General features: G+C 43.0%; 4 protein-coding genes across 5 annotated transcripts; 2 read left to right on the plus strand and 2 right to left on the minus strand.

Moving 5' to 3' along the window:
• Positions 1–50: 50 nt before the first annotated feature.
• On the minus strand, positions 51–1,268 carry LOC311122657 (leukotriene B4 receptor 1-like; the record flags this gene model as incomplete). Its single annotated transcript, XM_084196995.1, has 1 exon — positions 51–1,268. The coding sequence occupies one exon, from the start codon at positions 1,266–1,268 to the stop codon at positions 195–197; it is 1,074 nt and encodes a 357-aa protein (XP_084053121.1). The 3' UTR covers positions 51–194.
• A 1,698-nt stretch (positions 1,269–2,966) lies between these two features.
• Positions 2,967–15,366, plus strand: LOC311122658 (E3 ubiquitin-protein ligase AMFR-like). Its single transcript, XM_084196996.1, has 14 exons — positions 2,967–3,099; positions 3,729–4,116; positions 4,225–4,317; positions 4,652–4,816; positions 6,131–6,283; positions 7,007–7,047; positions 7,913–8,045; positions 9,333–9,466; positions 11,278–11,388; positions 11,566–11,768; positions 11,977–12,083; positions 12,343–12,477; positions 12,673–12,863; positions 13,392–15,366. The coding sequence occupies exons 2-14, from the start codon at positions 3,829–3,831 to the stop codon at positions 13,540–13,542; spliced, it is 1,905 nt and encodes a 634-aa protein (XP_084053122.1). The 5' UTR covers positions 2,967–3,099; positions 3,729–3,828; the 3' UTR covers positions 13,543–15,366.
• Positions 15,367–16,963: 1,597 nt separating this feature from the next.
• LOC311122660 (dipeptidase 2-like) lies at positions 16,964–27,465 on the plus strand. The gene is made up of 11 exons (XM_084196999.1): positions 16,964–17,050; positions 19,850–19,995; positions 20,390–20,516; positions 20,728–20,857; positions 22,657–22,798; positions 23,026–23,095; positions 23,464–23,640; positions 24,894–24,978; positions 25,163–25,238; positions 25,444–25,579; positions 25,899–27,465. The coding sequence occupies exons 2-11, from the start codon at positions 19,853–19,855 to the stop codon at positions 26,121–26,123; spliced, it is 1,311 nt and encodes a 436-aa protein (XP_084053125.1). The 5' UTR covers positions 16,964–17,050; positions 19,850–19,852; the 3' UTR covers positions 26,124–27,465.
• LOC311122659 (solute carrier family 12 member 4-like) lies at positions 27,175–49,727 on the minus strand. Of its 2 annotated transcripts, none has more exons than XM_084196997.1 (24): positions 49,574–49,727; positions 48,254–48,348; positions 47,428–47,559; positions 46,595–46,741; positions 46,059–46,113; positions 45,715–45,845; positions 42,141–42,382; positions 41,566–41,780; positions 40,563–40,727; positions 40,293–40,391; positions 40,018–40,075; positions 39,636–39,810; positions 36,964–37,082; positions 35,485–35,583; positions 34,477–34,596; positions 34,255–34,359; positions 33,887–34,055; positions 33,025–33,220; positions 32,578–32,747; positions 32,161–32,292; positions 31,644–31,751; positions 30,208–30,395; positions 28,976–29,109; positions 27,175–28,618 (listed from the first exon to the last, which is right to left on the minus strand). In XM_084196997.1, the coding sequence occupies exons 1-24, from the start codon at positions 49,689–49,691 to the stop codon at positions 28,527–28,529; spliced, it is 3,264 nt and encodes a 1,087-aa protein (XP_084053123.1). In that variant the 5' UTR covers positions 49,692–49,727; the 3' UTR covers positions 27,175–28,526. The 2 variants fall into 2 exon arrangements, with proteins under 2 accessions (XP_084053123.1, XP_084053124.1); XM_084196998.1 differs by lacking the exon at positions 49,574–49,727 and adding an exon at positions 48,860–48,974.
• Between the last annotated feature and the right edge of the window lie 1,280 nt (positions 49,728–51,007).

Consider the following 51,007-nt stretch of genomic DNA (forward strand, 5'->3'; position numbering starts at 1 on the left):
CTGAATCAATGATCAGGTCACAGTTTTCATTTGTCATTTTAGTAATTTAGCAGGCGCTCTTATCCTACACATTTTGCCATGGGGCAGAGAGAATGTTTTAAAACTAGTTTCCTGCAATTCTACACATTTTGTCATGGGTCTGAGAGAAAAATTTATCCAGAATGCTCTTATCCAGAGCTACCATTTCTGTAGTCCTACACAGTAGTTCTATCTGTGGTATTGTTGCAGTCTGGCATTACTGAGGGCATTGTGTTGTCCGATCCTGTTGTGTTGTCCGATCCTATTGTGTTGCCAGATCCCCTTAGCTTGGAGGAGGTGTGTGAGGCGACTTCCTGGAACAGCCTGACCATGCGGGACTCCTGGAGACTGCCCTGGAAGTTCCTCGCAGCGAAGGTATAGAACACAGGGTTCACAGAGCTACTAATGAAGGCCAGCGCTCCAGAGATAAACACTACTGCACTCTGGACCACTGAAACAGGCACAGCATCATCTGGATCCTCTGTCAGAATGCTGACTAGGCTTACAGTGTTGAGGACATGGTGAGGAAGCCAGCAGAGAATGAAGGCTACCGCCACACTACTGATGAGAACTGTCGACTTCTGTTTGCTGCTGCCGAAATGCATTGTCTTCAGGTGTGTTGCTACTAGACAGTAACAGACAGCCAGGGTGGAGAAGGGGACCACAAAGCCCACCAAGGTCTCCAGGCATAAGAACACCACCTCTTGGGCCACTGAGCTGTACTCAGTGAAAAGACACTGCTCAGTCCCATCGATCTCATCGATAGAGCGGGTCAGAATGGATGGGATCCCTAAAAGGAAAGCCAGAGCCCAGATAGCCACCAGAGCCTTGTCCATAATGGCCTTGGTCTTCCAGCGCAACATCTTGAACGGGTACCGGATGACAAGGAAGCGCTCAACGCTCATGAGGGTGATGAGGTAGACGCTGCTGTACATGCAGGTATTGATGACGTACACCATGGCCTTACAGGAGGCCTTCCCGAACACCCAGGAGCGGGCCAGGGAGTAGATCCACAGCGGCAGGGTGATGAGCACCAGCAGGTCTGCAGCAGCCAGGTTGAGGATGAGCACCACGGTGTGGGAGCGCTGCTGGACGTGCCTCAGGATGGTCCAGATCACCAGCAGGTTCCCCGGGACCCCCACCAGGAACGACAGGCCCAGGATCACACAGACTACTGATCGCCCTATGGTTGACATTTCATTCAACAATGCATCATCATTGTCTGAGATGGAGGAGCTCGAGCTGTTCATTTTGCACTGCAGTCAACTGCTGTTTCCTAAGAAATAATGATGTTGTTTGGGGAGTAGTTCCTTATATCACCCTTGGCCTCGTAAGCAGTAATGGTCACTTTACTTCTGTAATAGTACAAACAAGGGTTTCTGTCTGAGTGTAACAGGAAAGTAATGTGGTTAGCTAGATGTGACAAAGTAAAATGTACAGGATGTTAAATATTTTTTCACAGTTTTTATGTATTATTTTTGTATTTATTTTTTACAGTAGATGATGTACGCCTTCCCCATTACAGTTTACACAATAATTGTTTTTAGTGCATGAATGCATTGTGTTGGGTGCATTTTACATTGACCCCCTTCACCCCCACTTTTTTTGCACTGACTCTCTTGCACTGGCTCTATGCACACTCAATAGACTCTACCCACATATAATACGCTGACACTCCAACACACACACACACACACACACACACACACTACATACACTCACACACACAAAACCCACACACTTGCATATTGATGCCACACACTCACACATAGACACACTTTCACACTTTTTCACTCTCTTCACAAGCGCTGCTGCTACTCCGTTTATTATCTATCCTGATTGCCTATTCACTTTTACCCCTACCAACATGTACATATTACCTCAACAACCTTGTACCCCTGCACATTGACTCGGTACCGGTACTCCTTGTATATACTGTAGCCTTGTTATTGTTATTTTATTGTGTTACAATTGTTCCTTTTTTATTTAGCAATTTTTTTTCTTACTTTTTAACTCTGCGTTGTTAGGAAAGGGCTTGCAAGTAAGCATTTCACAGTAAAGTCTACACCTGTTGTATTCGGCGCATGTGACAAAAACATTTTATTTGACATAGAGTTGACTATTTTTATTGTTATAATTGATTACTGTACTGCATTGTTAAGGAAGCTAGCGCATAAGCATTTCACTGCACCTTTTATACCTGCTGTAAACAGTGTTTGTCATGAATTAATTACATTTTTGATTACATTTTTCGGTTGAGTAGGTTACGCTCTAAATGTAATCTGTTACAAAATTGTTATCAGTAATGTAACAAGGATTAAACAAACTCAGTAACATAATCTGATTACTTTCACAGTTACTAGTTACCTGTCCAAAATTGTAATCAGTAACATTACTTTTGGATGACTTTTCCCTTAAAATGCATTAGCATAAAGATAAGGTGGAACAAACTTAAACTTGCACCTTTTTTCAATGTTGAATTGAAAGTCATTGAGAAAACAGAAAGATATCATAATTTATTTTTTGCAAACATTCTTTCTGAATTAAAATGTAATCCAAGAAGTAATCATCTCCTTTTTCAAAAGTATCTGTAATCTTATTGCAATATTTTTTTGCTGGTAAAGTAAGTGATTACAGGTAATTGTTTTTAATAATTAGATTACATGTAATTGATTACGTGTAATCAGTTACTCCTCAACCCTGATTTTACTGGACAACATTGCACTTGACACACTTTTATTTTGAAAGTTGTTGTGATGACGCTCGGAATTTCATGACCTGGGTCTCTTGCATAGATTGTATATCTCCAGCCAGAGAGAAATAAACAAGATGTCGTCAACATATGCCGCGTTCATACACTAGACGGGACAAGGAAACGTCCTAACTGGTTGTAGTTGTACACGTGCCGTGGTCAACGAATTAGCAAGTCGGAAATTTCCGAGTTTTCTAGTTCCGACCAGTATGTGAACGCAGCATTAACCACGGATCGGGGAATTTCAACGTAGTCTACTGTCAACCTCTACAAGAGGATATTGGATGTTGGACATTAAGTTAGCTAGTTAATGTCAAATTGATCAATTTGTAAGTTGAGTGAAATGTCTTTGCTCAAATATTAACCAGACTGGTTTGGTTTATTTCATAATCTCCAGCTAGCTAACTAGCTAGTTGCTAATGCTAGCTAGTTAGCAACCTCTCTGCCGAGGACGGAAACGTCAAATAGATTCTGGAACAGGTAGCTAGCTAAATTAGTTAGTTAACTAACTAGCTAGAGAGTTTGGACTTTTTAACTAGACAGTCAGCAAGCTAAAGTGCTAATTTATAAGCAATGTCAGGTCCTCTATTTGAGTTTGTTTTATTTGATATATATAACATTGGGTAGCTAGCTAGCTGTCTAAACTTGTAGCGAACAGCTAGCTTCCATGCTAACATTAGCCTAGCACGCACTAGCGAGCTGGACCAAAATGGGCGTTGTTTTGGTAGCGGTAGGTAGGTAGTTAGTTAGCTAGCTAATAACAATATGAACTTAGCCAGCAAGTTTAGCTGCTCAGCTAGCCCTCCACAACTGTCTCTGACCAGTGAAACAACACTATAAACTAGAACTAGACAGAGAGGGCTTTTTGCTCAGGCTTACTACCGTTACACTAGCTAGCTAGTTCCATTCATTACCATTACCTACAGTAGCCTAACTGATTTGTTTTCTGTCCCTGCAGGTTGTTGACAGAGCAAAGGTGTGGTGGAAATCAGTGTCAAGCCTATTAGGCCTAACTTCACAAGTATTGTGTGTGAGAGACCTCCAACATTAACATTCCAATGCCTCTGCTATTCCTGGAGAGGTTTCCCTGGCCAAGTCTGCAGACCTACACAGCGCTGAGTGTGGCTCTGCTGGCTGGAAGCATCTTCAGCGCTTACACTACTGTGACAGAACAGGGGTTCGGGGTTCCAGACATGGACGAGCCTCCCCCACCTGCCCCCTTAGAAGGAGATAATAGAGGCGGCCAAGGCCTAGAACATGTGACTAGTGATGATGTTGTGGGTGCAGATACAGAATTGGCAACCACTGTTATGTGGTACCTGGTCACTGACAGTCTCTTTGTATGGGTAAGTCTTATTCAAGATAGGCTCAACTCAGCCAAGCAGACAATATTGTTGTTACGTTACTTAGTTGTTACTTGGTTGCTAAGTGGTCTACTCTTCTCTACTCCTCAGGTGTTGGTGAATACAGCTTGCTGTTCTCTGATGTTAATTGCTAAGATGATCCAGTGCATGGTTTTTGGGCCCCTCAGAGTCAGTGAGAAGCAGGTGAGTCTTGGAGTTGTGGTGGTAACCTAATAACTGGTATTTGATAAGCCTTGTGTGTGCTCACATGTCAACGTGGTACTTGCATGTTTTCTCAAGCGTCTGCTTTTTGGCATGTCGCCTTATTGAAGGTTAGGCATCTGACTGTGTGTCTATAAACTATAGTACAAATGTCCTCCACAAATAGTCTGGAAAACAAGATCTTAGCATTGAAATCCACACTGGTGGTTTGAGTCTATTAGTGTACTCTGACCACTCCATCCATGTTCTAATGTCTTGACCTCTCCTCTCTCCACCCCTCTCCCTTACCATCTCCTCTCTACTCCACTCCCCTCAGCACCTGAAGGACAAGTTCTGGAACTTCATCTTTTATAAGTTCATCTTTATCTTCGGGGTGCTGAACGTTCAGACGGTGGAGGAGGTGGTCATGTGGTGTCTGTGGTTCTCTGCCCTGGTCTTCCTCCACCTCATGGTCCAGCTGTGCAAGGACCGCTTTGAATACGTACGTCTCATCAACCTCTAACAGTACATTTTAGTCACTTAGTAGACGCACTTATCCAGAGCGACTTACATTAGTGCATTCATCTTAAGATAGCTAGGAGAGACAACAACGTATCACAATCGTAGCAAGTACATTTTCCCTCAACAAACCTCTATTTCTGTTGATAATAATAGTACATTTTATGGTAACACTTTACTGTAGGTGTCCTTATGAATGCATTCATAAAGCCTTTATAACAGCTATATAACACATCATTTGTCATAAGTAGTTTTAAATAGTTATGAGTAACGACATGATATGTTATAAAAGTAGTTATAATGGGTAACAACTGCTATTACACAGTCTGCATGACAACTTATTACAGTACTGAATAAAAAACTGAAATACACTGAAATGATAAAATGTAGATGGGCCCACCCACTGTACTATAGGGAGAGTGACCTTGTTGACTTGTTTACACTGTAAACATATATACCTCTGTTAGATGTCAGTGATATGAAGCTGTTGGCTATACATTCAGTCACAGTGACTGCCATAGACCGGGTCTCTTTCAGGTCCAGACCAGACCTATTAATAAGCTAGTTCTTGCTGTATGTATGTAGGCCAGGGTCTTAGGTTTAGCTAATGTTTCAGTCACTTCATAGACTCAAACTACAGAGTGGGGGACTACAGATGAAAATGAGCTGTCTGGCTAAATCTGGTGTAATGGGATGTTGTACATGGTCCCTGACAAATAAATGTAATAATACAAAAAAAAGTATTAACATTTAGGCCTATTAGATAGTGTGCTGTAGCTATATGAGAGGAAAACAGAACATCACACCACATTGCATTGTGAAGAATGACACCTCTCTGTCTGCAATCAATGGTTGTTAGGTTTTCCCCTTATCATATCAACTGACATAATACCTGTTGGAATGCTGTACTTTGTTGCTAAAAGTTGGATCAGAGCCTGTTAGCTTTTCATTGCATAACAAGCCTGGATGTGCGTCACTGTACCTGTGTCAGTATTCTTGTGTGTCACTAGACTGGTTTTTTGAGCATGTGTTAGTAGGACAGTATGGGGCTGCAGTGACACTGCCCAGATAAAGCTTACCTCTTGACCAAAAAACATGCTCAACTGGAAAGTCTATTGAAAGAGTAGCCATGAAGTCTGCAACCTCCCCTAAATTGTCATTGTGTGTGTTGGTCGCTCTTTGTGTGAAAGTACAAGTTATATGTAGGTGTGCATGTCCGTCTACATCTGTGTGTGTTTGTCTTAGTAATCTCTCTTTCTGTACAGTAGGTTAATGTGTACCTGTTCCCCCCCTGCAGCTGTCCTTCTCCCCCACTACTTCTATGAACAGCCATGTACGTGTCCTGGGTCTACTGGTATCCCTGCTGCTGGGCTGCTGTGGTCTGGCTGTGGTCTGTGGCCTGCTGGGCGCTACCCATGGCATGCACACCCTCTCCTTCATGGCTGCTGAGGTGAGGACCAAGCCCTAAAGAGCTCGCCAGCTTGTAGTTCTAAAAAACGTAAATGAGTAACCTCTGGTTCGTTCGGCCGTTCCTATGGGGAAAGAATCGGGTTTTGGAATAGAAAAAAAAAAAGGCAAAAAATAACACAGACTTAGGAGATGTTATACGTTTTGTTCTATGAGACAGTATCAGTCCGTTAACATGACCTTTATGAATTATGAAGCCTTTATGTTCTTTTCTGATGACAAATGCTTAAAAATTCACAAAAAGGGAAGTTAGCTGATGAAGATTATCTCATAGAACAAAACGTATAAGATCTCCATACCTGTGTTTACCACAGACCTTATTTCTGGCGTTGATCCAAAAACCCTACAAAAACTCAATTCATTTCCCAATAGGCTTTGTCCAATGAACCATGGCGGAGTTAGTGCCTACAAAAAGACCCCATTACTATTGCTCTATATTGGGCGGAAGGTATTTCTATAGGCACACCCATTGGTGTAGACTAGAGCAGGACTGGCTAAACCTCCTGGGGAGTTGGGACTACCATCCTGCAGGAGTTTGTTCCAGCTGTTGTTTTATTGTAAGTTACAGTAACAAGGCGGTTTACTCAGTCACAAATTAGTAATACATAATTGTCATCAGTTCCTTTCTTGTGGGAAACAGTTCTAAAATCAAGGTATTGTATAAAATACTTATGTATAATTCATATCTCTTTCTCTTGTCTTTCAGTGTCTGCTGGTCACTGTGCGGACTGGACATGTCATCATGAGGTAAGGTCCTTTCTTTCAGAATGCAGACCCTCTTGCACACCACCACAGCAACACAGATGACATAGCAGATCTAGAATGAACCAGTTCTATTATTAGCGTGCTGTTAGATGTGTTACCATGAGCACCCGTTGAAAGACTGCTTTGTACTACAGAGGGTGATCAGGATGACTTACAGGCAGCTGTATTTATTGGAGTGGTTCATTAATTAGTTAGGTTAAACCCTGTAAACAGTAGCCAGGTGTATGAGTTGTTGCTTTGCTTTGTGTTGTGTGGATACCCATAGCATTAAGTGCCTATCAGAGTCCAAAACTTGTACGCGTATGCATAGCAGTGTACTTTTCGAATTCTCAACGCAGCTCAATCAATTTCTCCAACTGTCAACACATTGAAATGAATAGAAGGACGTGTGCGCAGAGCTGCGTTGGTTGGGAATTTTGGGGAGGTGCACGTTCGGGCTGGCCCAGTGAGAGTTAAGCTAAGTGATGATCTACAACGACTGATTAGCGCAAGCAAAAATAAGTTAGTCTGGCCTTAATGGCTATATACTCTTATCTCCATCTGGCACAGTCAGAAGAGGACTGGCCACCCCTCAGAGCCTGGTTCCTCTCAAGGTTTCTTCCTAGGTTCCTGCCTTTCTAGGGAGTTTTTCCAAGCCACTGTGCTTCTATATCGGCATTGATTGCTCTTTGGGGTTTTAGGCTGGGTTTCTGTATTAGCACTTAGTGACAACTGCTGATGTAAAAAGGGCTTTATAAATACATTTGATTTGTAGTGTGTACAATTCAAAAGCATAAGTGCAAAAATGTCAAAATAAAAAGGCATTATTGTGACTTGGGCAGGTTTCTGACTGTCTGTTTCTCTGCAGGTACACCATCCACCTGTGGGATCTGAAGCACCCAGGCACCTGGGAGAGTAAGGGCTCCTACGTCTACTACACTGACTTCATCATGGAGCTGTCTATGTTGTCCCTGGACCTTATGCACCACATCCACATGCTGGTGAGTAACAGAGCTGGGAGCACTACGGGCTGGTGTTAGTAAGGGAACTAACTGCACTACCGAGAGGCCCACAAGATGGCTGACTGAACTAGCCTGAATTTAAAACAAGGGCTCTATCTCAATTTGTCTTTCTGCGATTCCTTGCATTCCATCTCCTCTACTCCTCAACTATATTGGAGGAGAAGGTCCATGGTCTCTCCTCTCAGATGATGAGAGTAATCAAGGAAAGATTAATTGAGATAGAGCCACAGTATTCAGTTAGATGAGTTGAGTATGATCTTAGAGCTGTGTTTAACATTGGACACCCCTGTCTCCCCTCAGCTCTTTAGTAATATCTTAGAGCTGTGTTTAACATTGGACTCCCCTGTCTCCCCTCAGCTCTTTAGTAATATCTTAGAGCTGTGTTTAACGTTGGACTCCCCTGTCTCCCCTCAGCTCTTTAGTAATATCTTAGAGCTGTGTTTAACGTTGGACTCCCCTGTCTCCCCTCAGCTCTTTAGTAATATCTTAGAGCTGTGTTTAACGTTGGACTCCCCTGTCTCCCCTCAGCTCTTTAGTAATATCTTAGAGCTGTGTTTAACGTTGGACTCCCCTGTCTCCCCTCAGCTCTTTAGTAATATCTTAGAGCTGTGTTTAACGTTGGACTCCCCTGTCTCCCCTCAGCTCTTTAGTAATATCTTAGAGCTGTGTTTAACGTTGGACTCCCCTGTCTCCCCTCAGCTCTTTGGTAATATCTTAGAGCTGTGTTTAACGTTTGACTCCCCTGTCTCCCCTCAGCTCTTTAGTAATATCTTAGAGCTGTGTTTAACGTTGGACTCCCCTGTCTCCCCTCAGCTCTTTGGTAATATCTTAGAGCTGTGTTTAACATTTGACTCCCCTGTCTCCCCTCAGCTCTTTAGTAATATCTTAGAGCTGTTTTAATGTTTGACTCCCCTGTCTCCCCTCAGCTCTTTAGTAATATCTTAGAGCTGTGTTTAACGTTGGACTCCCCTGTCTCCCCTCAGCTCTTTAGTAATATCTTAGAGCTGTTTTAACGTTTGACTCCCCTGTCTCCCCTCAGCTCTTTAGTAATATCTTAGAGCTGTGTTTAACGTTGGACTCCCCTGTCTCCCCTCAGCTCTTTAGTAATATCTTAGAGCTGTTTTAACGTTTGACTCCCCTGTCTCCCCTCAGCTCTTTGGTAATATCTTAGAGCTGTGTTTAACGTTGGACTCCCCTGTCTCCCCTCAGCTCTTTAGTAATATCTTAGAGCTGTGTTTAACGTTGGACTCCCCTGTCTCCCCTCAGCTCTTTGGTAATATCTGGCTGTCCATGGCCAGTCTGGTGATCTTCATGCAGCTGAGGTATCTGTTCCATGAGGTGCAGCGCCGCGTCCGACGCCACAAGAACTACCTCCGTGTCATCAACAACATGGAGGCCAGGTCTGTCTACTGATCAGCCCACTGACAGCTCTCACTGTCCTGTATATAATACAGCTCTTATTAGATGATGGGTGGTGTTCTTTCACGCTTAGCTGTGACTCTGTGTATGAAGCTGTTGTTGTTTGAATCTAGTCTCTCTGCTTTCATATGACGGGCTATCTAGCTATTAGCTATTTACAGTTGAAGTCGGAAGTTTACATACACTTAGGTTGGAGTCATTAAAACTCGTTTTTCAACCACTCCACACATTTCTTGTTAACAAACTATAGTTTTGGGCAAGTCGGTTAGGACATCTACTTTGTGCATGACACAAGGCATTTTTCCAACAATTGTTTACAGACAGATTATTTCACTTATAATTCACTGTAGCACAATTCCAGTGGGTCAGAAGTTTACATACACTAAGTTGACTGTGCCTTTAAACAGCTTGGAAAATTCCAGAAAATGATGTCATGGCTAATTTACATCATTTGAGTCAATTGGAGGTGTACCTGTGGATGTATTTCAAGGCCTACCTTCAAACTCAGTGCCTCTTTTCTTGACATCATGGGAAAATCAAAAGAAATCAGCCAAAACTTCAGAAAAAGAATTGTAGACCTCCACAAGTCTGGTTCATCCTTGGGAGCAATTTCCAAACGCCTGAAGGTACCATGTTCATTTGTACAAACAATAGTACGCAAGTATAAACACCATGGGACCATGCAGCCATCATACCGCTCAGAAAGGAGACGCGTTCTGTCTCCTAGAGATGAACGTGCAAATCCACCCCAGAACAACAGCAAAGGACCTTGTGAAGATGCTGGAGGAAACTGGTACAAAAGTATCTATATCCACAGTAAAACGAGTCCTATATTGACATAACCTGAAAGGCCGCTCAGCAAGGAAGAAGCCACTGCTCCAAAACCGCCATAAAAAAGTCAGACTACAGTTTGCAACTGCACATGGGGACAAAGATCGTACTTTTTGGAGAAATGTCCTCTGGTCTGATGAAACAAAAATAGAACTGTTTGGCCATAATGACCATCGTTATGTTTGGAGGAAAAAGGGGGATGCTTGCAAGCCGAAGAACACCATCCCAACCGTGAAGCACAGGGGTGGCAGCATCATGCTGTGGGGTTGCTTTGCTGCAGGAGGTACTGGTGCACTTCACAAAATAGATGGCATCATGAGGAAGGAAAATTATGTGGATATATTGAAGCAACATCTCAAGACATCAGTCAGGAAGTTAAAGCTTGGTCGCAAATGGGTCTTCCAAATGGACAATGACCCCAAGCATACTTCCAAAGTTGTGGCAAAATGGCTTAAGGACAACAAAGTCAAGGTATTGTAGTGGCCATCACAAAGCCCTGACCTCAATTCTATAGAACATTTGTGGGCAGAACTGAAAAAGCGGGTGCGAGCAAGGAGGCCTACAAACCTGACTCAGTTACACCATCTCTGTCAGGAGAAATGGGCCAAAATTCACCCAACCTATTGTGGGAAGCTTGTGGAAGGCTACCCGAAAAGTTTGACCCAAGTTAAACAATTTAAAGGCAATGCTACCAAATACTAATTGAGTGTATGTAAACTTCTGACCCACTGGGAATGTGATGAAAGAAATAAAAGCTGAAATAAATAATTCTCTCTACTATTATTCTGACATTTCACATTCTAAGACAGGGAATTTTTACTAGGATTAAATGTCAGGAATTGTGAAAACTGATTTTAAATGTATTTGGCTAAGGTGTATGTAAACTTCCGACTTCAACTGTAGCTATTCATGAGACTAGTAAAGAGGTTGATCTAGATTTCTTATGCTCTGTACCTCTCAGGTTTGCAGTGGCCACAGCAGAGGAGCTGGTAGCCAACAACGATGACTGTGCCATCTGCTGGGACACCATGCAGACAGCACGCAAACTGCCCTGCGGACACCTCTTCCACAAGTAAGAGACTGACCCAGCCAACTATGGCACCTCTAAAAACCCAGGAGTCATTATTTCCTCACACTTGATTGAATGTGGCATTATGTGGGTGATGTTTTGAATGACACTAAGCGACTGCTTGAGTTTCTCTGGGCTCATAATATGTACATTAACATTCCTGTTTGTTCTATTCCTCAGTTCCTGCCTGCGGTCGTGGCTGGAGCAGGACACGTCGTGTCCAACATGCAGGATGTCCCTGAACATCAGTGGTGATGGGGGCCCGGCCAGGGGCCAGCAGCAGGGGGCTGGCCTCCCACTGGAGAACAACCTGGGCCCCGGAGGCCCCGCTGCAGACGCCAGACCACACCTCAACCAGCACAATCACTTCTTCCACTTTGATGGTAAGGCCCATACAGACTTGTTTTTACAACACAGGTGCTCCCACTGAATGGACTACTCTATTGAGTATGGTTGATGATGATGATGAAGTGTATATGAGTTCTGGCATACAACTTGCTGATAGTCACATAGACAGACATCACAATATTAGAAACATTACATGTAGTGCACATTTCAGGTAGAGATAATTGTGGTGATGTCTCCTCCCAGGCTCCCGCATCGCCAGCTGGCTGCCTAGTTTCTCAGTAGAGGTGATGCACACCACTAACATCCTGGCTATCGCTCAGCAGGCCAACAACTCTCAGCTCAACACCATGGTGAGTCACAGCCTTACTCTAATCCCCTCCCGAGACACCAGGGGATTCTCCTTTCAGCATGCTTTTTAGTCCTGGACTAGGTTTAATGTGTCCGCCAAAACAGTTTCCAGGGGGTCTCGCAGGCATCATCTGAGCTTTGAATATTGTTTTTACACCTGCCCTTCATCAACAGCTTTGTTTTCAATGTATTAATTGCAGCAATATGACTTCTATAGAATGTAGGTGGCTGCTGGGTAACGTAGTGTTCTACTCCCCACAGGCCCATCAGATCCAGGAGATGTTTCCTCAAGTTCCCTACCACTTGGTGCTGCAGGACCTGCAGTTGACCCGCTCTGTAGAGGTCACCACCGACAACATCCTGGAGGGACGCATCGTGGTGCCCTTCCCTGCTCTGGTAGGTCCTCCAGTTCAGTTCATTGGGTATTTTGGCCATGGTGGTCCACATAGAGATCCCAGAAGGCCTACACTTTCTCCTTGTGTGTGATTGTACTGCCTCATTCTTAAGGTTAGGTAGAAAAATAGAGGGCATGAGTTCAGGTTCTGGTCAAATGTGATTAAAGATGTCTCTGACTTGCCTCTCCCCCTCGAGGCGGCTGAGCGTTCCCCCCTGCAGGTGAACCCAGGCCCAGAGGAGGGGGCAGGAGCCAGTGGGGGGGTGGAGACGGCCCCCAGCGAGCTGAACAACCTGGAGGTCAGAGGGAGCCGCTTCTCCAAGTCTGCAGAGGAGAGACAAAAGATGTTGCTGCAGAGGAAGGATGAGCTGCTACAACAGGCACGCAGGTACTGTACTGTCACCACTGGCAATACTAGACCAGTCTGTCAAATGACATGGGTGTATTCAGTGAGGGGAAACCTTCACAGCTTTGCAGATAGAAATATAGCTAACCCTATTCAACTTGGCAGATAATCATATCTTTCTACACAATCCATTTTCTATCTGAATGTTTTGCAACATGACCGGGCATCCTGACCAGGCCTCAGCTGACAATCTTTTCAAAATAAGAGTCTTATTAGATAAGAGCAAACACTTGTTGCTATCTTGGTGGTTGTTTTCTTGTCTGTTAGGTCAGGGTTCAGTCTCTGGCCCTGTAACTGAGTAACTACAGTAGCAGAATATATCTATTGTAACTAAATGACTGTGAGATCACGGTCATGTTCATAATGACACATCATAGCAAAAGTTTAGCAAAATGAATGTTTCTTATTAGACTGGTTCTGACAGTTTCTCCCTGCTACACTCTGTTTCTGAGCATTTTCTTCCGTTTCGTGTCTACTGAACACAACCCATATCAATTCATTTCCCCACAGGAGATACTTGAGAAAGAGCCCAGAGGATGAGGAGGACCTGCCCACTCTGGAGGAAGACGCCCCTGTCTCAGACCTGACCATGTTGAGACGCAGGACCATGGCAGCAGCTGCAGAGAGACGCATGCAGAGCCAACCAGACCCTGCTCCCTGAGTCTATACTGGACTGTAAACTCCCACCTGGACAGTCTCGCCTCAAACCCACATCTAATACCCTTGGAGTGTCCACCAAACTCCCCACGTCCCACCTAAGAGGCACAGCCACCTCCACCGAAAGAGCTAGTACCCCTCTCTACGTTATATGATCAATGGAATTACCCAAATAAAAACATGACATTACAAAGTGTTACAAGAAGCATGGGCTTTGGCTGCACATGGCACAGGGGCTCTGCTCTTTTAGGCTGCCTTAGTGAGATATGAGAGCTGTTGGGCCTTGGGAATGGTACCAGCCTCCTCTGAACTTACACCAGAGGCTTAATTGGACATAGATCAGCAGTGTTTTAAAGGAGTGGTGGGTGTCTGTCTGTCTGTCAAGAGTTTCTGAAGTGCACCGTAGAACGCCACCTCGCACACCTGTCATCACATAGCCGTAGCCCCAGCTTCATTAGACTTACCTGTCATTCTCTTTACTGGCCATGATGGGGAAGGAAAGAACATGGTCTCAGAGGATGCAGCTGAGGTTAGTTAGGGTTTGTTAAGGTGCTATCGCTACATACAGCTCATAGTATAATGAAGTAGTTAATATTTGTGTTGTAATGGGCTGAGATTGCTATTAAGATCATGGGTTGGGTTTAGAACCTACTGATGTGTTGTTTTATAACAATGGAGTGAAAACTGTGAATTAAGAGGAGGTTTAATGGATTCAAATATTGTGAAGCTTTTTTATTTTCTTTTAATCTTGCCTTTCAGTAAGAGAATGTCACTTTAGTATTGCAGCCTCTTCGAAATATGAATGTACTTTATCCACATAATGCTGCAGAGAGAGAGAGAGGAGAAGAGTTTAACTTCTGGCCGTTGTGGAGACTTGGTTGTTAATAATGTGTTAAATGTTACATATCCACCCAAGAAAGAGCACTATCTGGATAGGAAGACGGAATAGTTTTGTGTTCCAGGATCCAGACAGACAGTTAAACTCTCACCAGTACTGAGTTATAGAAGAGAGCTGACCTCTAGGTCAACCAGGGGTTTCTATCTGCAGTCTGTATACCTCTAAAACTTCCCAAAACATACCTACACTGTATTAAACATCCATTGATAGAGGTACAGAGGAGTTGGGACGACGGTTGAGGTTTGAATACTGATGAACTAATCTGATCCAGATTCAGGAGTTGGTTGTTCACTCACTCACACTCCATTCCTACACTCCATGTACTGGTAGGTTCATTCTTGCAGATGATATGTAGGCCTACGTGTTGGATTCTTGCAGACGATATGTAGGCCTAAGTGTTGGATGTCTGATAAAACTAAAGGCTTTTGAAAGTTGATTGGTAGTGAATCACAATGGAGTGCTTTAGTTTGTACTTTTATCCCAAAGAACATTGATCCCATGAACTTCCACATGTCTTTCTTTGAGATGTGCATCTTTTTTTGCGTTTGGTTGATGCAAAAGATTTCTCTCTTTCAGCTTGTTTCATCTGTGGGATTGTAAGAAGTTTCTACTAACTATATTTGTGTTTCAGAGATGCACCTTTTGTCAAAAACGAAATACACTAGTCCGTTTTCATTGATTCAAGCTATTGATCAACTCATATTTTCATATCCATGTCATATTTTTATATTCATAAGGGGTTATTTTTGTAACCATTATGTATTTGACCTAATCAAAAACATTAATTAATATTTTGGACTGAGCTTTCCTCATATTTTGTGCCTAAATCAAGAATAGTTCTATGGATTGATTGTGTACATAATGTAGTTTTTGTAAGAACTGCTCTAGTAACATGAAAACATTATAAATAATAAACAGAGCTTCTCTACAGCCTTTTAACAAACTCTAGCTTTTCTTTGCCTCAATAAAATAAACATATTGTAGTGCAGTATAATGGTATAGGCTATAGACCAGTGGTTCCATACCTTTTCTGGGTACTGTACCGCCAACTGAATTTTGTTCTGCCCCGAGTACTGCTGAAATACCCCCCTCATGTGCATTTTAATGAGTCTTCTCAAGTACCCCCTGTGGATAGGCCAAGTACCCCTAGGGGTCCTAATACCCCAGATTGGGAACCACTGCTATAGACAATGAGTAATCTCTCTCTAGACAGATGGGTTGCCTCCCACAATGTTACCACTGAGGGAGTTCGATTAAGCTGAACCGCAGTGCACCGGGCTATGCAGTGAGGGAAGAGCACCCTTCTCAAATCGAACAGTAATCTGCGTCGCTCGGTCATGTTGTCAACAAGGCAGCATGATGCAGGCCTCCTGTAGCTCAGTTGGTAGAGCATGGTGTTTGCAACGCCAGGGTTGTGGGTTTGATTCCCACGGGGGGCCAGTATGGAAAATGTATGCACTCACTAACTAAGTCGCTCTGGATAAAAGCGTCTGCTAAATTACTAAAATGTCAAATGTAATGCATCGTTCAGAAACATACATCTCTTTTCCCAAATTGTTTTGCATTTTCAAACTTTTTTCATTGGGAATGCAGATAAAGCGTTTTTATCAAAGCAGTCACTTTTGCATGTGAAAACACAGAATCCTACTATTTACTCCACATGCTTAACCTACGCCACTTTTGTTTTGAGCCGACTCCACCGTCGGCCAAAACAGGGCACCTGGCTCACGCCCCTGGAGGCAGCCCGGTTACAAAACAAATGAAATCAACGCTAACCCGGTTCACCCGGGGCAGTCCCGGGGCATTAATCGAATACCCTCAATGTTCCAGCATACACACATAGGTCTGGGATTTCTGAGACTAGGCTATGAGTACAATACTTAAAGGGGCAATCCTTAGTTGAAACAATAACAATGCGGTCGCCCCGCCTCTGTTCTGGTAAAAAGCTCAAGGATGGGCCTAGATAAATGTAACCACTCTCAAATTCATAGACAGCTGTGGACTGACCTCCAATATATGAAAATTATAGTTTTAAGCATGTTTTGAGGCTATGCAGTGTTTATTTACATTTACAATGTTTACAAACATTGGAGTAAAGCAAGCTTATATTTTGGGTTCTGATGGGGTATGACAGTTGAATTAAGCTCATGAGGCATAAATTATACATTATCTAAAAAAATCAATGGGTGTATATCACTCATTTATATATCCAAAAATTGATGTAGGGACTGCAGATTGTCCCTTTAAAGGTCCGGCTTCCTGGACACAGCTGGACTAAAAAACATGCCCAATGGGGAATTTCCATTTAAATCACTTTTATTTCCAGGTCTAGGTTTATTTAGGCTAATCTGTCTCTGGGAAACTGGCCCGTAGTGTTATTACTTAGATTGGACAGTAGATGGCAGTAATCCCATCTCAATGACCACACTGTGTAGTGTACACGATCTATTCTAAAGATCTATTCTATGCCGTACAGTCCAATGTATTTCAGTCCCACACGTAGCCTACATCTGGGCGGAGGGAGCTAGTAAATTCGCATTATTCAGTTGTGATGTTCGGGTTTAGGCTGCATTCGTTGTAAATAACCCGACCAGCTGATCGATCACCTTGCACAGTGAGTTTTGTTTTGCTAAAAATACTTTACTTTTTAAATAATTATGTTGCCTATGTTTACTGAATTATTATGCTTTTTTATAGAATTCCAGTTATTTGTAGGCCTATTTGCATAATATTTATAGATCCGTAATGTTTTGGATCACTCATTAAAACTGTTGACCCATTAACTGTAAAAGTTACTTTAAATGTTATGTTCAACTTTAAACGAACTACAACTTTTAAGGATTAATGAAGCCTTCATTACTTAACCCTTTAGAAGGCCAACAGATGCTTAAGAAACCATTCTAGCAGAAGTCAGCAGTAGAAACAATAACTAAGCAGATATTCTGCCTCTGTTGCAGTAAAAAGCTGAGGGATGGAGCTGGAGAAATGTAACCACTCTCAAATTCATAGACATAACTATGTATGCAAGGACTGACCATCCATGATACCAACATTATACTGTAGTTTTAACCATGTTTTGAGGTTATATAGTGTTAGTTTACATTTACTTTATTTACAAACATTGGAGTAGATAGGCTTATATTTTGGATTCTGATGGGGTACGACAGTTGAACTAAACTCATGAGGCATTTTATAAATTATATTCTTCAAGAATCAATGGGTACATATTGTAAAAACTGTTGGTCACTAAATCCGGCTAGAATGACCAAGTAAAAATGGTTGGCTGGTATGCCCTAACCCGTCTGAGCGGTCGGCTGTAAATGCCCTCACCCGCTATATACTTATAACTGATTGGTTTGGTTCTATCCTCTGTAGTGCTGTCCGGTTATAACATGATGTTGAGGCCCATCACTGTACTCTTGATAGTCACCACCACACACACGCAGACGCAGCTGTTTCCATTTGGAGAGGTGTATATGGTTTGGTAATCTGAATGATTTTGAATTTTATTGTTGTGTTTCTATAAGACAAAGATATGCACACATGTAAACAGTATTAGTTAAGGGTTATAACTATGCAATATACATACAGTACCAGTCAAAAGTTTGGACACACCTACTCATTCAAGGGTTTTTCTTTATTTTTACTATTTTCTACATTGTAGAATAATAGTGAAGACATCAAAACCCTGAAATAACACGTATGGAATCATGTAGTAACCAAAAAAGTGTCAAACAACCCAAATATATTTTATATTAGAGATTCTTCAAAGTAGCCACCCTTTGCCTTGATGACAGCTTTGCACACTCTTGGCATTCTCTCAACCAGCTTCATGAAGTAGTCACCTGGAATGCATTTCAATTAACAGGTGTGCCTTGTTAAAAGTTAATTTGTGGAATTTCTTTCCTTAATGCATTTGAGCCAATCAGTTGTGTTGTGACAAGGTAGGGGTGATATACAGAATATATCCCTATTTGGTAAAAGACCAATTCCATATTATGTCAAGAACAGCTCAAATAAGCAAAGAGAAACGACAGTCCATCATTACTTTAAGACATGAAGGTCAGTCAATCCGGAACATTTCAAGAACTTTGAACGTTTCTTCAAGTGCAGTCGCAAAAACCATCAAGCGCTATGATGAAACTGGCTCTCATGAGGACCGCCAAAGGAAAGGAAGACCCAGAGTTACCACTGCTGCAGAGGATAAGTTCATTAGAGTTACCAGCCTCAGAAATTGCAGCCCAAATAAATGCTTCACAGACTTCAAGTAACAGACACATCTCAACATCAGCTGTTCAGCGGAGACTGCATGAATCAGGCCTTCATGGTCGAATTGCTGCAAAGAAACCACTACGAAAGGACACCAATAATAAGAAGAGACTTGCTTGAACCAAGAAACGCGAGCAATGGACATTAGACCGGTGGAAATCTGTCCTTTGGTCTGATGAGTCCAAATGTGAGATTTTTGGTTCCAACCGTCGTGTCTTTGTGAGACGCAGAGTAGGTGAACAGATGATCTCTGCATGTGTGATTCCCACCGTGAAACATGGAGGAGGAGGTGTGATGGTGTGGGGTGCTTTGCTGGTGACACTGTCTGTGATTTATTTAGAATTCAAAGGCACACTTAACCAGCATGGCTACCACAGCATTCTGCAGCGATACGCCTTCCCATCTGGTTTGCGCTTAGTGGGACTATCATTTGTTTTTCAACAGGACAATAACCCAACACACCTCCAGGCTGTGTAAGGGCTATTTGAGCAAGATGGAGAGTGATGGAGTGCTGCATCAGATGACTTGGCCTCCACAATCACCTGATCTCAACCCAATTGAGATGGTTTGGGATGAGTTGGACCACAGAGTGAAGGAAAAGCAGCCAACAAGTGCTCAGCATATGTGGGAACTCCTTCAAGACTGTTGGAAAAGCATTCCAGGTGAAGCTGGTAGAGAGAATGCCAAGAGTGTGCAAAGCTGTCATCAAGGCAAAGGGTGGCTACTTTGAAGAGGGATAATTAAGGTAGGCTGAGCAGCCAAACTAACGGGAGTTAAGGGAAACTGAAGGGACTGTGAGGTGAAGTTAGGTAGAGAGGAGAGGAGCAGGACGGCCTTCTTTACACATATCCTTAATTTGTCAAAAAATTTATGTAGCAACTGCTGATTGCCCCTTTAAGCAAATTTCATATGTTATAAAGAGTGGCAAAGGATCACATTTGCCAAAGACCTGGATTTTATATATAGGCCTTTCATATCACACGTTATACAGTATTACTTTGTTTATAAATTATGTAGTGCTTATCAAGACTTTATGAATGCCATATAAAGCCTTCATACATTGTAGTTCGTTTAAAGTGGGACCAAACATTCAAAGTACTGGACTGATTGAAGTTACCACGTCTTAAAATTACTTTATTTATAGAATATGATGTCGCGGATACTCCATAGAGGTGATTTACTAAGCCTGGGGACACACTTGATGCTGTGTTTTCTCTGTGGCATGATGTCGGAAGATCCTACAACAGGAAGTGCAGTTGGCTTGATGACAAAATATCCTTTGATTGATGGGTAAGTGAACGGAGGAAAGTTGTCTTAGTTATTCTGGCTTTCCTAAAATAGAGAGAAGTTTATCCTACAGTATTCCTTATTATTGGTTAATTATATATTTGTCTGTGCAGAGATACATAGATATTTTTGTTAAATCATATGCAGCCTAAAATATTAATAGCTCAAGGATTTTCAACGGTAAACTTTTGGAAATTTGGCAGTAAGTATCCAAAACAAGTGTAGTTCCAAAGACAAATAATTACCATCCCGTACTGAGTCATTCTCGCCCACACACAAGTGGTACTGTATGGAGCTGTCCCTTTTGAAATTGGATATGTAAAGATGTCTTCCTCCAGCTCCACCTTGAGTCACTCCCCTCTATTCCATCTGACTGACTCATCTCTCTCTCTCCTAGACATAACGACCTAGCTCTGATGCTAAGGATTCTCCACAACAACAGACTGAGTCAGGTTGACCTACGCAACATCAGCAAAGTGGCCACGGACATCAACCGACTCACAACGGGACATGTTGGCGCTCTGGTAGGTTAATGTATGGTTAATCGTAGCCTAAGTGTGTGTGTGTGTATGTGTGTGTGTGTATGCGTGTGCATGCTTGTGTGAGTGTGTGAGTGTTTATGTGTGTGTGTCCCCGTGCGTGTGTATACTGAGTTGTACTAAAGCCATAATACCCTTCTAACTCAAGTGTTGCTCTCTGGCCTCCTGCTTTGTCCCCATCCCATGCTCTGATCAGGTGTTTGCAGCCTACGTGTTGTGTGGCGCCCAGAAGAAGGATGCTGTGCGGCTCACACTGGAACAGATAGATGTGATCCATCGTATGTGTACAGAGAACCCAGAACTGGAGCTGGTTACATCTGTAAAAGGTATACAATATACCAGGGGTAGGCAAATAGATTCAGCCGCGGGACGATTTTTGTCAGCGTGGATGGCCGTGGGGCCAGAACATAATTATAATCATTTGTACACTGCAAATTGACCACAAATAAGCCCAATAAGAGATTGTATTTGAAAATAACAATAGTTTCATACCTTGATTACATTGAGACATGATCATGTTTCTTTTTTATTCGTGGGAATACTTAATTATTATATATTTATTTCTGAATTCCAGGTGATTTTAGCATTTTCCCCCCCCTAAAAAACTAAAAGTGTATTTGAATGTGTGTGGTTTTGTGTGGGAGTGTCAGTGTAGTGTGTGTGAGTGTATACTGTACATAGTGTATACAGTATATAGTCTAGTGAGTGTGCAGAGTCAGTGCAAGATAGGGTCAATACAGATATTCCGGGGTAACCATTTAATTAGCTATTTAGCAGCCTTATGGCTTTGGGGTAGAAGCTGTTCTGGAGCCTGTTGGTCCGAGAGACGATGCTTCGGTACCGTTTGCAGGATGGTGGCAGAGTAAACAGTCTATGGCTTGGGTGGCTGAAGTCTTTGCCAATTTTTTGGGCCTTACTTTGACACCGCCTGATATAGAGGTCCTGGATGGCATGGAGCTCGGCCCAAGTGATGTACTGCGCCATCCACACCACCCTCTGTAGCGCTTTATATTTGCCATACCAAGCGATGATGCAGCCAGTCAAGATGCTCTCAATGGTGCAGCTGTAGAACTTTTTGAGGATCCGAGGGCGCATGCCAAATCTTTTCAGCCTCCTGAGGGGGAAGAGGTGTGTGTGTGTGTGTGTGTGGACCATGTTAAGTCCGTAGTGATGTGAATGCCAAGGAACTTGAAGCTCCCGACCCGCTCCACATCGATGTGGATGGGGGCGTGCTCTCCCCCCTTTTTCCTGTAGTCCACGATCAGCTGCTTACTGACATTAAGGGAGAGGCTGTTGTCTCTGATCTCCTCCCTGTAGGCTGTCTCATTGCCGTCCGTGATCAGGCCTACCACCGTCGTGTCGTCAGCAAACTTGATGATGGTTTTGGAGTTGTGCGTGGCCACGCAGTCGTGAGTGAACAGGGAGTACAGGAGGGGACTATTCACACACCCCTGATGGGCCCCTGTGTTGAGGGTCAGTATGGCGGAGGTGTTGTTGCCTACCTTCACCACCTGGGGAGCGGCCTGTCAGGATGTCCAGGATCCAGTTGCAGAGGGAGGTGTTCAGTCCCAGGGACACGAGCTTGGTGATGAGCTTGGAGGGCACTATGGTGTTGAACGCTGAGCTGTAGTCTATGAACAGCATTCTCACATAGTTATTTCCCCTCTTGTCCAGGTGGGAGAGAGCAGTGTGAAGTTCAACTGAGATTGCGTAATCTGTTGGGGCGGTGTGCGAATTGGAGTGTGTCCAGGATGTCTGGGATGATGTGTGTCATGACCAGCCTTTCAAAGCACTTCATAATTACAGATGCGAGTGCTACGGGACGATAGTCATTTAGGAAGGTTACCTTGGAGTTCTTAGGAACAGGAACAATGGTGGGCAGCTTCAAACATGTTGGGCTTACAGACTGGGCAAGGAGACACTTGCCAGCTGGTCTTCCGTCTGGCCAGTCATTTATGCTCTCTGATGTCATTTGATGGGTTTTCCAAATGGATCTTTCCAACATTATGGAAATGTGTGGTTGTTCAAGTGGGTTGATGCCTAGTAAAAATATGTTTCTGCCCCATTTACAGTAGTATGATGATGATGATGATGTGTGTGTGTATCATGTGTGTGTATTCAACAGGACTAAATGACACTAAGAGGATAGCGTGTCTGATCAGCATTGAGGGAGGTCATTCTATAGACAGCAGCCTGCCAACCCTGCGTATGTTTTACCAGCTGGGGGTTCGCTCAATGGCCTTCACACACACCTGCAACACACCTTGGTGAGCACACGCACACACACACACACATGCACACACACACACACACACACACACACACACACACACACACACACACACACACACACACACACACACACACACACACACACACACACACACACACACACACACACACACAGACTCATGCACAATATGTGTTATATTTTGGCTTGACATCTTGGGTTCTTGCTACTGGGCTATGACACAGTAGTTTTTTCTTGCTGCAGGGCTGAGTCCTCCTCAACAATCTATGATGTCTATCAAAGAGAAAATGACAGCCTAACAGACTTCGGTAAGGTAAGGTGAACCTTTAACACTAAGTCTGTGTTAAAGCCAAGACTTGTAGCCTACGCCGGTCACTTCACGCGTCATACTGGAGCGGAATGACATTTCGCTACACTTACGTCTTTAAGTCACAAACATTCTTGATCCTTGACGACTTTTAGGGGGCTGTGTAACACTGATGATCTCATCACTGAGAGTTTTACTGTTTGAAGTGCTTACTTCAAGATAAGTTGAGCAAAGTGTTGATGTTTTTAATGTCAGCAGATAGGTACAATGACGTACATAGAGCACATAATTACTGGGACACCTCAATAACACGGCAAGTGGTAGCGTTATAATGCTTTATCTGTTCTCTCTCTGTCTGTCTTTCTCTCTCTCAGGATGTGGTGAAGGAAATGAACAGATTGGGGATGATAGTAGACCTGTCCCATAGTTCCTGGGCCACAGTCAGGGCAGTACTGCAGGTCTCCAAAGCTCCAGTTATTTTCAGCCACTCCTCAGCCCATGCCGTGTGTAACCACAGCCGCAATGTCCCTGATGACCTGCTCCACGAACTGGTGAGACCAATGGCTAGAACTCTCTCTCTGTCTCCCTCTCTCGCTCTCTCTCTCTCTCTCTCGCTGTCTCTGTCTGTCTGTCTCTCTGTCTCTCTCTCGCAAACACTCCTCCATCCCTCCTCCCTTTCAACCACCATCGGCACGGTCACTCAGTGTGGGTGGCCTATGTTTATCAGGAGAGACTTTTGGAATGATGTTTTGACGATGTCCTTTCTGAAGTGTTTCTTTAATCAACTTGTCCTTTATTTGCATTTCCTGTTTTACAGTGCCTTCAGAAAGTATTCATACCCCTTGACTTATTCCACATTTTGTTGTGTTACAGCCTGAATTCAAAATTGATTAAATATATATATATTATCCATCTACACATGATACCCCATAATGACAAAGTGAAAACATGTTTTTAGAAATTTTTGCAAATGTATTGAAAATGAAATACATAAATATCTAATTTACATAAGTAATCACACCCCTGAATCAATACATGTTAGAATCACCTTTGGCAGCGATTACAGCTGTGAGTCTTTCTGGGTAAGTCTCTAAGAGCTTTGCACACCTGGATTGTACAATATTTGCCCATTATTCTTTTTTAAATTCTTCAAGCTCTGTCAAGTTGGTTGTTGATCATTGCTAGACAGCCCTTTTCAAGTCTTGCCATAGATTTTCAAGCCGATTTAAGTCAAAACTGTAACTAGGCCACTCAGGAACACTCATTGTCGTCTTGGTAAGCAACTCCAGTGTATATTTGGCCTTGTGTTTTAGGTTATTGTCCTGCTGAAAGGTGAATTTGTCTCCCAATGTCTGTTGGAAAGCAGACTGAACCAAGTTTTCCTCTAGGATTTTGCTCTATTCCGTTTATTTTTATCCTAAAAAAACTCCCTAGTCCTTGCCGATGACAAGCATACCCATAACATGATGCAGCCACCACCATGCTTGAAAATATGAAGAGTGGTACTCAGTGATGTGTTGTTTTGGATTTTCCCCAAACATAACGCTTTGTATTCAGGACAAAAAGTTCATTTCTTTGCCAATTTTTTTGCAGTTTTACTTTAGTGCTTTACTGCAAACAGGATGCATGTTTTGGAATATTTTTATTCGGTACAGGTTTCAAAATCTAAATTTAATCAATTTTAAATTCAGGCTGTAACACATAAAAACGTGCAAAACGTCAAGGGGTGTGAATACTTTCTGAAGGCACATGGCTGGAAGGTCATATTTTTTGATGTTCTATTCTGGGTGTGTTGTTGTTTCAGAAGGAGAACGGAGGACTCATCATGGTTAATCTGCACAGTGGGTTTGTGGCCTGCCATGGCCAAGCCAATGTCTCCATTGTGGCTGGTGAGCAGTTGCCTTTGATTAGTGTTTACTGGCATCAAACAATTAAGTGCAAAATTGGCTGCCTTGTTATCAATCAAGACCTGTTTACAAGAGCAATACGAAGAACATCAGTAACATGTGTATACATGATTTATCCTATGTAAATATCTTCCTGATCTTCTGATATTCCTCTCACGTTTTGCAGACCATTTTACCCACATTAAGAAGGTGGTTGGACCCGAGTTAATAGGAATAGGAGGAGACTTTGATGGAGCGTCTAAGTAAGAACTTGTTGTTACCTCAGAGTAACAACAGCACATCCAGCTTTAGTTCATTAATACATTAGGCTCCAGCTTGAATGCTATCAGAATGACTCACTTTTTTGTAAGCAGGCTGGTAACAGATAGCAGCTGCATTTTACATGTTGTTCTCCTTTGGCCTAAGGGTTTCAGTAAAACATAGCCTGTTATGTTCTACTGTCTGAAGGTTTCCTCTTGGATTAGAGGATGTGTCCAAGTATCCCGCTCTGATCCAGGAGCTGCTGGAGAGAAACTGGACAGAGAACGAGTTGTCCGGGGTCCTCAGACGCAACTTCCTGCGTGTGTTCAAGGAGGTCGAGAAAGTGAGTGCTAAAGGAACAAAAGCGCTGTGTTTTCAGCTCATAAAAAAGGCTCCATGCTACGGTGTGAGTATTGTAATCAAAGCCCATCAAAAACACCTGCAGTAGTAACAAAGGAATGAAAGGCATCTCTGTCTGGGACTGAATGTCCATCTGAGTACGTTGTGGTATGAAGGGAACTGAGAACTGGAAAGGAGCCCAGTATAGTGCATGGAAAATCCCACTTGGTTTTTCTTGTTCAGTAGAGTCACTGTCACGGCATCATAACACAGTGTAAACTTCTCTCTCTCTCCCTCCCTCCTTCTCCCTCTCCCTTCCCCAGGAGCGTGACAGGCAGAAAGAGAAAGGAACTCTCCCCAGTGAAGCTCAGATCGACTTGGCTGAGGTTCAGAACCCCTGCAGGCTGGTTCTCAGGCGACCCGACCACCAGGGGATCAAGAAGGAACAGATGTACTCCAAGGGCCACAGTGAACTGGTGGCCCCCAGGAGTCTGGTCTGGACTGTGGTTGTACTAATCTCCTGCCTCTGTGTCCTGATGGACCATTAAGACTATAATAATATGGCCTCGATTCAATCAGATCGAGCACTAACCCGCGCTGGCCGATATCCGCATAGCTGATGTTTTGGCAGTATTGGAGGTGTAACTGTGGTGTGAGCTGACAAATAGGTGTGTGGCTGCTCTTTTGTGTCACCAACCACTCCCTTCCTTACTATCCCTATGCATTAGATGTTCAAAACGACAAAAGCAAGTGTAGGCTCTGTCGATGATGGAGATAATGACAGGCCAATGCATGTTTTCATGTTCATTTGGATGGGGGGATTTATAACCTATCAGTCTATGTAGACAATAGACCATTACGCATTAGAGTGGTTGAAACATGAGCTTCTAACGCGGCTACATGGGATTTGTGGGATATAAAGTCAGGTGTGGTTTCATTGTATCCAATGGCAGTGTCCACGATAATGTACCGTAAGGGGCTGCTCTAATGCAGTTCCTCCTCCGACACTGCCAAAACAACTGCTATGTGGATGTCGGCTACAACGGATCTGATAGAATCTAGCTCTTAGTGTTACTAAACTATTAGCAGTGCTTGACTTGGGCAGGAGCCTACCGGAGCCGAGTACCGGCACCTCAAATTCTCTATTGCTTGAGCTCTTTTTACTCTTATAGAATATTAGCTCAAAAGTATAGTGGAGCTCCTGCACCTAAATATAAACAGTACTTGCACCCAAAATTAGTACTGGCACCTATTTAGTAGTACTACTAGTGTTGTATTAGTAGTGTTATATTACACTACAACCATGTTTCTCCGACAGTTACAAGCCTAGCTTTACCGTGTTTACTGTGTCACTTGCTTACATGCAGATGTGATCTGGCCTACAAAGAACTTTACCTCATTTTTAGTTTCGGTCATTTTGACCTTGAAGGAGTTGTATATTTACACAAAGCTCTGCATGAACTTTGCACTATATTACATTGAGTTCAACACGTTGAACTCTTTTTACATATCTCATTATAAAAATATATGTTGTTATGTTATGTTTGTTTATTGATACAGTCAAGGCCACAAGGTCATTCTGAGGCATTTACAAGGTCATACTGAGGCATTTAGCTTTATTTATCTGAGGACACAGACCTTGAGGTTCATCACACAAACTTGATTGTCACAATGAAACTATTTCATAGCAAGTGAAGATTTCATCTTAACATTAAGATTATTGTAACATTTCCTCACAAGAGGGTACAGTGAAACGGTATGTAACTAACATGTTAATATACTGTAATGCCTCCTACAGTCATCTCAGGAATGTTGTATTCTGTATTCATATCATAGGTTATATCATATTTATTTTGCCTTTCTCTTAAGTAAATAATGCTTTGAGTTTTCTGTTTTTCTACCATCTTATTTTGTGAACACATTGATATATCTGAAGTCAAGAAAATTACATTCTGGTTGAATATGGAAATGAATCATGATTTTATTGCCACGTTCAGATAAGTACTCTTCCTTTTTTACAGCTCTTGCAGTCTACAAGAAATAAAAGGAAATGTGTGCGTATGCTACTCTGTTCGTTCAGGTGGCCCAGAAAGTATTCTTCATGCCTATCATAATGACTTTTGTACAGAAATAGCAGATCAACAACTATACATTACATTGAATGATGTAAAACCTCTTCTCTTTCAACAATTACAATTACAATTACAATAATCATAAATCAAAATGATTTCAAAACAATCTCTGGCATCTACATTTACAAGCTCTGTCTCTGCCATCTGTTGAAATACCCCAACTGGCATTTCTTTGTTCATTATCTACAATCCGAAAAATCTTAACCTCATCGGGGGAAGATAGAGAAAATAAATAAGAAAATAAATATAAAAGTTATTATTCCACCAACCAAAAAAGGACTCAAATTGGCACTCTACACAGAGGCCTTCATACGGCCCACCCAAGACTATGCGCTATCTGGCAAGCTAATCCTTGATGAGGGAAAGCCCACCATAATTTATTTTCTGCAAAAAAATACAAAAATACTGACTCAGTCGACATAGAAAATTAATGTTTGATGGATGTATGTGTAAAAGTAGCAGTTGTTAGTGGTCTCCTATTGCAGAAATAGGTTTGTGAATGACACAAGCTTTAGTTGCCTTGGCAATAAGGCATTCATATGAGGGAATTATAGCATGTCATCTTTAAAGGCTACTGTCCTCGTGGAAGGCAATACATTCCACAGAAATGCCAGGCAAATTATTATTGCTTTCTGTGGTCCTCAAATTCCACAATAAAAGTCCTCTTAATTCCATCATTAATTGGCACAGTTTGTGTGTACTGTATGTTGAGGATCGGCTGGATGCTGCTGCCGGTGCTGCAGTGCCCCCGGTGGTCGGGGTGGAATGTTTCCTGTCGAGGCAGTATCATGACCTATGACCCCAGTGGTTTCTGATAGGTCAGGAGTAGATAGTGATGACCTCTCGTCCTCCTCCTCTCACCAGCAGCACTCTCTCCAAACCTTCCGTCAGCACCTCCAGAAACTCCATATCTGGGCCAGAGTTAAGCACTGCTATAACCAGCAACTCTGCTCTGCATCGCTGCACCTGCGATTACATCTGCAAATCTGTGTACGTGACCAATTAACTTTGATTTGATGTTCAGCTCAAAAGCCAGTAGTCTTTCATCTCGGTAGACATAGCCAAATATTTCGTGCATGCTGGCTGGCCATCTACTAATACTCATTCGGTCATCTTTTACACAACTCATGCTACACTCAACCCCAAATTACACTCCCTAACCCCATAATGAGCCCTAAAACTGTCCTAAAAAATGAAATATTGTACCACACAGACCTCTAAGACCAGTGTTGTCCAGTAAATTGAGAGCAGCTGTTAGTGAAGGATACAGTTCTCGTCTCCGTCTGTGTTGCGTGGCGGCCCCGGCATGTTGAGCAGCACCAGACGAGCATCATGGGACTTGTTGACGATTACCTCGTTCAGCTTCACTGCCGTGTGCATCCGCCGCACATTGGACTGGTCCCTGGGACACAACCACATACAGATGTTACAATGCAATCCAGAACATTCAAGTATTTAAAGGGATAGTTCACCCAAATTACACATTGGTTTCCTTACCCTGAATGCAGTCTATGGACAAAGTATGACAGCAATCCAGTTTCCCTGGCTCTGTTTCCACATGCTAAAGTTTTAGCATTTGTGGCACAAGTCCCATTCAAGTCATGGGACCGATATTATCATTTTTCACACATCATGTCCAAATCATCCGAAAGTATCTAAAATTGATTTTGAACCTCAAAAAAGTACCTTATAGAAGTTTTGAACATGATGTGCAAGAAATGTTATATCGATACCATGATTTTAATGGGATTTGTGCCACAAATGCTAAAACGTTAGCATGTGGAAATGGTGCCAGGGAAACTATACTAAAGCATGGATTGCTGTCATACCTTGTACATAGACTGCTTACAAAGTAAGAAAACCAATATGTAATTTTGTAATTTGGGTGAACTATCCCTTTAACAATGCCGTGGAATAATGTTCAGATATCTAACAGTGAACAGCATGAACCAACTCAGTCATAAAGCAGAAAGACATCAAGTGCAGTCCACATACCAAAGCTCACCCCACCCCGCCATTCCAATTCATTGCATGGAACTTACAGACTCAGAGTGATCAGAATAACATATTACTAACAGGAACTTACAGACTCCGAGTGATCAGAATAACATATTACTAACAGGAACTTACAGACTCAGAGTGATCAGAATAACATATTACTAACAGGAACTTACAGACTCCGAGTGATCAGAATAACATATTACTAACAGGAACTTACAGACTCCGAGTGATCAGAATAACATATTACTAACAGGAACTTACAGACTCAGAGTGATCAGAATAACACATCACTCACAGGATGAACCATTCTCTGTCTGCAAGACAACAGAAGCAGAAAAAAAGAGAGAGAAGAAGGAAGACTAGAGAGAGTGGACTACCTCAGATGGGGCCGGATGGAGATTTTCCTAACCACGTGAAAGGCCTGGGGGTTTTCCTAGTCAGATCACGTGGGTCAAGAAAAACTCCTGGCCTTCCAATAGACCAACAACAAGTGACTCACGGTTTGAGGCTCATGAGTTCTCTGAAGTTCTCTGGTGCGTTGTTCCTGTTCCTCCTTTCTGCCTCGTACTTCTCCTTGGTCCAGGTCATCTGGATCTTATCAGCTACAGGCTCCACCACCTCCTCCTCCTCGTCTGAGTACAGGCTGCCCATACGGATCAGAGAGTGTCTGTCCTTTACCAGCTGGGCCTATAGGGGGCAGAGTGCAGGGGATACAATGTCCTAATGTCCATACCAGAGTTACTTGAAATGCATGGCCATACATTGCTTCATTTAATGCTAGTGTAGATACACTTTATATACAAAAGTATGTGGACACCCCTTCAAATTAGTGGATTCGGCTATTTCAGCCACACCCGTTGCGGACAGGTGTATAATCGAGCATACCGCCATGCAATCTCCATAGACAAACATTGGCAGTAGAATGGCCTTACTGAAGAGCTCAGTGACTTTCAACGTGGCACCGTCATAGGATGCCACCTTTCCAACAAGTCAGTTCGTCAAATTTCTGCCCTGCTAGAGCTGCCCCGGTCAACTGTAAGTGGTGTTATTTTGAAGTGGAAACGTCTAGGAACAACAACGGCTCAGCCGCAAAGTGGTAGGTCATACAAGCTCACAGAACGGGAACACCGAGTGTTGAAGCGAGTAGCGCATAAAAAGTGTCTGTCCTCGGTTGTAACACTCACTACCGAGTTCCAAACTACTTCTGAAAGCAACGTCAGCACAGTAACTGTTTGTCGGGAGCTTCATGAAATGGGTTTCAATGGCCAAGCAGCCGCACACAATCCTAAAATCACCATGCGCAATGCCAAGCGTCGGCTGGAGTGGTGTAAAGCTCGCCGCAATTGGACTCTGGAGCAGTGGAGTGATGAATCATGCTTCACAATCTGGCAGTCCAACGGACAAATCTGGGTTTGGCGGATGCCAGGAGAACGCTACCTGCCCCAACTGTAAAGTTTGGTGGAGGAGGAATAATAGTCTGGGGCTGTTTTTCATGGTTCGGGCTAGGCCCCTTTGTTCCAGTGAAGGGAAATATTAACGCTACAGCATACAATTACATTCTAGATTATTCTGTTCTTACAACTTTGTGGCAACAGTTTGGGGAAGGCCCTTTCCTGTTTCAGCATGACAATGCCCCTGTGCACAAAGAAAGGTCCTTACAGAAATGGTTTGTCGAGATCGGTGTGGAAGAACTTGACTGGCCTGTACATAGCCCTGACATTAACCCCATCGAACACCTTTGGGATGAACCTGCTACTGGGCTAAATCACACTTTCAATGGAGATTCTCCAACTGAGGATGATTAAATACAGGAGAAGACTTCTGGGTCTGGGAAACCAGCTCAATATGTCCTTCACTGTGGTCCACAACTATTGTTAAGTATGTTTGGTCTGACAGGTGTAATTCTGTGGATGTTTGTGGATGTGTAAGATGTACCTCTCTTTCTCGCTCTGCGCTGGACAGCCTCATCTGTCTGAGCATCTGAGACCTCTGCTCCATCATCAGAGTCCTCTCATACGTGTAGGCCGAGATGTCGCTGTCATGCTGAAACAATTAACATGGTAGTACGTAAATACCTGACCTTTGAATACACTAAGGGGAGAGAAGTGATTTAAAAATGGAAACTCAGTTGGATTGCATGTTAGACTCCTGGTATGAGGTACTTCTCTTCCCATCTCCACTATCATGACATAATTAGGTTTAAGGAGGGACATCTCTCACCATCTCCACTATCATAACATAATTAGGTTTAAGGAGGGACATCTCTCCCAATCTCTACTATCATGACATAATTTGGTTTAAGGAGGAACATCTCACCATCTTCATAATTCGGCTTAAGGAGGAAATTCTCTCACCATCTCCACCATAATGACATAATTAGATTTAAGGAGGTTCATCTCTCACCGTCTCCACCATCATGACATAATTAGCTTTAAGGAGGAACATCTCTCACCATTTCCACCACCTCCACCTCTGCCTCTATTCTCAGCTGGTACAGGAATGTAGCCAGGTCCTTCTTCATCTGAATACTGTTGTCCTCCATCTGGGCCACAGTGAAGATACGCATCTTACACTTCCTCCAAACCTGAAACACACACCATGGTAAGAATGGAGTAGCTTAGCAGTTAAGAGTGTTGGGCCAGTAACTGAAAGGTCTCTGGTTCGAATCCCTGAGCCAACTAGCTGAAAAAGCTGTCGATGTGCACTTGAGCAAGGCACTTAACCCTAACTGCTTCTTTAAGTCGCTCTGGATAAGAGCGTCTGCTTAAATGTAGATACATTTCTAAACAAACAAATCCATACACCTTTAGTCTCGCTCAAGTCATGGTGGCCAACAATAAATGCTCCCAGAGTTTCTGCTGGACTTTACCTTGTGCTGTTTGAGCAGGAAAGGTAGCAGCATGAGCATTCCTCCGTCATGGACGATCCACCACACATCGATGGTGCCATCTGTGAAGCGTTCATGGTTGCTGGGGTAGAAGGACACGTTCTTGGGCACCATCAGAGCCAGGTGGGCTGCTGTGGTACAGCGGACTGTGTCTGTGGGGAGGGGCACAGAGAGGTAAATATGTTTACTTTGTGTAATATGTAATGTAATACAGTTCAATGCTGATGCTATCAGTTAACTAAAGAGTCAGCATGGAATGCTTCAAATACTATACAGGCTGAAGGACAGTCCACCAAACCCACAAAAACATAGAGATGGCCAATGCTCTCATGGAGAAACTGGGATGAGGTTATTGTTTAGAACATTTTTAGGGGAACGGGTCAGATCCATGTGTAGGACCAGGCTAGTCTACAGTAATCAGAGTCTTACTAATGAATGTCTTCCATGCGCGGGGGTCTTCACTTTGCCTCCAGCCGTAGGGCCATCCCATCACCACTGTGTTGTGCTTCATGCCCCCCAGGCCACAGGACTGGATCAGGTGGGCAATGCCCTCCCTCACCTTGGACGCCACAACCACCTGGCAGAAACCCTTCACCCGCTCAATCTCCATCATGTTCTTTACGGCCTGACGAGGAGGAGAGCAGACAATGCAGGTAATCATAAAGCTGGTAATAAACTCACTTATTCTTATTGGCGCATGTCACGGTTTCGGCCGGGACTGCTCCTCCTCCTGGTTCGGGCAGGCTTCGCCGTTCGCCGTCCCCGGAGTACTAGCTGCCACCGTTGTATGTTTCGGGGTGTGATTGCTTTAGTCTGTCTTGTACACCTGTGTCTGTTTGTGTTCTGATTACGTGTCCTATAAGTTCCCTGTTTTGTATTAGTTAGATTGTGTGTTGTTGTTTGCCTGTCGTGCGGAGCTGCGTGTTTGCGCTCTGTTAGTTTTGTTTATTGTTTTACGCATGTTGCGTAATTCCCTCGCCTCCATTTGTTTTCGAGGTCGTGTATTGTTTTGTTGCACTTTGGACTAGTAAAGTATTTTGGACGAATCCTCTGTGTCCTGCGCCTGACTCCTCCACCACATCCACATCGGTTCTTCTGACAGCGCAAAGGAGACAACAGAAATTAGATATCTTTCTTATAGCTTTGTAAAGTGGACTGTATGACCAAGCAATGATGGTAACAGCCTTCAAACAATCCTGAACTGATTCAATAAAGCTACAGTACGGCAAAATGTCTTTTTCTTGTACACACAGTAGACTGTCGGAGAAATAAGATACAGCTCTATCTCTACCTGTTCAGAGGCCTGTGTTTCTCCGTAGCTGTCCAGGAACTGTCCCTGGATGACAGAGCCCACTATGGTCAGGCCCTTCCCTGCCTTCAGCTGGGAGACAAAGGTCAACAGACGGGGATACTTCACATGGAGGTCCTCATCCAGCTTCAACAGCACCAGGACCTGGGGCCTGGAGAGTGGAGGGGCAAGAGAGACAAAGTACGTGAGAATCTACCTGGAAGTACTTATTTGATTTACTAAAAAACAACAACAGTATAAACAGTAGAGTGAGAGAAAGTACAGAATGTATGACAAGGAAGAGGTAGTTATGCATATCTGAAGTTGGAGATACCAGATATCTAAGACTATGGACGAGGAGTGATGTTTACCTCCAGTTTTTAGTGTGAGGTGGTCCATGCTCCAGCCGTAGCAGAGAGTACCGCGCAGCACTGAGGGACAAACCTCGTATCCCATCTCCCCACTCCTTCTCCGCTCTGAGAGAGAGACAGAGTGACAGCATCAGAATATATACTCTAGCCTAAATAGCTAACTCATACAGTGACCCAATTATATACAATTATGTTATGAGACGGGTAAGAGTTCAGACATACCCCTGGTACTCAATGTACTTGTAGATCATGCCAGCGATGCACATGGCCACGATGGCATAGTACCAGGAGGAGATGAACATCAGAGCCAGACACATACTCATACCCAGAAAAGACAGAGCCCTGTGGGGGAAACACACAGTAGTGTAGTACTCATTATACTATAGTACATGGGTGGCAGGTAGCCTAGTGGTTAAGAGCATTGAGCCAGTAACCGATAAGTCACTGGTTCGAATCCCCGAGCCAACTAGGTGAAAAACCTGTCGATCTGATAAGAGTATCTGCTAAAATGTGCACTTTAAATGTAGTACTCTTTGCATTTGACAGGGACTCAGGAGGAATGTTGTGTGAGGGAAATGTATGTTGTCTGAAGAGCTAGCATTGAATTGTAAACAGCTTCTCCTCTCACTCTATCTTGGTTCGTGACTGTGACCTCCTCCTCAGACCAATTGGCAGTACACCCAGAACATTGTTCTGGGGACCAAAAGGAGGATCTCAGTTTCAAGGTCCCAGCTTTGAGAGAAGAAGCCTCGTCAGTCACATGCAGGAACCTACGTTAATAATGAATAATGAAAATCATGCTTATATGACTTGTTTGTATAGCAGTATCAAAGGACTGAGAAGGAACGCCCTTTTCAGAGTTTTCATCAAGCTTGGATTGAGTTTGTGAACCTCTCCGGCCGTGCTAATAAAGATTGATTCATTAACATTGAGTTTGAGTCCTTAGTGGTGAATTTCCACGACAGGTGCTATACTTGTTCAGCTACTGAAGCTTATTACAGTAAAGTTCCTTCTTTCTAGGTCACCATGCAGAACACCAGAGAACAAAATGCTTCTCTAGCTGGAGTCTGCATAAAGTCCTCCAGTCAGTCAACAGGAAAGCAAAGTAGATTATTCAAATGGAGTGGAAGTGTAGCCAACACACCCACACGTATACAAATGAGTGTTACATCGCTCACATACAGTATGCTCGGATACACAGCCACGCACATACACCTGTACTGTACTTACCAGTGGTAATATTTAAACCTAGGCCTCCAGTTGGGTGTCCGTAGTAAAGTCTGCACAGCACAGGCTAAGTTCACAAACAGATAGCACATCAAGAAGAACCTGTCGGAAAAAAAATCACACACCATAAAATGTAATTAATTCCAAACCGATTTAGTCATTGAAATATTGCTTTGGAATTACAATACATTAATTGTCCAGTTATGTACTTGTTGCAGGATGTATAGGCCTAGTAGTCTGCTAAAATACATCTCAACTGAAGGCAAAACACAGAAGCACAAGAAAGTGCACTAGATCAGGGGTTCCAAACTTTTTCACTCAGGCCCCCCTTCCAGCATTGGGGAACATCCCGCACGCGCACAACGTCTATTTCTGTGGGCACAAGCACTGTTCATGACACAAACTGTTCACACCACTCTTGTTGGTGTAGTGACATTTTTTCAGGTTTAAAGCTTATTTCCTGCAATTCTATACATTTTGCCATGTCTAATGTGTATTCATGTGATACTTGAGTGACTCGAACATTACTACAAAATGTATGGGCACTGAAACCTAGCTAAAAAACGTTACCTGAAATGAGCTAGTTGATCTGGACATTTCTGACGAGTTATAAATAGCTCTCTAAGGTATGCAATGACCGACATGACAAGAGGAATACTGATGATGCACTACTCAATTTTGAAATTTCACCTTGTGCATTCTACTATTATAACCTTCAACAGTAAGTTGAAAGTCGGATTGAGTTCCTTAAAATGTATATATCAAAAAAAATAACTGGACCCACAGTTTGGGAACCACTGCACTTGGTGACCTTCCACAAAAAGCCACTTGTGCTGAGTGTGTTCACGGTGCCTGGCTGGAATGAGGTGTTTCACTTGTGAAGTGGTTGTCTAAAATGTAAGTGATTTGATTAAAGTACATTTTACAGACACTCTTATCAAGAGCAACTTACAGGAGAAAGTAGGGTTAAGTGCCTTGCTCAAGGGCACATTGACAGATTTTCCACCTAGTCAGCTCAGGAATTTGAACCAGCAACCTTTCAGTTATTGGCCCAGCCTCTTAACCGCCAGGCTACCTGCCGCCCAAAGTACTCCACAGAGGACCATAATGTTCATTAAAACATATGTGAGATGGAGTGGAATAACCACTAGATACACACACATTGAAAATGGTTTATTAACAGTGTGTGAGAGGGGAAGTAGAGTCATCAAGAGTCTGTTTTCTCCCATGTAAGGTACATGACTTTGGCTGATGGGAGTAAGTTCAGCAAGTTCACACAACATACCATTATGTAATGAATATGGATATGAGTTGAAATAATCCCTATTTGACTGTTTTTAAATCATCATGTTTGTTGTGTGCATGTCTGCATGTGTGTGTTTAGTGTGTTTGTGTGCGTGCATGTGTGTGTTTTTCCTTGTCTGTGTGCATGCACCTGTGTGTTTAGTCTATTTCGTGCACGTGTGTGTGTGTGTGACTCACATGGAGAGGATAGGGGCCACCATGTCCAGAGAGGCTATGAGGATGCCCAGCTCAGCGATGAGTCCTGTCAGTAACAGTGCCCAGGTTGGCTCCCCATTGGCCTTGCCATGACCAAACACCTGCCCCAGGAAATAAGAAAATATACACTTCATTGTCCATTTTCTTTACAGATAACAGAAATATGTATTTTTGAAATACATTCATTGTTTTTTTAATGGTTTGTTTGTTTTTTATTTGTTAATTGTTGTATTGTAGCCAAGGGGACAGATAACTTATGGATTGTGTGGCTTTAAAGGCCCAGTGCAGTCAAAATTAAGCCTTTTCACTGTTTTTTGTATCAGATTGTACAACGGCTGATGAAACTAACACTGTAAAAGTGTGCAGATTTTTTTTTACCCTATTTTTTCTCCCCAATTTCATGATATCCCGTGTAGCTCAGTTGGTAGAGCATGGTGCTTGCAATGCCAGGGTTGTGGGTTCAATTCCCACTGGGGACTAGTATGAAAATATATGCACTCACTAACTGTAAGTTGCTCTGGATAAGAGCGTCTGCTAAATGACTAAAATGTAACTGTAAATATCCAATTACGATCTTATCTCATCGCTGCAACTCCCCAATGGGCTCGGGAGAGGTGAAGGTTGAGTCATGCGTCCTCCGAAACATGACCCGCCAAACTGCGCTTCTTAACACCCACCCGCTTAACCCGGAAGCCAGCTGCACCAATGTGCCTGAGGAAACGCCGTTCAACTGACGGCCGAAATCAGCCTGCAGGTGCCCAGCCTACCACAAGGAGTCGCTAGTGCGCGATGAGCCAAGTAAAGCCCCCCCCCCTGGCAAAACCCTCCCCTAACCCGGACAATGCTGGGCCAATTGTGCGCTGCCCTATGGGACTCCCGGTCACAGCCGGTTGTGAAACAGCCTGGGATCAAACCCAGGTCTGTAGTGACGCCTCAAGCACCGCAATGCAGTGCCTTCGACTGCTGCGTCACTCGGGAGGCCAATGTGGTATATTTTTTTTAAAATCAGTGTTATTTCCTGATAGTTGCTGATTGAAAATACAATCTACACAGGACCTCCTAATCAGCAGGTTTGCAAGGGTGGGAGTTTCGGCTTGTCTGGTGACATCACCAGGCAGTAAATTGGTTAAAGCTGCAATATGTAACTTTTTGGGCGACCCGACCAAATTCACATAGAAATGTGAGTTATAGATTTACATTTTAGTCATTTAGCAGACGCTCTTATCCAGAGCGACTTACAGTTAGTTATTTTTATATTTAAATGTTTCATACTGGCCCCCCGTGGGAATCGAACCCACAACCCTGGCGTTGCAAACGCCATGCTCTACCAACTGAGCTACATCCCTGCCGGCCATTCCCTCCCCTACCCTGGACCAATTGTGCGCCGCTCCATGGGTCTCCCTGTCGCGGCCGGCTACGACAGAGCCTGGATTCAAACCAGGATCTCTTGTGGCACAGCTGGCACTGCGATGCAGTGCCTTAGACCACGGCGCCACTCGGGAGATCCGTCGTTCTCATTGAAAGCAAGTCTAAGAAGTGGTAAATATGTTCTATGTGCATTATTTATATGCTTCCAGTTCTTAAGTGTTGTTTTTGCGTCTTTTACTTTCAGTTTTGCACACCAGCTTCAAACAGCTGAAAATACAATATATGTTTGGTTATGGAAAAGATATTTCACAATGGTTTAGATGGTACAATGATTCTCTACACTATACGTGCGCTTGTTTTGTCACATAAACTGAAATTAGGCAAACTATTCGAATTTTAGCAACCAGGAAATGGCAGAGCGATTTCTGCATAGTGCAGCTTTAATAGACCAATAACAAATAGAGTTCCAACCTCCCTGCCAATAACAGCTAGTTTTAGTTTTCCCCACCCCACTCGGACCACTCCCAGACAGTCCTAGCTAAATTCTTGCTTGAGAAATATTTTTTGCTAAAAAAGCTATTTTTTTCTATTTTAATAGAAAACTATGACAGTAAGGTACTTAATTGTTACCCAGAAATGATTTGATATTGATTGAAAAACAGCTGCATTGGGCCTTTAAGTGCTGGTCCTAGGCCAGTTTTTGGTACCTGATTCTTCATGGTTGCTTAAGCTGATCATAGACCAGGGTTACTCAACCATAACATTACCTTCTTTTATATAGCTAATCCTCTTCTACCAACAAGAATTGAAATGTGGGAATGCAAATTAACTCATATGTTCAGCTTCATTCAAATGAGTAAGCAAAGACATCCGCAACTCGATTCTCTTGTTCACTGTAGTTTGTAGTTGTGTATCATATCGTAGGGCCACTGTAACCATACACGGGCATAGAGCCGAGCAATGTGTATAAACAGTGGTGGCAGCTAGAGAAACCTTGAATTATGGCTGTGTTTTCCGGTCCACTAACAGCTCTGCATTTTATAGAAATGACACAACAGTGTGTATGTACAATACAGCTCCAACCACAAAGGCTCTGATAGCCAGTGTATAATTTTTTACATTGTAGCAAACACTCTTATCCAGAGCAATTAGGGTTAAGTGCCTTGCTCAAGAGCACATCGGCATATTTTTCACCTAGTCGGCTCTGGGATTTGAACCAGCTGCCTTTTGGTTACTGTCCCAATGCTCTTAACCGCTAGGCTACCTGCCGAGGTGGCTGGTCCTACCCTAAGGAAGGGGATGATGTTGTCCTTGGCGATGGCCTGTAGGAGACGAGGGGCGCCGGTCAGGGACTGTAGTCCCGCCCCCACGGTGGAGAAAAAGGAGCCAATCACGATGACCCAGGGGGAGGGCCAGGACAGAGTCCCCACAACCAGGTTCTTACTGACTGCATCCCCAAACCTACAGGACAGGAGAGGACATGGACCTGTTAGTGAGGCCATTATCAATACCAACAAACACAGCATTTGAAGTGCTTTGCCATACCAACAAATATAATTAAAAGCTTTGTACTATATGTTGTTGAGAAGCAGACATGCCATTGTCTGGACTTGAATGTAGCTTGTGATGTCAAAGATGTGGCCTAATGCTACAGACAGGTTCACTTACTTGTCCCTTAGGACCACTCCTTCAATACAGGCCCCAAACAGAACAACAGAGCTGAAATCTGACGGCAGGATGTTAAGGAACATACAGAAACACATGCAGTATGGAACACAGATGTATCTAGACATCGAACAACTTGGGCACAACACTGCCTATTGATATGGACAAGGAAGAGCTTGCAGGTAGGCATTTCACTGTACCGTTTACACCTGCTGTATCCTGTGCACGTGACAAATAAACGCTGATTTGATTTGACTATTGACTCCATGGAAGGATACAGACAAGGGTAGTAGTGGTTATAGCCAAAATGGTTCCAATAGGGATGGACTTCTGAGCATCTTTCAGATCTCCTGATCTGTTGGAGCCTGCCATGATACCTACAGTACAGGGACATGAAGGACACACATCAGTTACTGACAACACTCAGAATGTTGACTCAACCAATCAGTGAACAAACATGTCTCTGGGTTGCCAGCTGGTCAATTGGTCTGGTGTTGCCAGTTCATGGTCTGGGTTACCAGTTATGGCTCTGGGTTGCCAGGTCTTACCTGTGGCGGAGGGAAAGAAGATTCCCACCAGGAGGGTGAAGGAGGTAGCGATGTCAGCTGAGACGTACAGGCCGAAGCTCTCCACAGCCCCGTGGACGTCTACTGAGGGCAGACCAGCCTTCTCCAAGATCTGACCCTTCTCCAGGTAGTCTCCCCACATGTTATCTACAATACACATCAGGAACAAACTTTATAGATATGCTAGCATCCCATCCACAAAGTAAGCAACGTAATGACATCCCCCTAACGGCACAGCAACACCCACCAAAGCTCTACAGCAGGGTTGCCCAACCCTGTTCCTGGGGAGCTACCCTACTGTAGGATTTCGCTCCAACCCCAGGTGTTACTAACCTGATTAATGGTTGCAGGTAGCTTAGTGGGTAAGAGCGTTGTGCCAGTAAATGAAAGGTTGCTGGTTCTAATCCCCGAGCTGACTAGGTGAAAAATCTGTTGATGTACCCTTGAGCAAGGCACTTAACTCTAATTGCTCCTGTAAGTCGCTCTGGATAAGAGCGTCTGCTAAATGACAAAAAAAAAAAAAATCTTATCAATTCGCAAATTATTAGAATCAGGTGTGCTAGATTAGGGTTGGAGCAAAAACCTACAGCATGATAGCTCTCCATGAACAGGGTTGGGAAGTCCTGCACTACAGCATCACAAATTATTGTTATAATAGTATATATAAATTCACTTTTTAGATAGCTAAATCACTACAAACATGTTGTACACAAAGTCTGCAGAAATCTCAAAGTGCATGTTTTACTGTAATTACATATCACCATTGTAAAGTGGATGTGGCTCTGCTGCCCCATAGCTGGCTGGTCCCCAATGGCTATAGTAAAAGAGTGAATTTGCCCCTAGACGCTAATATTGGGTCAGTTATACATTTCCCCCCATTAATGGTTAAGGTTAGGATTGTGGGAGGGGGAAGCTGATCCTAGATCTGTATCCTAGACTTCACCCAGTGTGGTAATAGCCATATCATTACAACTATGGTCCTTACCGCTGATGATGCCGCTGGCCAGTCCTGGTATTCCCTGTATCTCTGTAACGTTGTTCTGGTTGAAGTAGTCGTCACATTGAGGACTACTTATGTTGCCAGAGCTACAGAAGTTCCTCCACAGCTGACTAGCTACAGTCACATTGCCCTGTAGAACCGTCTTACTACACACGTCAAACTGATCTCTCACCAATGTCCTGTTACCCAACATACAGATCCTGGAGAAAGAGGGATATTATTGGTTATGATTATCAACAGAGTGATGAAAACATGTCATGATAATGTGATGATAATATCTGTGTTTTCACTCTACGTTAGATCAAATATTAGCTACATTATAGCTACACTGAAAAACATTTACAGTATGCGTACAGTAGCTACATCTTTAGGACAAAGTTCAACAATGGAAATACAATTATATCTCCCTGGACCATTCCAGCCAGCGGAACAACAAGTGTCTTGGCTTCCGTTGGGGAAAAACTGAACAATCATTAACACCAAATTAAATCCACACAAATTATACCATTATCCCCATTTCCTGTTTAGACAAAGAAGTCAACAAATACACAGTGCCTTACGAGAAGTCGGGCGGTTGGAAAATGGACTTGATGGCCCCGGCGTAGATGGAGACAATAGAGATAATGACACAGGCCAGGAAGAGAGAGGCCAGCTTGTTGACGTATTTCACCCCCACAAAAACCACCACGGCCATGAGACTGAGACAGATGGTGCCGTAGACCCTCATGTTGTTGAGGATGGCACTGTCGCCCCCGTGGTGGTCGCTGGCGTGGAAGATGGCCGCCTGGGGGACCAGGTATTTCTGGGAGAGGACAATGACAACAGAAGTAATTTAAGTAAGTACACTTTCTGTGAGGCACACACAATGGTGTAAAGTGTAAAGTACTTAAGTAAAAATACTTGAAAGTACTACTTAAGTAGTTTTTTTGGTATCTTTACTTTACTATCTATATTTTTGACAACTTTTACTTTTACTTCACTACATTCCTAAAGAAAATTATGTACATTTTACTCCATACATTTTCCCTGACACCCAAAAGTACTCGTTACATTTTGAATGCTTAGCAGGACAGGAAAATGGTCTAATTCACACACTTATCAAGAGAACATCCCTGGTCATCCCTACTGCCTTTGATCTGGTGGACTCACTAAACACATACAGTGCCTTGCAAAAGTATTCATCCCCCTTGCCGTTTTTCCTATTTTGTTGCATTACAACCTGTAATTTAAATGGATTTTTATATGGATTTAATGTAATGGACATACACAAAATAGTCCAAATTGGTGAAGTGAAATGAAAAAAATAACTTGTTTCAAAAAATTCTAAAAGATAAATAACGGAAAAGTGGTGCGTGCATATGTATTCACCCACTTTGCTATGAAGCCCCTAAATAAGATCTGGTGCAACCAATTACCTTCAGAAGTCACATAATTAGTTAAATAAAATCCACCTGTGTGCAATCTAAGTGTCACATGATCTGTCACATGTATATATACACCTGTTCTGAAAGGCCCCAGAGTCTGCAACACCACTAAGCAAGGGGCACAACCAAGCAAGCGGCACCATGAAGACCAAGGAGCTCTCCAAACAGGTCAGGGACAAAGTTGCAGAGAAGCACAGATCAGGGTTGAGTTATAAAAAAATATCCAACACTTTGAACATCCCACGGAGCACCATTAAATCCATTATTAAAAAATTGAAAGAATATGGCACCACAACAAACCTGCGAAAAGAGGGCTGCCCACCAAAACTCACGGACCAGGCAAGGAGGGCATTAATCAAAGAGGCAACAAAGAGACCAAAGATAACACTGAAGGAGCTGCAAAGCTCCACAGCGGAGATTGGAGAATCTGTCCATAGGACCACTTTAAGCCGTACACTCCACAGAGCTGGGCTTTACGGAGGAGTGGCCGGAAAAAAGCCATTGCTTAAAGAAAAAAATAAGCAAACACATTTGGTGTTCGCTAAAAGGCATGTGGGAGACTCCCCAAACATATGGAAGAAGGTACTCTGGTCAGATGAGACTAAAATTGAGCTTTTTGGCCATCAAGGAAAACGCTATGTCTGGCGCAAACCCAACACCTCTCATCACCCCGAGAACACCATCCCCATAGAGAAGCATTGTGGTGGCAGCATCATGCTGTGGGGATGTTTTTCATCGGCAGGGACTAGGAAACTGGTCAGAATTGAAGGAATGATGGATGGCGCTAAATACAGGGAAATTCTTTAGGGAAATCTGTTTCAGTCTTCCAGAGATTTGAGACTGGGACGGAGGTTCACCTTCCACCAGGACAATGACCCTAAGCATACTGCTAAAGCAACACTCGAGTGGTTTAAGGGGAAACATTTAAATGTCTTGGAATGGCCTAGTCAAAGCCCAGACCTCAATCCAATTGAGAATCTGTGGTATGACTTAAAGATTGCTGTACACCAGCGGAACCCATCCAACTTGAAGGAGCTGGAGCAGTTTTGCCTTGAAGAATGGGCAAAAATCCAAGTGGCTAGATGTGCCAAGCTTATAGAGACATACCCCAAGAGACTTGCAGCTGTAATTGCTGCAAAAGGTGGCTCTACAAAGTTGTCACGTCTCCTCCCGTTGCTCCCCTCCGGCGCTCTGATTAGCCGGTTGTTAGATTAATTTGGATTTTAAGAATAATGACTAAAGGATTTCACCCCAAATACAGTATAAATGTTAGAATTATCATGTAGTGTCAAACAACTAACAGAGGGGGCGGTACTAAACATTCAAGGGGGAAGGCGGAAACTGTTTAGAAAACCCACCTAAAGGTGGGAGGAGTCAAGTTCAGGAGGTATAAAATCGTATGTTTGGGTCTTTGTCCCCAGAGCTCTCCATGAATAAACATACAAAAAATCCTTCTTCGTGGTTGTGGACCTTGAATCATTGATGATTAAAACCAGAGCCTTACAACCTCTGGTAATGATTCAAGCTTAGGTTGAATTAGAGATAGAAATTCACATGACACCGGTCTACTGAGCCACCGGTCTGAGCACACCACCTCGGCAACACCGGAATGGAAACCCAATGCACCCTAATCTCCTCCAGCGCACCTGCACCTCATCATCTCATCACCACCCCTATATAGCCCTGGACTGTTCGGTGTTGTGTGTGATTGTTAGTGTCTTGTTGTTCTCTTGCTCAGTGTTAAGTAAACCTTTACATTGTTGATTCCTGCGTCTGCATCCTGCCTCTTCGTATCCTCAGTACTCGTCACAAAAGTATTGACTTTGGGGGGTGAATAGTTGTGCACGTTTTTTTGTATTTTTTCTTGTTTGTTTCACAATAAAAAATATTTTGCATCTTCAAAGTGGTAGGCATGTTGTGTAAATCAAATGATACAAACCCCCAAAAATCCATTTTAATTCCAGGTTGTAAGACAACAAAATAGGAAAAATGCCAATGGGGGTGAATACTTTCGCAAGCCACTGTACTTCGTTTGTAAATTATGTCTGAGTGTTGGAGCGTGCTCCTGGCTAATTGTTTTGGGTTTGCTTAATATAAGGAATTTGAAATGATTTATACTTTTCTTTTACTTTTGATACTTAAGTATATTTTAGCAATTACATTTACTTTTGATACTTAAGTATATTTAAAACCAAATACTTTTAGACTTTTACTCAAGTAGTATTTTACTGGGTGACTTTCACTTTTACTTGAGTCATTTCTATTAAGGTATCTTTACTTTTACTCAAGTATAACAATTGGGTACTTTTTCCACCACTGGGAACACACATATAATGCCTTATATGTGTATTCTTAATGCACTTATAATGACTTCTACAACTCGCTATAAGGTCAGAACAGACGTCTTTCACTTTATATGTATCTATTTTGAGTACTCCGAATATACAAATATCAGTCATATACTACAGTCTACAACAGTAACATTACATGGATCAAATTTCTGTTCATCTGATGTTATTTGATCCCATTTTTTACATGTAAGTTATTCCATCTCAATATGATTGAGTACATTGACCTATTTTACTGCGTTTTTTTGGTTACATCCCAAATGGCACCCTATTCCCTACATAGTGCACTACTATAGGCCCTGATCAAAAGTAGTGCACTAAATAGGGAATAGGGTGCCATTTGGGAGCAACAGATAACTCACCAGGAAGATCTCTATAGCTCCCAGTATGTACATGGCAGCAGCGAAGGTTGTTCCCAGATAGAAACAGATTCCTACAGCCCCACCAAACTCAGCACCCAGGGAACGAGAGATCATGAAGTACGCCCCTCCGGCTATAACAGAGCAGAACAGAGTTAATATGGATGAAACTGGTCTGATGTCAGAATAGACTGACGGTGTGATAATTGGTTAATTTGTTATTAATGTAATTAACAATTACATTATCTTGTTAATGTCATGTTTATGTAACTGTTACAACTAAAGTGTTTTAAGTGTAACATTTAAGTTTGGATTCTCAATCTTCAACGCTTGTACTGTACCCTCACCTGGGACAACACCATTTGTAGCTATGGCACTCATGGATATGGCAGTGAGCATTGTCTGTAAAAGAGGAGAGAATATGAACACCATAAAATAAGGTCAGTCTTTGTGAGAGAGTTCTGGATGTTTTCTGTTGTGCCAATCAACCAATACGCTGAGCTCTTTATCCACATAATAAACACACTTAGCATTAGAGACATCACTTGTCATTGCACAACTGGACATAATTCATAAATCATATTGGAATGGTTGAGACATGAACCACAAATACATTACATTTCCTTTGGAGTAAACAGCAGGATATGTAAATTGATTGAAATGCTGTGGGTTTTATTCAGCCTAGTAATGTTAACTGGCAGACTGGCTGGTTACCCAGTTTTAACAAGGGGTTTGGCAAGTGGACAAGAACAGAGTGTCAATGGTCTTCTAACATTGCCAGACCGTGTGTATGTGTGTGTGTGTGTGTGTGTGCGTGCGTGCATGTGTGCATGTGAGTGTGCCTGTGTGTGTGTGTGCATCCACAATGTGTGTGTGTACTAACACATGAGCAGCACATGAGGACGATGAGGAATGACTGGACGATGCCGGCTGTGCCCACGATCCACGTTAGACGAAGGAACAGGATGACACCAAAGATGTTCTGTAGACAGGGCAGGTAGACTCCCATCAGGGTACCCATGTTGGGTGACTGCAGAGAGAGAGACATGAAGTGAGACAGAGACAGCGAGAGAGAGAGAGAGAGAGAGAGAGAGAGAGAGAGAGAGAGAGAGAGAGAGAGAGAGAGAGAGAGAGAGAGAGAGAGAGAGAGAGAGAGAGAGAGAGAGAGAGAGAGAGAGAGAGAGAGAGAGAGAGAGAGAACAGAGAGAGATAAAGAGAGAACAGACAGAGAGAGTGAGAGAGGAAGAGAAATTCACATTAACTATAATTGATATCTAACATCAATCAGGAAGGGTGCAGGAATCAAACATAAACAGCAACAGAAAGAAGACAGAAAACAGATGAGTGATAGCACTGCTGTAGTTTCCCATATTTGTGTGTGTAGTGTGTTTCAGTGTATTTCAGTGTGTATAGTGTGTTTCAGTGTCTATGTTTTTGTGTTTCTGTATATGGTATGTAGCACAGATAGACCCACAGGAAATAGCTAATTGACAAGAAGTATTGATCAGGTAAAATATTGATCAATTCTCACCAGGGGGCCCACAGGGCACAGCCTGTAACAAACAGGCACCAACACAACCCAAAGCACACGCATGCAAGCTCAGATCCAAACATGCGCAGAGACAGAGGGGGAGGGGTAGAGAGAGAGAGACTAAAGCCTGTTTGAATCTGAAAAGAAAGAGAGGTAGTTTTTCTCCAGTCTTTGTGACTTCTGACCTTTGGGGCCTTCCTGAGTGACGTCCCTGTGTTCTCGGCCTCCTCGTGCTCCCTGGCCCCCTGGGTAATGTTGGTGTAGTTGACCAGCCGGCTGAGGAGAGACGACACCTTGGGACGGATGTCCAACTCCTCCTGCAGGACAGGGACAGCAGGACAGGGAATAGTTAGAGGTGGGTGGGTACCTGATGTGTCTTTAGGGTGCTATAGCCAACAGTAAAAGGGTATTATAGTGCAGTGTAAGGAACTGAATCTGTGCCTGCACTGTATTTGTTGGAGGAGTGGTGGTCTATCTAGTGATCGATCAATCTAGGCAGTTGAGACTAGCAAATATTGATGTTAAAACATGTGACATGTTGTGTATAATCATGTCATGTATCAGTATCAGTGTCACTGAGAGCCAGTCTTAAAGTAACTGTCCAGTGAAAATCTCACTTTTAAAAGTCCATATTCTGTTAACTCATACCCAAAAAAATGTGTTGATTCATCCTATACTCCTATTTTGTGGCCAGAAACACCCACCTCAAACTTGGATCTCAAACAGACCGTTTCAAAAATGCTTGCCATTTCCTCATAGAGGATGATGTCATCCTCCTGAGGAGGATGAGCTGGCCATTCAGCGGTCTACTCGCATTAATATTTTTTATGACCGGTATACGCCCAAATCATTCTGTTGTTGGGGTATGCCCACACCATTCCAACACAAAAAAGCTGCTTTTTAACATAGGAAAACAATTTCACTCATATTGTAATTAATTATAGGTCATATTTCATAGAAATCTGGAAACACTGGACTGTTACTTTAAAAACAGAAGACTTGCTCACTGACCTCAAATAAGGCCAGGTTCCTGTCATAGAAATCAGTCCTCTTGACAGCATCTGCACTGCTGAGGAAAGGACTGTCCTCGTTGTGATTTCCATGGCCTGAAAAAAGAGATAGAAGTATAAATGTATAAGGTAGGCAAGGATAACATTTTCCCATTCAAATGTTTTCATCCAGTATCTTGTAAGATAAACAGGGGTTATTATAAAGTATGAAATGTGATAATGAGAGTGTCAGTTTGTGATCAGTTCCCATTCATGCATGTTGGTACTCTATTGTTAAACGGCAGTCTGTTTGTTTTCATATCAACCAACACATGTTGCAATATAAAAACACAGGAAATGACATTTGAGACAGATAAACTTTAGAGATATCTGTAGAAGTTGCAGGAAAAGGGAAGACTAATAATAACTACAGTACAATAGCCATCAAAACCATGCAACGATGCAACCATGTCAATAAAATAGGAAATGTTTCCACAGAAATACTGTCTCTCAATTCACATTTTTAAAAAGTTTCTCAAGAGCTGGCGTGCTGATCTATTGTACAGTATTTACGGTGCTGACAGTGATGAATCTCCAAGTTAGTTCCCACAGTCTGCCTACAACCTACAGTATGACATCACTGTCTGTTTCAGTCTCCCACTCCCACGTTCAAAGTAATCAATTCCAGCAGCTGCTATGTGAGGTATACGGTCACCAGAGACCTGCATCCTACAGTACTATACTGGCTTTAATATCTTTAGTATCAACAGAAAGCATATCAGGCACAGAGAAAATAGGAGGGAATTCACTCAAACCCTCTATTGCAAAATGTTTCAACCCATCATTGCCGATCAAGATTAATGTGATTTCAGTAAACAAGATTGAGCAATTGAGCGACTTCGCTTGCATCACAAGTTAGCATTCACCCAAAGATAAATTAATATCTAAACCTCATCCAGGCCAAAACTAAAATCAATCAATGTTAAATAGAGCAGAGATGACAAAGTTGCTAAGTAATTTGTCTCTGGTTTAAATTATGTTCTCTGTTTCTCTTGCTACATGAAGCTGAGACAGGATATGAGCCTGAGGATACTGGCATTGCACACAAAGCATCTGTGTGAATATGATAATACACGACACACACACACACACACACCATTCTATTTCTAGAAATTAGGATCCTGACCTTTGGATCATCAGAGAGCATGACCGGTCGTCGAGTCTCTTCAAACAACATTTGCATGCAGCCCAAATACTAACATCCTGAGCTACAGACAATTACCCAACTGCAGTATCCTACAAGTATGACTGAACACGAGACAAAAATGGCTTCTCTACTCACCTGTCTCCGGTACCACAGTGTTCAGTACCTCAGTGCTGCTGAGGGTGACCATGCTGCCACAGTGTGTGCAGAGAGCAGTGTACTGCGGTCTCTGGTTCGGGACATAGTCAGGCGCCATTCAGGACACACTGTCACACAGGGCAAACTGTCACTCACTGAGGGGCTTGGGCCAGAACACACAGCGTGAGATTGCATACACACACACACAAGTTGGGCGCATACACAGGAGCGAGTACACACAAGCACGCACGCAGGCACACACACACATATACACTGTGGGTTCTAGAGCAGACGCCAGAGCAAACACAGAGTAAGCATATGAAGATCTTAAAAGTATTTCACAACTATGTACAGCACATTGACATTACTATGGGCCATGATGGGCTTGTCATTGGATGCCAACAACGCATAATGGAATCTCAAAATGATATGCTGTGAAACATTCAGGAAAAATGTCCCACCTAATCATTAATAACGAGGGAGTCAACTCCTCGTACCGTTTCTGAGATTAGATGGGAATACATGTGTAAATACCTAACACTCACTCACTAGTATGATGTAATTGAAAATGGAGAGGGAAAGAGACAAGATCAAATCAATGCAAACACTGTCCTCTAGTGTCAGTTTGCAGTTAGTGCACGTGAGAACATTATTAAGACAGGAAGGATGTCACTGTACTGTTATGTGTTTGTGTTTGCATTGCAATGTGCATGCCATCATAGCGTCAGTTCTAAACAATGACCGAAGGACGCTGAACTTGTAAAACAACATATAATCCTTATCTCTCTCTCTGTACTGTTCGCTTATATGTTTCCAAATGTCTCTCTCTCTACCACAACACTCTCCTCAAGTCGGTCTTATTAAAAGGATGGAGGGTTTGGGAACGGGGTGCCGTTTGTAATGTTGAATGGTCCAGAGGGGGTTCTCCTCTTAATGACCTGACGCTGGATGCCTAATTAAAACAGATTAAAGATTAACAGGACTGTTATGAACAACATACAGAGAGTCCCCGAGTCCCACTGCGCTGAAAAGAACAGCACACAGGGATTTACGACGACAGGTCCCAACAAGTCAACGAACAAACGGTGCCTCCACAAAAATGCCTCTGAGCCACAAGATCAAACTACTGCCAACAAAGTGAGACAGACTGCCAACCCTGCCGAGCCTCCCGCCTCCTCCCGCCGTTCTGAACAGTTACCTCTGTCTGAACGCTTTGTTACTATTAGACAAGTCAGCACATTACTGACAGCACTCACTTTTGCTTTTTACAGAGATAAATAATATGACTACCCAAGTATCCAAAGCTATTCAGACCTATAATGAAGTTGTTTCATACGTGTTTGACTGAAGAGGTCTTTGAACTAGGCCTATTACTGTAAGTGTCAAAATATCACTGGTGTAGTGAAGTTACAGGCCAACTTACATCTGCAGAAT

This window comes from Coregonus lavaretus (assembly GCF_964263955.1).
Source record: "Coregonus lavaretus genome assembly, contig: HAP1_SCAFFOLD_4368, whole genome shotgun sequence".
In the NCBI taxonomy this organism is placed as follows: domain Eukaryota; kingdom Metazoa; phylum Chordata; class Actinopteri; order Salmoniformes; family Salmonidae; genus Coregonus; species Coregonus lavaretus.

Bases quoted from the DNA above. Each gene is read 5' to 3' on its own strand.
- LOC311122658 (XM_084196996.1), top strand. From the start codon at position 3,829: ATGCCTCTGCTATTCCTGGAGAGGTTTCCCTGGCCAAGTCTGCAGACC. The intron at 7,048-7,912 runs GTAAGGTCCTTT...GTTTCTCTGCAG, and splicing joins ACTGGACATGTCATCATGAG to GTACACCATCCACCTGTGGG. The intron at 11,769-11,976 runs GTAAGGCCCATA...GTCTCCTCCCAG, and splicing joins TCACTTCTTCCACTTTGATG to GCTCCCGCATCGCCAGCTGG.
- LOC311122660 (XM_084196999.1), top strand. From the start codon at position 19,853: ATGATGTCGCGGATACTCCATAGAGGTGATTTACTAAGCCTGGGGACA. The intron at 19,996-20,389 runs GTAAGTGAACGG...TCTCTCTCCTAG, and splicing joins AAATATCCTTTGATTGATGG to ACATAACGACCTAGCTCTGA. The intron at 23,641-24,893 runs GTGAGACCAATG...TTGTTGTTTCAG, and splicing joins ATGACCTGCTCCACGAACTG to AAGGAGAACGGAGGACTCAT.
- LOC311122659 (XM_084196997.1), bottom strand. From the start codon at position 49,691: ATGGCGCCTGACTATGTCCCGAACCAGAGACCGCAGTACACTGCTCTC. The intron at 39,811-40,017 runs GTAAGTGAACCT...CCTGTCCTGTAG, and splicing joins GGAGTGGTCCTAAGGGACAA to GTTTGGGGATGCAGTCAGTA. The intron at 34,056-34,254 runs GTAAACATCACT...TCCACTCTCCAG, and splicing joins CCTCACACTAAAAACTGGAG to GCCCCAGGTCCTGGTGCTGT.